The sequence below is a fragment of the Haemaphysalis longicornis genome, unplaced genomic scaffold (genome assembly GCF_048455015.1).
Source record: "Haemaphysalis longicornis isolate Haplotype H1 unplaced genomic scaffold, Haemaphysalis longicornis Haplotype H1 scaffold_18, whole genome shotgun sequence".
In the NCBI taxonomy this organism is placed as follows: Eukaryota; Metazoa; Arthropoda; class Arachnida; order Ixodida; family Ixodidae; genus Haemaphysalis; species Haemaphysalis longicornis.
In genome coordinates, this window is record NW_027526282.1 from 4,304,731 (window position 1) to 4,375,612 (window position 70,882).

At 45.6% G+C, this 70,882-nt stretch overlaps 3 protein-coding genes and 1 long non-coding RNA gene across 4 annotated transcripts; 3 read left to right on the top strand and 1 right to left on the bottom strand.

Moving 5' to 3' along the window:
• Positions 1–934: 934 nt before the first annotated feature.
• LOC144166629 (uncharacterized) lies at positions 935–14,501 on the bottom strand. The gene is made up of 4 exons (XM_077696169.1): positions 14,166–14,501; positions 13,077–13,375; positions 4,290–4,380; positions 935–2,914 (listed from the first exon to the last, which is right to left on the bottom strand). Exons 1-4 carry the CDS (start codon positions 14,499–14,501, stop codon positions 935–937), a joined length of 2,706 nt encoding a protein of 901 aa, XP_077552295.1.
• Positions 14,502–18,359: 3,858 nt separating this feature from the next.
• On the top strand, positions 18,360–40,572 carry LOC144166630 (uncharacterized). The gene is made up of 3 exons (XM_077696170.1): positions 18,360–18,488; positions 25,772–25,877; positions 35,425–40,572. Exons 1-3 carry the CDS (start codon positions 18,360–18,362, stop codon positions 35,931–35,933), a joined length of 744 nt encoding a protein of 247 aa, XP_077552296.1. The 3' UTR covers positions 35,934–40,572.
• A 6,656-nt stretch (positions 40,573–47,228) lies between these two features.
• Positions 47,229–63,581, top strand: LOC144166579 (zinc finger and BTB domain-containing protein 41-like). The gene is made up of 2 exons (XM_077696078.1): positions 47,229–47,361; positions 54,838–63,581. Exon 2 carries the CDS (start codon positions 54,930–54,932, stop codon positions 55,176–55,178), a length of 249 nt encoding a protein of 82 aa, XP_077552204.1. The 5' UTR covers positions 47,229–47,361; positions 54,838–54,929; the 3' UTR covers positions 55,179–63,581.
• Positions 63,582–65,160: 1,579 nt separating this feature from the next.
• On the top strand, positions 65,161–67,723 carry LOC144166580 (uncharacterized). The gene is made up of 2 exons (XR_013321709.1): positions 65,161–65,868; positions 66,235–67,723. It is a non-coding gene; the product is annotated as an uncharacterized LOC144166580 (long non-coding RNA).
• Positions 67,724–70,882: the final 3,159 nt, after the last annotated feature.

A 70,882-nucleotide genomic window follows, 5' to 3' on the forward strand; every position in this document is an offset into this window, starting at 1 on the left:
TTTCTTGTTCTGTTGTCAGCAAAAGAACAAAATGTAGAGCAGTACTGTGTACGCTACACTTCTATGCCACAAAAAATCACAACTACATTTTTCTCGTCACTGTTTATGTGTGATTTAAGTTTCGGCATTACTAAAAAAAATGTTAGCGCTATTCCTGCAGGGAGTGCATCGACTTGGTTTTTTCAAGGAGCATACTGAAAAGCAAATTCACGCAATCTTGAAGGAGCCCTGCCACCACATATATTAAAGTCAGAGCATTTCACAGTACGCATACGTCGAATGGTCAATATGCGTCCCCTGAAACGGAATATTTCGCGCAACAGAGCAAAGACCAATGTACGCGGATGCGCTTGCCCCCCGGGTCACCAAAACAACGATGGAGAACACTATTTCATCTCCCAGGACATTGAAAATGCGCTTTCTTAGTGTTCTAGCTGCTCTACGGAATCTATTAGCTTTCACATGCACCTCTTTCTTTTGTGCACGTTAGCAGGTAGAATATAAACCTAATCACAAGAAGTTCCGTCTCACAGTCTGTACTAGAAATGTGCCCCATTCGTCACATACGCGTACTCGTACATAACATAACACATGCGTATTTATATTTCACTCCTACAAATCTTGGGCGTGAAGCCTGTCGACGTTTCCTAGTAAGGTGTGGTGTTGAAAGCTGGCATTAAATATTTAATGTCATTGAATATTGTCGCCCTATCATCACGACAGATTCAGCTAAATCATGTTTCATTACCTCAGGTCGACATATCGAGACAGGTATCGTGGCATCGAAAGAGACACTTCACCGGATCAGTTTGCCCACACCTGGAGCATTTCGAATTATTCAGTACACGCCAAAAAGAAAGCGACGAGAGACGGCGCGGGGAGGGAGGGAGAAGAGGGGGTCATTATGCGTCTCGGCACTTACGCACAACGAGGCCTAGACCCTCATCGTACACTTGAACTTCGGGTTCATCTTCGAATTGGCGGAGCAGTTGAAAACGCGCGCGAACTGCGGGCTGTGCATGGCTGGCGTGTTGCACAGGAGGCGGGCCCGCTCAGCGCCCCCGCAGAGCAGCCAGCAGGGGAAGGCGAACACCAGGGCGTCCTCGCTGGGATACGGCGGGACGACCGGACGGGAGGAGCTCCTGGACTGCTCGTAGAGGCTCCACGCCACGCCCAGGGCCGCGGTGGCCAGCTGAACGTCGGTACCGAATTCCTCGTGGACGCCATATGGGTCGAGGCACTGCGCATTGTCGGCGTACGTGGCCGAGGAATTCGCGGAACGGTCCACGTAGTCCGCGAACAGCGCTCCGGCGAGCCTCACGCCAAGCCCGCCGATCAGCACTCCCGCTGGAGCACCGGGAAAGTACCAGGGAGCCGTCAGGTGCTGGGGATTCAGCCGGAAGCCATCGAAGGCGGTCGAGTCGTAAGCGCTGTACAGAATGTATTCGGGTCTGGCTGTGTTCATGGCGGTAACGTTGAACTGGCTCAAGTACGAGGTGAGTGTCATTTTGTTCGCCAGAGGTTCGTCGGTAATTATCGAAAAACCGCCGTGCAGGTCGCCGGGCTGCGGGTCCGATGATGATGCCTTGAGAATGTCGAATGTCCGGTTCAGCTTGACGCTAGCAGGCTCGGGCTTCGGGTTACCTCGAAGAATACTACCGCCTGCCAAGGCATCCTTGAAAGCCGTTCGAACTTTTTCAGCGAGCTCTTCTACGTACCGTTCCGCTGCTTGGGCATCGGCAAGGATGGCGCGGTCTACGACGTGTCCGTACGCCATATACGCCATCGTGAAACACAGCTTGCGTTGCTCCTTGCGTCCGGTGGAGGAGTCGAGGTGGTAACTATTGATCAACTTAATATTTGTATACTGTATGAGAACTTGAACGCTGAGCCACCCCACTAGGTCAAGCATTTTCTCTTCGCCGAAGTGCTCGTGAGCTTTGAACACGGACCCAAACTTGTTAGAGTTATCAATTAGTACGCCGTTGAGATGGCGTATTGTCGTGTTCAAATAGCGTTTTATCAGCGGCTCCCAGCGAGACATGGGTACCGATGGCGTGTATCGCAGGTAATAAGTCGGGTTGTTCGACTTCTCGCTCTTTGTGACCCATCCGGCATTACGGTCGAGGAAGCTCTTCATCCGGACGAAGTCTTCGAGAAGCTGCTCGCACCGGCTGGCGTTCGCCCCGTGGAATGCGAACGCCTGGCAACAAGCGCGGTAGTGTTCCTGGATGCGGCCCATTATCACGTGCGTGTTCAAATTGCTGTACGTCACCTCGTAAGCGTCGTCTTTCGCGAACAACAGTAAGCGCCGTACTGTGCCGACTGCCATGGTGCGAGTGTCGAAGAACACCGGCGCGTACACGATTCGGGACATATAGAAAACGGCCGCTAAGAAATCGGCTCGTCTTGGCTCGGCTTGCGACGGCCATGGCATCCTCCCAGCCTGCAACACTTGCTTCACCTCGTCCACGTTGTCTCTGGTGAGAGGAGCAAGGCACGCCTTTATGTAGCGGGCGACATCGTGGAGGCTTTTGTCAGCGTCAATCCCGGAATCGTATTTGACGAGGCTAGTCATGGAACGGTCCAGGAAATCCTCCCAGTTCTGTATGGCGACCTGCTGGCTCTCCGTTCGAAGCCAGCCTCCGCAGACAAACTGGTACAAGTCGTCGCACGGATTGGCCTCCACGTCGACTGCCTGGGCCAACAGGGAGGCGTAATAGCGGCACGCGTCCGTCTGGCACGACTCTAGTTCCACACGCTTTGGCCCTTTCCACTGCAGTGTCATCGCCAGCACCCACATAACGGCCATGGCGATAATGACCACACTGATGATGCATGCGAACACACAGCGGCGGACGGTCACCGACGGCTCTCGATCGCCCCCTTCATAGGACGTCTGGCCGGTTGGCTTCTGTAAGGAACACGGAGCAGCGGCGCTAATTAAAACTGAGCTGGAAGCGTCACACGTTATTAGAGCTCTCAATACGCTTTCTTTCAGGATTTGTTTGCTGTTACTAATAACGGAAGCAGAGGTGGGGGAGACCACAGGAGTACGGAATTCTGCGTGGGCGTCTACTCTTAGTTTGTACTGCGTGACTTCACTGAAACATTTGAAATCGCGGTTCCTTTCTTGGCGTATTTACGGTCTATGAAGCCTGGAAGAGAGGTTGATAAAATAACTAGACCCTTACAGTTAACCCATGAGAGTAATCGTCCTACGCGGCGTTAAATATAGCGGAAGCGGTGGTCGATAGGTGTCTTGCTAGTGGCATTTAAAAAAATTGGCTCCTATCCACGCTGTGAAGGTGGCTGGAAATCAAAGCTTTAAACGACACCCACAATAATTACCCATGCGACGTCACTTCAATTCACACACGTGGGTCTACAAACAGTGAAACCAGAGATTTTGCCAGCCGTTACCTGGAATTCGCGGGGGCGCCGTCTGGAATGCCGCAGCAGGGTCGGCCACGGCCGGGCTAGGGCGGCGGACGCCGCCGCTGTAGCCCGGCCGTGAGTCAGTAGAAAGAAAACGGAGAGGAGCGTCTTTCGAAGGGTTAGAAAGCGGAACCTAGCCATCCTGATGTGCTAGCTTGGGGCTATACCACCGCGCGACACAAGCGCAGACACCGAAACAATTCGGCTTGTGATGTTAGTGATTCCCATTTATACCGATTTCAACTAGTTAGTTTAGTAAGTTTGAGTACTGCGAGAAAGCTGAGGGAACTTTTATAATCGCTATTTATCAAAACCAGTTGCTAATTTCGCATTTTGTAACACCTTTTAAAACACACTAATTTAGAAAACGGAGACCCATTCGTGGCAAGCAGTGAGCAAAAGGTAGCGTTTCTATAGCGGCCAGATATCTGTATGTGGTTTGTGCACTTTGTTTTCTCGCCCTTCAAAGCAATCCTTAACGTATGTCTGCCGTACGATTAGTTAATTCCGTTGGGTGTGGGTTACCCTGGAGGTGCTGTCGAACAAGTTAATCAAGCCGTGCGAAGGAAGCGCGCAGTGGACGCGAAGCTGCACCAAAACAGGCCCAGAACAACGGTCGCAGACGACAAAGCCGTACCGCCGACGCCGACGCCGGCGAGCAGGCAGTTCCACGCGGGGAACGCTGCGTAAATTCGCCGCGCCATCTCTAGTGTGCTCCGCGAGTTAAACCCTCCGCCCCCCTCGCTCCCCCCGCCTCCGCCGCGTTGGGAGTTTGTTGTCCCGCACGCCACGAATGAGCCGTTGGCTGGTAGAGCTAGAAAGCTTTGCTTTACAAAGCGGAGCAGACGTACCGTGCTAAGCTTCGCTTCCGGCGGTGACGTGCTGGGCGAGTTGGCCCGCGAGACGCCGGAACTGCTGCCCAATGCAATCGCCAGAGATCCCCTGGGTGGAACGCGAAACGGAGATCAAAAACGTCGCCTCAGCTGGCGCATTGGGTACAGCTTGGATTTACGCTGCACCAAGTTTCCGATTCTCAGTAGGCGGCATACGAGAAACGAGGGCTCGTCATCAGCATCATCATCGTCGTCATCATCATCATCATAATCAGCCTCTCTAAGTTGCACTGCAGGATGAAGGCATCTGTCATTCCTTCCAACTCCCCCGTACCGCGGTGTCCCAATCCTTTCTGTCCCACCCCGATAGGCGACCGGTAAAAAGCGCAAAGGCTCATGGGTGCATTGTTTTCTCTCGCGGAGGGCCGCCACTTCCGGCTCGGGAGCTCTCCTGGCCTCCCGTATACGCCGTTGGCTTTCACGCGCGTATGTGCTTGTTGTTTATCTGTTTCCGCCTGGGGAAAAACGCATGCACCAGGATTTTTATAAGTAACAACGATTGACCCTGCTGGGCGTTTTCCGACAGGTAAGCACACTGTGAAAAATAAACACGCACACACGCGCCCGAAAGCCACCGGCGTACGGGAGGGCAGAAGAGATTTCACAACGGAAGTGGCGGGAGCCGACGACGTACCCGTGAGCCTCTGCGCTTGTTACCGGTCACTCTACGGAGTTACCGCTCTCCCCCTGCTCCTTTCCCCTGGTGGTGCCCGAGTTGTCAGTTTGCGACACCACATGTCAAGCCAAACTGCAATTCTTTCTCTTGATTTCTGCCGGGATATCGCCCACCCGAGTTTGCTTTATAATTTCAGACTCTCGCTTCTTATCTCCAAGCGTTACTCCTGCAATTCTTCCTACCGGGGCTCGTTGGGCCGATGAAAGTTTATCGTCTTCCACGTTTTTGAGGCGTAATTTAGACACACCGGGAGTGCGCATGGTTCGAATAGTTATGTTTTTACCAGATAAGTAGCCTACAGTTCGTTTTTTCAGGGTGTTTGCCGAATGCTCTCCAGCCCAGAGTAATTCTCCGCCTGATTTCCTTCTCATGGTTTGGATCGGCATTGACAAGTTATCCAAAACAATTACATCCATCCACCTCTTTTAGTAACCGATTGCTGCCTAGACTGCTCAGACGCTTCTGCACGTCAATTTAACATTAGGTTCATCTTAAACATCTTTATCTTTAACCATTTCGGCCCTGGTGGTGTAAATTGACGCCATCACATATAAGTTCATCTAGCGCATTGAGAGCGAAACCAAAATTGCTAATTTTGGGGGGAATTGTTCTTCATTGATGCTTATTGCGATAGATATAACTGTTGTTTTGTTTTACTGGAGCTACACGCTACAAAGAAGTTCCGGGGAAGACGGAGTTGTGGCATTGAAGCTGAAAACAATGGCGGTCCGAGTTTTATTCCCAAGCTTCTAAATCTTTAAATACCATAAATACGTGCATTACGAAGCTTATTTTTGTTTTTGTTTGTAGGTTCATGTAGTCCTAAAATTTATGAAAACATGCAATAGTCATGTCTCTGCTCGATATACAATTTTTAATTGTCAGATGTCCTAATTATTTGCCTCATTCATAAATATGTATTTACTTGCACGCCCAGCTCTATTTTTTGGTTGGGGCCTTATGGGACCCTAAAGTTTAAGAAAACACGCAGGAAATATTATTTTGCTTAAAATAAAAAAATCAGGGCTGAAGGGGTTAACCCTCGAGAAGGATTTCTGTGCACATCTCTGAAGCATAATTTGGACGTTATCTCCAGTACCATTGGACAAGACGACGTCATCCTTCAATCTCAACTGACTCAAACATCCTCCATGTCTCAGTAGAGCTTCCTGTACCCTTTCTACGCAAGCTGTAAATAATTTCGGTGAGATGGTGCCCTCTTGTATAGCGCCCTTCCTATAGAGGCTCTTTTCATTATTAACAGCGAAGCTTATTAGCCATTCGTTCATTCCGCCGTTTCACAAAATCCAGTATAACAGTCATTATCATCACCAGCCTATCTACGCCCACTGCAGGGCTAAGGCATTTCCCATGGATCTCCAGTTATCCTGGTCCGGTGCTAACTGCGACTAATTTATTCCCGCAAACTTCTTGAGCTCATCTGCCCACTTAACTTTCTGCCGCCCCCTGCAACGCTTGCCTTCTCTAGGGATCCGCTCTGTTACCCGTAATGACCAACGGTCATCTTGCCTTCGAATTACATGCCCTTCCCCCACCCATTTCTTCTTTTTAATTTCTACTAGTGTGTCCTCAACACGCGTTTGTTCCCTGACCCACACCGCTCTCACCGCTCTCTTCTTGTCCATTAATATTACACCTGTGACCTTCCGTTCCATTGCTCGCTGAGTTGAACCCTTTGAGTTGAACGCTTGAGTTGAACGGTTGAGTTGAACGCTCAGTTGAATCTAATTTGAACCCTCTTAGTGAGCCTCCAAGCTTCTGCCCCGTAGGTGAGTACCGGTAAGATGCAGCTGTCATACACTTTCTTCAGGGACAATGGTATGCTGCCATTCATTATCTGAGAATGCCTGCCGAAAGCACTCCGCCGCATTCTTATCCTTCCAATTATCTCTGTCTCGTGGTTGGGATCCGGTGTCACAACTTGGCCTAGGGAGATATATTCGCTTACCACTTCCAGACTGCCTCGCCACGTGTACCTCAAACCGCTGTGGTCTCCCGAGGTTATTAAGCATTGCTTTAGTTTTCTGCATGTAATTTTCAGGCCCACGATACTACTCTGCTTTTCCAGTGCGGGAATCATGCTTTGCAATTCGTCCTCTGAGTTCCTTAGCAAGGCAACGTCATCAGCAAATTTGAGGTTACTAAGGTATTCTCCCTTAACCCTTACGCCCAGGGTGTCGAACCGGAACCGGAACCGAACCGAAAACCGGAACCGAACCCGAATTTTTGCCCGGAACCGGAACTGAACCGGAACCGTATTTTTTCCGCCATTTTGGAACTGAACCCGAACCGGAACGAATTGAAGGAACCGTTCCGAACCGGTTCCGGGGCCTCAAAACTGTGATTTCTAGTTTTCCATCCCGGTACCCTACCTTGCATCCGAAGATATTTTTACCATTCGCCAGACGCCACCACGCAATATTTTGCATAGTCTGCAGTTCCCAAGGCACATAAGGTTCTCATCTTATTATTACCCTAAATTTAATGTAAAGTCCGTATACACTACTAGTTTGTTTTAGGTATTGCTCATCTCCCCAAATTATAATTTTGCATTCACAATAACATAAGTTAGAACGCATATTCCGTGGCAACATATCATGGGGTATTCTTTATGGTTTCTATCTGCAGTGTGTTTAAAATCGTGTGAAGTTTTCATGTTGTTAATTCGAATGCATCCGTGTCCGCTTGCAAAGGCCTTCAGAGACACCATGAACAATAAATCCGTATCTTCCACTTATTTTAGTTTGAGTGGGCACTTATATAAAAACAGCACTCACAGTTCTCTACGTCACCATCACTTTTTCTTGTACAGTGCCGTTGTGTCCTTTGGTTACTGCCCTAGGAGAACATGAGAATTGAAAAAAAAAATTGGGGCCTTCTAAATTTCACTTTTAAAGTAAATGCGATAGCATTTCGATGCATGGATTTAAGTCGATTAATACGGATTAGCGGGTAGACTGGGGTGGTATAGTGAGATGAGTGAATGAGCTAATGTGAATCAGTGGGACTGCGGTGTTGATTAATATGGATTAGAGGAATTAGCGGGTCATTAAGGCGGATTGGAGGGTTGGACCAAACATGATAGATTTGGGGTCCTTGGCATTTGTAAATTTTGCAGCGTTCTCTTTCTTGACCAATCAGGAAATTTAGTTACGCACAAAATAGCCGGAAAGTTATGTGTCGACCACCTGAACGCTATAAAAGGCCTTTTTTATGCACGTATTACGCTCTTATGTTATTTCTCGCATAAGATTTACATCTCGCACTGAAGTTAAAAACTAATTACCTAATGCATGTCTTATATTCACCAAAAGGTTCTCAAAATGTGTATATATATGAGGTAAGACTAGGAAGCAACTAAACTGAAAGAAAAAAAAAGGAACGATCAACTGGTTTGATGCGAAAGACACCCCATAGCATTCTCCGATACCTTCTCTTTCTTCGTGCTACCGTTCTGCAGCCTTCCACAGGTGTAGCATCTCAACCCCCGAACACAGCCCCTTCCAAGCTGAGGAAGAGGCGATAGCACGTGCGCTTAGCCAAAGGGCCGCCAAAAGTCTCATAACAGACTCTTATCAGGCGTGGCGCAACTTTGCCAACAGTCTATTGCATGTTACAACACTTCGAATGAACAAGCAGAGACCACCAACGAGACCAGCCAGGATTGTATGGGCACCAGCTCATACTCGCATCGCCGGCAGACAAGATCACCAACCTCGTGGCTGGACATTTGACCCGCTTAGCCAGCGCTGATGAAGCCGAGCCCGAGCGCATGCATCCTGTATACATACCAGGAAATTAATTAGCACTATAGGCTCTCCCGTAGAACGTATTCCTTCCCGCACAAATCACTAAAAGATTATTCCGTGCACTGCGGATTAACACCTTCCCACCCATCACCAGTCTTCACCTCTTTGACGGGACACAATTCCCTCCATTTCGTCGCTTCTGTGGGGAGCCTGGGAACCTCATACACACCGTAGGCGGCTCGCCCTCTACTAAGTCCACCCTCGATCCACCCAACCTACACGTTTCCATAGAGATTTGGGAGAAAGCCTTGGCCATCTCCGGCCTGGAAAATCAGTTTCTCTTGATGTAAACGACTGTCGACTCTACCCCTTGAATGAGGACGCCTCTCTGAAACTTTTCCTCGATTTATTTAAAGTTCATTTTCCCTCTCTCTACGAGGGATAATTACTGCTGCTTGTGACTTCACTCAGCTATTATCTTTCGTAGAGCCCAACCGCTCTCACCTGTCGCTGAAGTGCCATTTAGCAAGTTCCTATCTCCGGTGGTTCCCTATCCAATGCCGTCCGGTACACGGCGTCCAATGAGTAATTAAAGCCGTTCTTTCTTTCTAACTGGTACGTTAGCATATGAAAGATGAGCAGAAGGAAATCGCTTTAAACGCCACCAGCCAAGCTTGACAGTCGGAGGTTGACGCCGACGCGAGACTGTTTTCGACTTCTAGCAGTGCTAATGATTTCGTGTAAAAGCTAAAGCGCCGTTGAAACAAGGGTACATGAAAAGCGTAGCAGACCAATCAATTTATTTAAATGCAAAATTATTTGCCTCATTGTGCGAAAACAGGGGTGCATGCGCGCGTGCGTGCCTAGACATTTGGTGGAACCAAAAAAGATGTTGGGCGCTCAGGCTCTCCTGCCCGCCAAAAAGACCGCCCGCTTGCCAGTAAACTACCTGCCTGCCTGGCTGCCTGCCAGGCAGGCGATTCCTGTGAGGATGCGTGATTTCGGGACGAGGGGCGGCCCGCCACGAGACGCCCGGGCGGAGGGGGGAGGCGGCGGAGACGCAAAATGCTGTCCATGGTGACACTCCAGGATACTAAAAAAATTCTGCAGAAATTCAAACAATTATTTACTAATGCGTAGCATTCCTATGCCGCTTGTCCTCAGTGTGAGTTTCTACAGCCAATTTTTTTGGTTTTTATAAATCCTGTCAGTCCAATTATCTCAATTGACGCTGCTATAATTACAAATGGAATATTCGCGAGATCTCCATTATTGTGGAAATGCAGGCAGTTATACGGTTTCCCATCTTCCTTAATTGCTTAATATTTTTCTTATTTTATAGTTTTTCAAAATTTCGTTCGACCAATTATTTTCATTTGCGCTATTATAACGATTACATTTGTAACTCGCGAAATCTGCCTTATTGTGGAAATGCCGGGTGTTACACCGTTCGCCAGTTTCCGCAATTATTTGACATTTTTTTTATTTTTTACATTTATAAATTTTGTTCGACTAATTATATCCATTTACCCTACATAACTATTACAGGTAGAAATTTCCCGAAATCCTCATTATTGTGGAAATGCAGGGGCCACACGGTTTGCCAGTTTCGGTGATTACTTTTTTTATTTTTTAGTTTTTCAGAAATTGTGTGCGACCAGTTATCTCCATTTACGCTATTATAGCGATTGCAGGTGGAACTCCCCCGAGATCGGTATTTTTGGGGAAATGAAGGTGGTTGCACGGTCCTTGCTGTGGGCAAAGAATGGTACGCATTAAAACGATTGTGGGCGGACGGGTCGTCTGCTTAGTAGGACGGGGCAATAGGCAGTCTGTTGGGAGGTTGCCCATTACCAGAAGATTCTGGCGAAGATGCACCGAGGGGGAGGCGTCGGAGGCACCCGTGTGCTGCCCACTGGTCAGGAGGCTACCTGTTTTCCTTTCAGAAGACTGTGGCGAGAACGCATTATTTGGAGACGATGTGCGGCCCGTCACTTGTCGGCGAAGGGAGTGGATCACATGGCTGCACAGCGGCTACGTAGAGCCATGCGTTAGAACGCAGACCTACCCGCTCCTGTGGTTTCGCGTAGTCCCTCAGCGTTGGACTCGTTGTAACCGAGTGAACGAAGACGCCACCGAAGATAGAGCTATACTCGGTTACAACTCAAGAACGGCACCACCTCATGTAGTGTATCACTCCGCCAAAGCGCCGGACCCGTGACGTCAGTGCGCGCGCGTTTTGAAAGGGGTTTGCTATGAATGCATGATATCGTCTGCCTTGTATCACGCAGTTTGTTTGTCGTCACTGGAGTCGTTTATAAGCATATTAAGTCCAAAAAATCACGGGAATGGCTCACGCCGTGTTCAAAATATTTCCAGTAACGCCCTACTTGCGCCGCACGGAGAAACATCCGGCTACGGTGATAAGGCACAGCGGCAACTTCCGGTGCCGTTCTTAAGTTGTCACGGAGTATAGCAGGAAAACGGAGGTTGCAAGTATGGCGAAAGTGTGAGGGGGAGGGCTTAATTCCGTGACCGTGCGAGACGTGCTTCACAGTGGCAACCCCTTACGAGATAACGACAGAGTATGCCGCGCGCCGTCGTGCATTAACTGATGACGCGATCACTTCCTGAGGCACAGCATCTATGCGCCGTCGCCGAGAAGACTACAGTTCGCGCTGCACTCAAATTTCGCATTAGCGAGTGTCGTAATCGTCCGTCATTTTCTTCCTCAAGAAAACAACTGCGGGGTATAAAACTGCAGTGTTATGATCCAAGAATAAATTAAATTAAATTATAAAAATGAAAGAAACTAAATCAATAAAAATAAACTTGCGGCCATAAAAAGCAGGGCTTTCAAATTCATACAAATACGGAGTCTTATGTGTCCGAGCGAATTTTTCATTTCGCTTCAGTTAATGTTGTAATCGTGGACCTACTATAGAAAACATTTTGCAGTACATTTTACAGTTAGAAGAACTCTTCAACACTTTAGATCAACGCTCTCACTCTTATCTTCGCATCTGGAAGCACTGCAAAAATTATAGCTATTGCCAGCACAGAGGATCAGTGCGGGATTTGCTCATCCCAGCAGATACGCCTTCCGTTTCTGCTTCGCTTTTGTGGTTTCATTTTAATGTCGCAACTTCAGGAAAGCCGGAAAATAGCCGCTACATCGCTGTAATGACGTCATTCCAACGGTAGAAAAACGCTAAGACTGGGGAAGATAGAAAAATATTTCAAGCAAGTTTGTAAGTTATCTGATGGGGACAGAGCAGTACTTTTTGTCTGAGGGACTTTCCGACTCCCTGATCTAAGTACTGGATGTATTGGTTGACTACTTTTTGCAAGCATTCAAGATTTCGAACAAAGTTGAAAAGTTGAAAAACAAAACATTTGCACAAAAAAAAACTACATTATGGCTTCGTTTTTGACCAAGAAACCTGATAAGGAAACGAAAACCGAACACAAAAAAATTAACAGAAAAAAACACGCCTGCCTTTTTTTCGCCGAACCCGTTCGAACCCGTTTGAACCGGTTCGAACCGGCTCGAACCGGAACGGAATGGTGCGCCGGAACTGAACCCGAACCGAACCCGAAAGCCTTGAACCCGAACCCGAACCGAACCCAAAAAAATTTCGGTTCGACACCCTGCTTACGCCCACCTGTTTCCAATACAATGTTCAGAATACCTCTTGTAAACAAGCTGTGAATAACACTGGAGAGATTGCGTCTCCTTGTCTGACGCCCTTCTCTACAGGTATTCTACCGCTCTCCTTATGAAGGACGATGGCAGCTGTGGACCCATTGTAGACATTTGCTATTCTTACGTTCTTCCCGTCTGCACCCTGATTCCGCAATGCCTGAATGACTGCTGAGGTTTCGATAGAGTCAAATGTTGATGTTTCGACAGAGATAGACTATAACAGTCAGTTTGAGAAAGGAAAGCACCGGCACCGGTAGTATTCGAGCCTGTGTCTGGTAGACCAATGGAGTTAGAGCCATTCATCCTACCCACTCGACTACGAGCGCCTGTCAGTACTTGATAATGAAACATCTAATTCACCCAGATGTGAGTTTGGGGAGAGGAATTACGCCACCTTCTTGACACAGAACACGTGATAGGGTGCACGTTGTACTTGCGGGCGCCTAATTTAAGTGTGCGCGTTCCGTTCCTTCGTTCTGCTTCTTCGAAAGTCGTTGTGGCATTACTTCCTACTCATTTCTTGAGTTTCATACCCTCTTCCCTTCAACGCAGCCCGCGTGACATTTTGAGACATGCACGAGTCTAGGGCATACCTCCGCGGAGCAGCCATTACACTTCCACAGTCCGGCAGACCGTCGGGAGGCGAAGTCTTCGCTGGCGCTTTCGCCTGGCCTTTGTGATGATGCCAGGGCCGAATGGTTCTGGCGCCCTTCCGCAGAAGACTGGGTGGAATCCAGGTCTTCGCTTGACGCACTGAGTCGAGGTCGAGGTTGCCACCTGATCCTCTGGTGGAGACAGAGCCCCTGGCAGAGCCCTGCTCCTTGGACAGGTGGGAGCGATCAAGTGACTGTGGTGGCGACACCTGGGTGAATCCCGATGGCAGTGCTTCGGCCTCCCCGGGAACAGGTTCGGGAGAAGGTCCGCTGGGAGACCAGGCGGCTTGCGTAGTGTCCGGGCTTGGCGACTTATCCGTTGAGGGTACGCGGCGAAGTCGAATGATTCGAGGAGCGCGGACCACGCGATTCGGTTCACCCGTCGCAGAAGACGAGCTTTTGGTCGTGGCGGTTGCCTTGGAACGTGACGGCGGGTCGCCCGGGGCGGCTTTGACGGGGGACGGCCCTGCAGTTAAACGTTTGATTTTGCCGGCTGGATCTTTTGGCGTCTGCGGATCGTTGGTGTTTCTGCGGCCACCTGGAAAAGGCGGACCATCCGGGTCACGATAGCTCGTTGCTTGAAGGGTTGGAACTTGGGCGGAAGGAGAGCCTTCTGGGAGCGCAGACCTCGCAATGGAAGAAATCCTGTCACTGTGCAAGCGGCTGTGCGCCTGGGTGGAGTCACTGGTAGGGATGCTCCTCACCGAGGACCTCAACTTACGCGTTTTCAGGGTACCTTCGGTGGCGGGACCTGAAAGCAACGGCCGTGCCGAAGAACCCCCTCGCGTTCCATTTTCATCTGGTTTTTTGGAGCGAAGGCCGCTCGAAAAAGAAGGCAAGGGCCGGACGGTCGTGCTTTTGGGATCGTTCGGGTGCGGCAAACGTCTCGCTGAAGGTCGGTTGGTCGAAAAGTCCACTCGTGAAGCCAGTGCCGGTCCCTTTGGGTTTTTTGGGCAACCCTGGAGAGAATCCTGCACTAAGCCTTCTAAACTGAGAGCACCGGCGTGCCTGGAGTCATTTCGCAAGGACTGTCCGAGTGAGGGATGGCCTCTGGCAGATGTGGCACTCCCAGAGGACGGATGAGATCCGGATCTTTTCTTTGAGAGCCCAGGATCCGTCTGAGGCATGGAGCTGCGCTTCGTCGGAATGGCACTGCTGCATTCCTCCGAGCTCTTTCTCGACTCCGAGGCCATTGTCTGGGAGTTTCAGAGAACGGAACGTTTCCGAGCGGCAGCTGCTGCTGTGGTTGGGGCTTGGCAGACGCTGTCGGCACTGCGGTGGGCACTGGGCGTTCGGAATCCTCGTGCAGGTGTACTCGAGCTCTTCGTTGTTGTTGTTGTTCTTGTTCGTCCTCTGGTGGCTCATACCCACGTGGAGGATTGGCCAAGAAACGGGGTGGCTTTTTGGGGCTAAAACGCCCACCTCATAGCCCTATACAATCAGCCTGTAGGAATTGGGAAAACGGTTACCCAATTATATAATAGATCTAGAGAAGAATCAGTGATTGATGCCATTTTCGTCCCGCGATCTCGCGCAGAGGCAGCTAGAGATGGCTGCTAATCATCATCACGAGACACGCGTAAACTGCTCCACAGGGAAACGACACGTCTTTTTGCTGATTATATCTGTCATAAAAGGGGGTAATCTTGATTCCCCGATTACTCGTATTTTTTTACCGCTCACGAGCATAGTCGCCCGTAAGTGCGCGTAACTACCACCATTGCCTATGCGATGACACGCGTATTCGCGGGTAATTGGGCAATGTTTCCTTTCGGACAAAAATCTATGCGCGTCTGTATAGATCTACAATATATAGATCTGCATATAGATCTACAAAACTGTGGTTGATTCGTCTGTCATAGGAATCGGTAAAACACGAAAGTAAAATGTGCAGCGAAATCTGCAGCTGAGCATGATTTGCGGGTCGGCGGCTTTCTTGTGGGTGTGCTTGGCGAGCGGCGTCCTGCTGGCGGGTCGCTTCGGGAAAGGTGTACTGCCGTCATTTCCGTGACGGATATGACGTGAGTTAAATCTTGGTGTATCCCGTCATAAAACACTTTCGTGTTAAAATATAAAACACTAAAAGGAACAACCCTAAGTATAACGTACTTTTAAGTACTAAAGCTTGCTTCCCCGCAAAAAGACCCTGTATGAAGGATGCACCCTTTACAGGCCGCTTGCTTCGTTGTACTGGCGTCACTTACGTGCGGATATGAGGTCGGCGAAATCTTTGTGTATCCGGGAATAAAACACTTTCGTGTTAAAAATACACACACACACACGCACGCACGCATGCACACACACACACACACACGCACATTAATTGCTGCTCACGTATACGCCCTAGCCTCCCGCTGTGACACACGGATCGCCACCGTCGTGGAGGCGTGGATGCGCGTCCATCTACGCTGGAGCGGGCCACAGTGGCCGCTGCGCTGTCTCGCTTCCCTTTTGACGTACAAAGGCGTGCCAGCATACTGCACAGTCTCGGCACTAGAGGCCTTAGAATCCATCTGCAATGGCTACCTGCTCACGTAGGCATCAAGGGAAATGAGGAGGCTGATCGCCTGGCAAAAGAAGCGCATCATCCATCCACTTCGATGAGTGAGGCAATCAGGTCCCTGGACGTCGCGCGGTACCTTATCCGAAGGGCCCTCCAAGCCATGCATCCCGACTCCCGAGTTGCCTCCGGCAAGCCACCGCACGCTCTTCTTTCGAGGGGACTGACCCGAGCTGACCGTGCTCTCCTTCTTCGTCTGCGAATCGGCTGTCATTCCTGCGCGGAAAGAAGTCACAGGCTTGGCATCGCCAGTTCACCGCCTGCCCACACTGTCCTGCAATAGAGACACTCGCGCATGCACTGTGCGAGTGTCCAAATCATTCGCAGGCTTGATCAGCGCTGAGAGCGTCGTATGCGAAATTGGGACTGCCTCCATGCACCTCATCAAACCTGTTGTTCCCGGATTGTCACAAATCAAATCGCGAAAAAGCGTTCCGAGCCCTGCTGTTCTTTTTAAAGGACACGGGACTCTCGGACCGGCTGTGATGCCGCCAGTATTGTCCATGCTGCGCGGCTTGTAAACCGTGGTCTTATTCTCCCTTTCTGTCTTTTTTTATGTCCACCCTCTTTCCTGTCTATCCCCCTCCTAGACTCAGTCTTGATTGAGGTGCCCTCAACCCCAGAGGCAGTTATCGGCTGAGTCGACTTTCGTTTCTCTACTAATAAAGCAATTCTCTCTCTCTCTCTCTCTCTCTCTCTCTCTCTCTCTCTCTCTCTCTCTCTCTCTCTCTCTCTCTCTCTCTCTAACAGAAGCTAAGCAAAGCGAGAGCGCAGCGGCAGTAGTATACTCGGTGACAACTTAAGAACGGCACCGGAAGTTGCCGCTGTGCCTTATCACCGTAGCCGGATGTTTCTCCGCGCGGCGCAAGTCGTTACTTGGAATATTTTGAACATGGCGCGAGCCGTTCCCGTGATGTTTTGGACTTAATATGCTTATAAACGACTCCAATGGCGACAAACAAACTGCGTCAGACAAGGCAGACGATATCATGCATTCATATCAATCCCCTTTCGAAACGCGCGCGCACTGACGTCACGGGTCCTGCGCTTTGGCGAAGTGATACACTACATGAGGTGGTGCCGTTCTTGAGTTGTAACTGAGTATAGTAGTAGTATGAAATTTTAATGAGCCTTATAAAGTAGGAGTGGTTCCCTAGTCCGGGAATCCAAGTGATGACCGGGCGACCGACGCCCTAGATGCCAGTAGTTACTGGAAGTCCAGGTGGTCGCTGGTGATCAGGTTCTCCCACAGCTCATGGAGGGGGAGGGGGGAAGGAGCGGCAACTGCGACGGGTACACCGTTTACATGGAAAGCCTCCAAAACACAATTTCACAGCCGCTCATCTCGAATCAAGCCAACACGGCGTAAAATCCTTTAAGGCGTCTTCGCCCCAAAACATGTATTCGCCCTTGTAGGGGCCGTTGGCCACTTTGACGTGACCGCGCGGCGTGGATCGCGGGCTCCGGGGCCTGCTGGAATAAAGGTAGCTCCATTCCTGCCGCTGGACGAGTCGGTCGTCTCGCTCGTGGGCTTCGAACATGGTGACACATGGTGACAGACAGAGGAGACACTGGTTATTACATGGGCTAAAACGCTTTTCGACCAGTAACTGTGTGGTCTCTTCTTCACGGTGGAATTTGACCATCAACGATTTTTAGCTCTCCTCTGACATAAAGACCTCGATCAGCTACCACCATGAATTCGGCGCATGCGCATAAAGTTGATGCGTTACCAATTCGAAGTAAAGTATGTGCCGGGGAAATTGCTGGCAATGGCAGACGCACTGTCCAGAGCACCCTTGGATACCGCTCCTCCGAAATTGGTCGGTGCTGTTGAACTCTTCATTGGGAATGTCTACAAAGGCGTCTTAGCCCCAGTAACAAGCCACATTGAAGAGATTCAAACCCATCTCCACGGGAGAGAGAGAAAAAAAAAGTTTTATTGAGCCGGTAAAATGGGATCGAGTGGGTCTCCCTATTCCAGGAAGCCATGTTATGAGCGGGAAGCCTTCGCGTTCAGGAGGCCAATAGCTCCATGACAAGGAATGCCTCACAGTCGTTGGTTTCATAGAAAATAGCTGGGCATACAAAGGCAAGGTTCCGGTGCACCTTGGAAGCAAAATGGCGAGATTGAGCACCTTCAATGGAATTATACTTTTGGACCGCCGCCTAGTAATCCCCGGGGCATTGCGAGACACTTTGTTGACCCTTCGTGATGGACTTCAAGGGCTTCGTCGCTGCAAGGAACGAGCAATAAAAACTGTCTAGTGGCCTGGGTGCAACATTCACATTGAACATACAATTGCAAGCTGCGAACAGTGAGCACGCAGCAGAGTGGGGAACCCTGAACCGCTCATGCCTACAGCGACACCTGACTGTCCGTGGCAACATCTTGCGATCGACGTATTTCACTGCAAAAGAGGCGAACATCTTGTAGTATATTACCACTCACGGTTTCCCGTAGTAGTGTCCCCCACTTCCACGACAAGCATGGCAGTAATAAACGCGGTCAAGAGTTGCTTCGCGTGACACGGATGTTGTTCGGACGGACAATGAACCCCAAGTTCTCATCAAACGAGTTTGCCGTGTTCGCTCAAACGTACGGTTTTCGCCATAAAACTAGCAAACTGCGGTACCCGCAAAGCAATGTAGAGGCGGAACGCATGGTATGGACGGCAAAGAACCTTCTGGAGAAAAGTGATGACCTGTACCTGGCACTCCTGTCCTGCCGTCATACACCGGGGCCATCCGGATTGTCCCCAGTCCAGCTTCTGATGGGACGCGAACTTCAGGTGCGACTTCCGAGTCTTTCAGAACGCCTGAGTCCACATATTCCAAGTAACCGGGAGTTCAAGGATAGGGATGCTGCCTATAAAGCCCAACAAGCCAAGGCGTTCAACTCTTGGCACCGCGCTATATGGGTCAAGGGCCTAACTGCCCGGTGACACTCTTCAGCCCTGCTCAAAGGCCTCGCTCATTCGTGGTCGAAACACCAAGGGGTGTGGTTCAAAGAAACCGCCACTACTTGGTACGGTTCCAGCTCGACGCAACGAAGGACTCGGCGTCACACGAGGGAGAAAACAGGACGGGACACGATGGAGACGGGAGGACGGGAAGATCACCAACTTCTGCGACATTCTCGGTTTCTGATTCGGCGCGGTCTCCAGGCAACTATTGCACGAGATCCGGCCGAGTGGATCCGGTGGCCGGTCAGATCCCCGCAGAGACTGAACTTATAGCGCTTGAACTCAGATCTTTGTTATAGTCTAAGAGGGGAGATGTAGGGGCCGTTGGCCATTCTGGTATGAGTGCGTGAGCGCGCGAGAGCGCGTGGCGCGGAGCGCGTGCTCCGAGACTGTATGGAAGAGAGGAGTTCCGTTTCTGCTGCTAAACGAGTTGGTCGTCTCTCTTGTGGTCCCCGAACAGCCCTTTCCAACCGAACTCTTCGTTTGAGAACTTTAAAATCAGATTGACATAACAGCGGCTTTTACAATGTCACGATAACTGAATGACGAGAGTGTTGTTCGGTATCTGAGGTAAGTAGTGCTGCACTAGATTGTGTAAGTGTACCATGTCAATTAACATCACAGGACATGGCAACTTGAGCCAACTGAGCTTTCTAAGCCACTCCCCGAAAGTCGGACGGTCAAAGAATTAAAATCAGCGCCCCTTTAATAAAAGGTGTAGCTTTTCCGATGCAACATCAGTCAAAGTCAAAGTCCAAAATCCAAAGTGCTTCGACAGTGTCGGAATGGCGCAGGCGACTGGACGTCTGCTTCATAACGTTGGGGACCCACGTTAGGTTCTGACCACGGGAGAGAGAGAGAGAGAGAGAGAGAGAGAGAGAGAGAGAGAGAGAGAGAGAGAGAGAGAGAGAGAGAGAGAGAGAGAGAGAGAGAGAGAGAGAGAGAGAGAGAGAGAGAGCTTTATTTTTTTTTGTCCAGTTGTTTGTAAGGAGTCCACCTTCCTAAACGGCGGCCAGCAGCCCTTGAGCCCTGGCGGCGTTTTCAGCCAACTGGACGGCCCAGAGTTGGTCTTTTGAGTCAGAGCTGAGCAGCACGGTCTTCCACTGGAAGCGCTTTTTTAGGGCACTTCGCGTTTCATCATCATCGTCGTCGACGACATCATCAAGCGCCCTTTGTGAAAACCCACTGTGTAAAGCTGGCTTTCTTGCAACGCGTTTCGGTATTACGATCTACGGCGCAAGTGGGGCAACAACAGACTCAGCCCGTACACCAGCTTGGCTACATAAAATCAACATTGTTTCATCCCCTTTGCGCCCCTCGTGCAGTGTGACTGGTGACATTGATCACTTCATTATGAACTGCTCAAAAAAACCAACCCTGAGCGGACGAACTTTTTTCGTGATCTCCAAAAGTTCGGAGTACCCCATGCTACATCGGAGGACATTATTTTTTCTAGGGACCACTGGATTGTGCGAAGAGAGGTGTCTCATCTCCTACTCGGATTCTTGCAGTCCACAGGACTAAGTGAGGTGTGGGGACATTGTGTGTGTGTTATTTTAGGACTAAGTGAGGTGTGATGACTTTGAGAGTCTCTGATATTGTATTGGGGACGATTAGGCGGAGCGATTGCCCGCAGCTATGCAAGGCTAAGTCCGCCTCATTCAGCAATACTTACTACTACTACTACCTCGCGGTAACAATCTCCACATCACACGCCGGCTTCACGACGGTGCTCTGTTACCCACACTATAGTAAGGTTCGGGATAAACGCCGCCAATTGCGCTACTTGCGTGCGCATTGCCACAGCCAACCACGCTGCATTTGCGCCAATTGCGCTGACGTGTGCTTGTGGAGTTTCTCACCGTATATTTGTTTTTCAGCTGCTTCCAACTTCTATGCCGCAGATGACATCTCAGAACTTGACACTTAAGCATGATCTTTGGCTAAACTGCAGAACATGCAGAACCTTGGGAACGTACATAATGCACTTCTAATTTCGTAAAATTGCGCATGCATGTGTACCCAAATATGTACCCGAAAATTCGTCACAGCGAGCACAGAAGCTTGCACGCCGCAATAAGCAGTTGCGTAATCGTCGTCATTCCGGCAACAATCTCACTTCTTCTCTGTTTAACGCGTTAAAAACCTAAATTGGGTAACAAAAAAGGAATGAAGCCAGAAGCCTTTATTTCAGCAGTTTTTGAGCTACATTTAGGAAGCAAACTAACAGAAATTTTTGGAATCCTTCCGCACCACGTTCTCAATACCTTTGCCAAGGACCGGTCACGCTCTAATTCCGAAACTATACAGAGGCCATTAGTAAATATTTTAAATCAGTTTTATTTGGTAACAATAGCATCAATCTGCTTTGTAATGTGCGCAGAATTAATTCTCCTCTTCCTCATTTCGATTTGACTTGTTCTGGAGTGCGAACTCTTACTTTCAGTCTTGTGACCACCAGGACCAGGATTCATGGTCCCGACGGTGTTCCAAATACGTTTCTCAAGCGTTATTGCAAATGGTGCGCGAGTTATCTTGCCTTGATACCTATAAAATCACTGAACTCGGAAATTGCTCCAAAACCCCGAAATATTTCAAATATCCTTACCGTCCGCAAGCTCTAAATTACTGAAGCATCTCGAACACACGTATATCGACAGTATCTAAATGTTACCAAGATTCGATTAAAAAAAGCCCCCAAAGCTTTGGAGCTGGTTATAGAATTTAACCAGCTATTCTATAAAATTTTTTTTAAATATGGCATAGAGTGTTCTGGGATTACTAAAGTGAAAAGGCAACATCGTACAGGAATTCTATCAGTTATGTGATTTTGCAGATTATTTCAATGCATCAATTTGGTCTCTCACCGTAAGCACTTAATCAAAATCTGCAATTTTTTTTGGCCATAGCAAGCCAGTTGGTTGAATCACGTACTATTTACAACCATGGTCCGAGTTTGTTGCATTTATAATCGCAGGCAGTCATCAGTAGTCAATATTATAGTTGTAGTCCCACAAGGCTCAGTTCTCGGACCGTTATTCTTCATTATTTACATCAGTGATGCGGCAAAACTTGCCAAGACACGCACATCGGTCAGGCTTGGATTCTACACCGTCGACTGCGTTAACAACATAGCAAGCGTTCACGATCATCGTGAACGCGTGAAAAGTGAGGCCACACGTAACTGGACGTGGCACGTCCAGTTACGTGTGGCCTCACTTTTTTGCAACTGAAGCAAAAATATAGCACATGTACGTCAATTTCAAAACGACAGTATGGCGTTAAAAGCAGCCACTGCCGTTTACCTATATACCAATAACGGCAACTCCATAACAGAATTTAATGCGTTTAAAATGCTACAGCACTAGAACGTAACATTTAGTACCAATGAAAAATGACATAGAGATGTCGAAATAATTAGTAATAAGCTCAGTCATAAACGGGTATCTTAAATGGACTTAAAACAATTCTGACCCGTAATTTAGTACGCGTCGATACTTTTGTCACCCCACCATTCACAAAACGCATATCCAAGTCGAAGTGAGCTCTTTTTTTTTAAGAAAAAAGCTATCAAGTTGGTTTTTAATGTTTACAATCGGCAGTTTCACTCCGACCTCAGATGCTGCAGTCTCAGCAGCACTACGCATTAGTCACATTGTTAAAAATACAGCCCTCGCTAAATACGAGCTTACGAAGGCACGTTTTAAAGGTGGAAAATAAGTTGTTTTGAAATAGAAATATCTGCCGGAAATTAAGAGCGATTTGAAACTCCTGCAGAACCGGGCGAGTGATTTGTCTGGTGGTCGAGGATGTCTATAAGCCGTTCATTTCGCCCTGGCAAATCGGGGCGGAAGACTTTGCACTAATTGGGAAATAATTGACTTGAGCTAATTATGCACGTAACAGATCCGACCCACTAAGAATCATGTGCTCGAGCTGTGGACGACAGATAGTTATCCGTGTAGAGCTTTAAGAAGAAACAAGGGTCCTTGAAATCATTTGATAAGCGGCGCATAATGCCAAAAGACCGAAAGGTCGAAGAGCGCGACTAACGTGACTTCGATGAAAAGGTAAGCTTTTTGTCAAGGCCAACGCCAATGTAGGTCGTTAACGTATTCGGTCTCAAGTCACCTTCATACTCCATATTGACGGACCGAGCCACATTTTTACTCGACCATGACTTGTTCTTTGGCTTTCCGCCCTCCGCAAACCCTTTGCACCACGAGTCGTAAGTCAAGAACCATGCAAGTGTAAATAATTAATTAAACTATCCAACCAAACAGCAAAACAATATTTATTCGCAGTTTTGAAGTGCTGCCATAAAAACATCGAAGTTTTTATAGCGAAATTGTATATGACTATGGTGCCATTTCGTGTCCGTGGGCAAAAACGCTCAGCGCTACGCTCGTAACAGCAGGCCATTGCTTTTGGTTGCGCATCAGGCTTTGACAGCTGTCAACGTTCAGCGTGCGGCAAAATGATGGCTGGGCGTCATCGATATATATCTGCAAAAGCAGGCAATTGTTTTCAAGATGGTAGTCTTTCTTGTGCTACTCAAACCAGAAAATTTGATCTGTCTGTCTGTCTGTCCGTCTCCCGATTTAGCTTTCTGGCCAAAAGTTAAATGCTTAAACAAGAGGTTTATACATAGGCGAGACCTTTCTGAACCATTTATTCTGAAAACACACCTTATAGTTGCCAGCATTGTTCAGCAAAAAGACAACATTATAGGCATATGTTAGGTAAAAAATAAATAAATAACTGGTATTTTCAATGTTCTTTTAATTATCATATCTGTAAGGTTTTGGCCTGGAGAGCATATAAATAAATAAATAAAAATGGTTGCCTGAAATTGGCGCAGCTAGCACTGGTGGTGCAAGGCTGGAGGGTCAGCAGAGCTGGCATCTCCTCTACGTTAGTCGGAGTCCCGGCTGCACCTCACATCGATTTCCGGACTTGCCGCTGAAAGTTCTCCGTGACTGGCAGGCCCGGAACGTTTTGTCCGCCCCGAAGTGGATCGCATTAGCACGCGCTAGAACCGGCGGAAACCGGCTTCGCGAACTCGGCGTCTGTGCTGCCCGCTTCAGGCGCGAACGAACCTGAACTGGCGAGGAGAACAGAACGCTAGACACTACTCCACGAACGCTGGGCAGAGTGTTCTCGAAGGTCGAGCCAGAGTCCTTTCAAAGACTCTGGTCGAGCTAAACATATATGCTTTATCCCAACAATACAAACAGCACCCGCGCGCGTGTCTCGACCGCGTGGCAGCATTCCAAGAAGTCAAACAGTAGAGAGTTTGAGCATAGCGGCTACCGGCGGCTCACGCTACGGCGGCGGTTTAGAGGGTCCCGACTGCGCAGGCGCGCGCGTCGAGGGCGAGGAGGTTGCCCCTCAGCCATGGAGGCCCTCAGCAGAGCGAATGCGTGGACATGAGGCCGGCCCGCGGAACTAATCCACCCTACCGGAACGAATTTGCACCTGCCCAACCGGGCCCCGCTACCCGCTGCCGTAGCGTCAGCGGACGGTACCCGGTATGCTAAAGCTACGCCGCTACGCTATTTTAGTGAAGCTAGCTAAGACTCTCTATTAACGAAAGGTTTCAGTATGCGCGTGAACAGTGGAACGCGGGAAATTTGAAATGACTTGAGCAAATATCCACCGTGCTTATCATGGGAGGAGCAATACGGCGCGGAAGAACAACATTTACAGCGAAGTGAGCACATACGCGTGCAGTTTTTTTGATGTCGCGTCTGAACTAACCAACAACGCAGCGGCATTCAGGCATAGATCTGACATTGTCAGAGCGTGTTGTGGGTGACTGCACCACTCAGCTTCGCTGGCCACACCACTTTAGCAGGGCGGAAGGGCCCTGATTTTTTTTTTCCAAAGTTCTCGCCCGTTTAAGTTCTCGTGTAAGGCAGGGTGCATCCTATATTTTCATTATTTGTTTCTCACAAAAGTTTTCTTTTTACCAAAGTTATTATTTGGGTCCTGTTGCAGTGGAATTATTGCGGTTGTGTAGTCACACATTTCATTTTTTTGTAATACAAATGTCACTTGTTTCGAAACTAGTTGTTGTTTATGTCTATTTAGTGGTTTTGTTTTCCGTTTGCTGGAATAAACGTTTATTCTCTCACAAGACGCCTGCTGGAGAAAAGCGTACAGTCGCTTTCGGTTTCGGTTTCAAATGTTCTTTGAATAAATTTATTAAAAATAAATATTGTACTGTTATAAAAAAAACAATACTTCTACATTTACTGATTACTAATTTATTTGAAAACGTTTTGACCAGCCTTATATGTTTCTTTTTTAACGCCCTCATTCGATGCCTCACCTGACGTCGCTGGCTGGCAACCCGCGCTCGACAAGCGTCAAAATGGCGTCTCGCACGCCTGTGAAGCAATTTTTTCAACTTTATTTAGAAGTGCTCTGCGTTTGTTCCCGGATTTCAGCGCTGACCACCGCCAGAAAGCGACAACCGTATGCTTTTCTAAACTTCCAAGCCGCCCGCGTTGAATAGCGCTGCACTAGTGTGGCGCACTTTGCAGGATTTTAAAACATCTGACCGTGTTTACACAAACCGCTCATATCTTATCAGCTACGCACGTAGACCTCCGAAGTATGAAAAAGCGCTGGAGGAAAAAAAAAAAAAAAAAGATTTGTAATGACCTCCGCGCTCCGGTTATATCGTAAGTGGTATTGGCAGGACGACGTGACCTGATAGTCGGGGCTACTCAATGACGCGTGTATCGATCAACTAAAGTTATTCACTCTCCGCCTATGCAAATAGAGCCGAGGTAGCCCTCCGCACGCTGCGTTGGTCGGCGATGAAATTTGAGCCGGGCCCTTTGGAACTGCGCAAAAGCCTGTCTGGCTCAGTTCTCCCTCCGCGTTTCATAAGTAAATGCTTGAGTGAATGACATCACTGCGACCGCACAGCATTTGGTAGCCGCTCGGACATCAGTTTCGGCACCAACTTTAGAATGAAAGGTTTCGCGTGAACGTGCAGCTGTGAGCGCGCGTCGCGTTTTTGTTGTTTGTGCTTCGCCGTAAACTCGCGTGACTAAACTACGTTCCCGGGCGGCCTGGTTTGGCGCTGCTCTTGACAGTTAAGTGCTCGGGTCCGTTGCGTCTACCGTGCCAGCGCAGAAGGACCCGGCAGCCGCTTTGCGGTGGGGCGCCAAGCTCAAAAACGTCCGTCGCTGGATCCACCTCGTATGTGTTGTTCAGCGCGGCCTCGCCTCGACAGCGGCTCTCGCCACCGGAAACCGGTGTCGGCGGCTGCTAAGATAACGTTTTCTTCAACTTGTTTTCGCACTCTCGAGACGGCGTGTAAATTCTTTTACTGCAGCCGAAATGTTTGTTACCACAAGTTGACTTCCGGCGTTCCCGAAGACTACGACGGCCTCTCGAACACACCGCCGGAAGGCCGTGAGTTGTCGGTGACGGCGCGAGCGCCAACACTCGTCGATTAAAAGATATATATATATATATATTTAAAAAGAAACGGGCAAATCGTGAAACGGCTAGCCGTTTCATTCGACCACCCGGTGGGCGTGTTTTTCGATATTACAGGGAGCGTCTAGAGGCAGTATGATATGGCAGTCATTGCAACATACCGACCCGCAAGAGCCGTTGGGAAACAGTGCAACTCCGCGCAGTCAGCTCGGAGCATTATCTGATTCGTGGAAGCGCGCGGAAATCGGCACAATAACATTGACGGGCAGGAGGGCCTTTTTGCAACATCAGTAATGGTCCTGAGTGTTCCCATTCACAATTTCGCCTCTGGGTTGCCTCAGCCCCTGGGTGAGACCACTTGTGACTGTGAGTTTGGAATGCTCTGCGAAAGCTATCAGTCTCGTTTCCTGGAAGTCTTGCTCACGGGGCCACACCTTTGGGGTGTCTCCTATTGTTACATGCCAGTTATTGCAGTTACGCGTTTTTTCCCAGTGGTGGGAGACCGCTCACTTGCTCATGGTCAGTCCTCCTGGGTGAGCTGTCTGCATGTCTTCATGGATGATGCCTGCATGAGTGAAAGAACTGGGAGACAATTTGTATTCTAGACTGTTGGCAGCACTATTTTTAAAAGTCTATTGAAAGCTGCTGCTGGGAAGATCAGGCTTTAACTGTGTTTCAAACATGCACTGCCTTTTAAGCCTCTTGCGTGATCTGTGCTAGCTTGTCATGTACGGACAACTTCTGCGCCAAAGCTGTAAGTTCCACTGGCCAGTTGGGCTTTTGATGATCACACTGCTGGTACTAATTCAAGCACGTATGGGATATGATTTCAACGGTGCTCTTTGCAGACTTAATTATTCCTGGCATCTATGCTGTAAGAGCGCTACAAGCTGGTACTAATGGGGCATTACATGACGTTGCAGAGCTAGCTAGTTCTCAGCGAATTGTGTCAGTGACATTGCTGTTCTATGTGAAGGTAGTGCACATAGCTGGTGGGGAACTTTGTTGGGCAGGCAATCTGTGATATGTGCAAGTTCACTTATCTGCATGTTGTTGGCTTGAATGGCTTAGTTTAACGTTGAGGTTATAGCTGCAAATTAGGTGTTCATATTCATATTTCGAGTGCAAGCAGTCGTGAGAAATCACTTTGAGTAGCAATTATTCTGCCAGCTTGCATTCTTGTATGTGTGTGTAGAAGCTTGTGCAGACCATTGTTGCTTTCTAGGGTTGCCTGTACAGTGCCCGTCAGGCTTGTCTAAGGCAAGCGAGTGTGTGGTTTCCGAGCACGCTGGCGACATCTGCTGATAGTGGCTGGGTTGGAGATAGCTTGCCATTGCGCGTGCGTGGATCTCGGACGGGCTCCGGTCGGTCGTCTTATAGCATGAGCCCCTTAAAACTAGACACCATGTCCCACGAGGGGTGCTTTTATTCTACAGTGCCAATTGTAGGCGGTGACACGGGGTAAGCGCTTAATTTGATGCGATGCATTATTAGTGCAGCCGTTATTTAATCGCTCAAAAGTTTCGACGGAAAGCGCTGCAGTGCGTTCTTGTTGCGTGCTTTTCGTTTGCTTAACGTGAGATTCAGAAGATTAGCGGAGGTCGTTTTGTAGTATTGCGTAACCGCCTGCTGGGTTATTGCACTACGTCAAACGACGCGTCTATCTGGCCTGTCAACGCTCCCAGCTGCCACTGTGAAAAACAAGCGCCCTACGAGGGTGGTGGCGTCTGCAAATTCGAGCGGCACATGCGAAACGACGACCGGCCTGACCCTGTCCGAGATCGGCGCACGCGCAATGGCAAGCTATCTCTAACCCAGCAGCTATCAGCAGATGTTGCCAGCACGCTCCGAAGCCGCGCGCTCGCGTGCCCTAGACAAGCCTGACGCGCACTGTATGGCTGAGTGTACGTGTATACATGTCTGTTACTATTTGCGATTTGGTACAGTCCATCATGAAAGATTCTAAGCCTGATTTTTGGTTCATTTTAATGCCCCTCATTCCTATTTTTTTCTTTAAGGGGCCGTGCAGACAAAATACAAGTTTGATTTATTCGAGAGGTTTCGTGTTTTGTCCGAGCCTTCAGCGCTTGTCCGAAAGCAAACGATGCCATATTCACTGAGAAATTAATAAATGTAGGTTAAAATTTTGACTCTCCCGCCAAATCGTGTGTTTTCGTGGCGTCTGCCATGAAGTCATGAGGGCGGGTATTCTAATGAACTTCCAGTGCTTCATTAGGCTCTGCAGCCTTGCTTACCGTCAGTCCTCCCAGATGGTGCTACCATACTGAGCCACGGACCATTGTCCGCCGTTGCTTTGTTTTTGACTGTATTTGCACCTGGCTTGTTTTTTTTTTTTTTTACGGCAGGAAGTAATCATTTCGTGAAACATTGGGTATGCTTGACAAACAGGGTCACGTAAAACGTCACTTAAGACAATCGGCGAGTGTCGTGCAAGACAACTCCAAAGAACGGCGGACTGCTGTGCAGCTAAAACAAGCATCAGTGCGCCCAATACAGGGGTGAGACAGCTGCGCATATTGCGCCTTTTTGATAAAATTCCATTTTCCTGCGCCAAGCTGCATGAAAATTGCGTAAGTTGCGCCAAACTGCTCCAGAAGAAGGCACGGATTTTGATGCTCATGTCAGTTCCGGCGGGGACGAAAGGCTCGTGCATCCTGGTCACCACTTTTATTGTCGGCCAATTGCAAACACAGAAATGGCAAAAATAGAAAGACTGAAATGAAGCAAACGGTAGCTTCTAAAACACGATTGGCTTGCCGTCCGGGTTCGCTGAAACGGCCTTCCTGATTGGGCATCGCTGTGGCTACAAACATGGCCACCGCCTGATCCGGCTGCTACTGCCTACTTCACGCGCTCAGTGCGCATCGCCAATATTTTCCCTGGTTTATTTTACGCAGTCAGCTGGGTTCCAGTCTATTAATTCTATCAGTTGTGGCTCTGAACAGTGACGTTAACCCGGGGTTATGGTGCGAGATTACAAGAAGTTGCGCGGCTCAAAAAAAAGTTCATTGAAATGTGGGGCCTAAGACTTCCGCGTGGCTTGTCCTGGAGTGCGAAACACGGTGCGTGCATCTATAATCGGGTTCGTGAAGTGAACTTTTGGCTCACTGTGGTGTTATAAAATGCTGAGGTTGCTGTGCTTCGAAGCGTGATCGCGAGCCTCGGGGGTGGAACGGTCGACACAAAAGTTGCGGGCTGTGCTGCGGCACCGCGACCTGTTCAGGCAGTGCCCAATGGCTGCAGGACTGCATGGTTGCCATAGCACGCGACTAATAACACTTGATGTATGCGAAGTGAAATTTAATGCCAAAATCTAGGTGGCTGAACAGTAATGCTACTCAAAAGACCATAGGGTGAACGTGCGCCCCACGGACTGCAGCGGGTAGGCTGGTTGGGCTATGCGACCGTTAGCTTGAAGTTGCTCAACTGCTGCCGTGACTACACTCGTTCGTACAACGCAGCCTGGGATTACAAAAATAATAATTTTAGCATTGAAACGGTAAAAAAGCACGCCACAATTGCAGAGCCTTTAAATTTGATAATGTTAACGGCAGTTTTGTTGTCAGTGTTGCGTTCAGCCGCAACACAATATCACTAATTAGGAAGAAGGTAGTGCAGTTAGAACTTTGTGATACTCTTAAAAAATTCTTTCACGTAAGGCTGTTTCAGTTCAGTGTTCTGTGTATTCAAAACTGATTGGAATGTGTACTTGACCCTTCAAATTGCTAAAATTATGATTTTTTAAGCTCACAAGACGATGTAATAAATGTCCCTAAATGCTCCAAATCAAGATTCTTCTGCTCCAAAATCGAAATTTTGCTGCTCCGAAAACTGCTCCCAAATCTCTTTGGGCTGTCTCACCCCTGCCAATACCAACAGCAGTGCGCATCAGTACTTCTATGTTTACGTGTATTTTCATAACTTGTATTGTTTACCCCACCATTCTTAACTGGTGTAAAATGGATGTGCATTACATTCAAGCGCAAATAGCTTGTTCGGCAAGCTTATAAGCCCTGCCTAATTTGCATTTGCTTTTGCTGGCCTCAGCCAATCGCACAGCTGGGCATATGACATCGTAGGTTCTGTCGCAGGAAATGAGCTAGTGGGTCACATGGCCAGGCCCTTTTTTCTACTTATATAGCTTATTTGAGCGAAGTGTGCGTTAAAAGTAGTGTCAGTAGGATTCTAACGAGGCCATCTTTCGAATGAACCAAACTTGTGTTTTGTCTGCATGGTCTCTTTAAAGGAGCCATGAAAGCAAAATACAAGTTGGGTTTATTAGAAAGACTGCTTAGTCCCGATAACAATGATACCAATATCATCGCAATCTTCAAACAAATAACGGAGATATTAAAGAAAACGTGTGAAGCAGTCGCGAACCCCTAGCCAATTTCCCGCAACTTTGCTATGACGTTACGGAACCTTGTTTGTGCGATTGGTGGCCGCCTAACTGACCTGTCGCGACGACACATGACTGGACGTTTGTAATGGGGCCTCTAGTTCCATTTGACCGCATCACTTGAATGCTAACGTGCAGTTAACGCACTGAAAATTATGTTTTATTGTCGGCCCGTGTGACATCATTCTTGCTCATAACACGCCACTGTGGCGCAAAATTTGAAAGGTTTTAAATACTTCTTTCTTTTTTTTTTTTTTCATTAAAAAACATCTTTTGTGGCTGTAATGGAGCTGAGTGAGATACTGAATCCTAGTTCTTTCAAATTAAACGAAGTTGTATTTTCTCTTCATGGCTCCTTTTGCAGTTCTTTGTAAGTCAGGCCACTAGAACTGATGCATCTGTGCGCATTTTCTTCCAGATTAGCCCGTTGCACCTCAAGCAGTGTCTGCCGGCCGAGTGAACAACTGAGGAACATGGTGCAGCAGCGTTATAAACTACGCCGCGATAAAAGTTTCAGCCTGCGTCCTGCTGTTACGTTTTGCCGCAGTGCTCTGATGGGGTCATATTTTGTGCCACAAGCATCTGTTATATTGAAAGTTGTGCAGGCAGCGCAATTTTGGTTGCAGCAGATCTTTAAGTGCAAATTACGAGTTTCTTTTATTACAAAGGAATCGTTTGACGTTTTGTACTACATTCAACATTTGCTGAGCAAAAAAGAGTGCCTTTCTTGGCTAGAAGGAAGTTAATGCAGAAGAAGTGCCTATTTCCAGTTTCCTTTTTTCTGTTCTGCGACTTAGAGTTACGGACCGGATCAGCGGCACATTCTAGCAGAAATAGGAATAGGAAAAAACTGCCAGAGACATTATTCACACATCTGCACAGATTCATTACTGTTCCGTAATGCTGGCTCTTATACCAGTCTCGCCAATATACTTTGTGTATCGTCAAGGGGGAAACGGTTTAAGCTTGTGCACTTGTCGTTCTTTGTTTTAAAGAAAGTGGTTAATGCTAAGCAGCTATACTTATGAACTAAGCGGGCCATTCTGTAAAGTGAGTGTGTTGCATTAAGGCTTCTCGCTGTGAAGAAAAGTCTGCTCATTAATGTGTGCATAATGCGTGGGTGTCGGTTTTAATGCTGGGTGCTGTCGTGCTTTTATAGCTCCGGTACAATGGGCAGCATTGTGTTGATAGTTCGGGATGCATAATTAAGCAACCGGTGTGTGAATAGGCTACGAGACGAGCTTGCTTCTGGTGGTGCCTAGCCATAGAAGGGATGTGTTCTCGCAACATGCTGTAATTTGCGACTGCTGGCTGACACATTGCTGTGTGCTGGACCTGATTAGTTATTAAATTAAAAGGGACCATTGTTAGTTCACTTATTGTTCATGGAGCTGCCTGGCATGAGTGCTAAATGTGTAGATGTATGCATCCTTATTTATGACCTTACATACGCCTGTCTGGGAGTGTTTGTCTATCTCATGAATGCTCCTTTAGCTATCGTGGAAGCGCTCTAAGGCTTAAATTTTTAGACATATTGAAAGTGTTTAATGAGTTGGAACAAAGCCTAGTATAGGTTATGCAATGTGCTAAAGTTAATTACAAGGCGTAAGCTGTACTTTATGCAGAAAGCTGATACTTTTTTGTTGCTTAGTCTTTATAGCTGTCTTTTGGTTGGGGGGTGTGAGTTTTTCATTAACGTTTGAATCTAGCCTGCCACTAAGCTGGTCTTACTAAAGGCATTTGCTGTGGAATTGTATGTGGCAAAGAAATGTGAGCACTCAGAAGTATTGTATGCTCGACACTTATTTTCTGACAGTTTTTTAGCTTACTTCCCATTCTATGTCCTCAAGATCTTGAAGGGCAATTCTTTAGTTCAGAATGCAGTTTGGAATACCACTGGAAACTTTTTATATAAAAGTGTGCATTTATAAGATAACTGTTTTCCTTGCAAGTGGAACAAATGCGTGATGCATTTACAGGAGCCATGAAGAGAAAACACAACTTCATTTAATTTGAAAGAACTATGATTCAGTATCTCACTCAGCTCCATTGCAGCCACAAAAGATGTTTTTTTTACGAAAAAAAGCAAGAAGTATTTAAAAATTTTAAATTTTGCGCCACAGTGACGTGTTATGAGCAAGACTGACGTCATACGGGCCAACAATAAAACCTAATTTTCAGTGCGTTAACTGCACGTTAGCATTCAAGTGATGCGGTCAAATGGAACTAGAGGCCCCATTACAGACGTCCAGTCATGTGTCGTCGCGACAGGTCAGTTAGGCGGCCGCAAATCGCGCAAACAAGGTTCCGTGACGTCATAGAAAAGTTGCGGGAAATTGGCTAAGGGGTCGCGACTGCTTCACACGTTTTCTTTAATATCTCCATTATTTGTTTGAAGATTGTGATGATATCGGTATCATTGTTATCGGCACTAAGCAGTCTTTCTAATAAACCCAACTTGTATTTTGTCTTCATGGCTCCTTTAATATTCTAGCGTTCCAGGGATTTGCTACTTTTTGTGTCACTGATTTTATTTTGATTATTATTTTGCACCAATTGGCTGGCTGCATTTGTTCGGAATCTAGTGGCATTGCTGGTTACTGTATTACAGGACCTGAAGGTTGGCCCGTTTTATGGCTTGACTTTGACTCGCGTGTTAAAACAAACTGCAACTCTCACAATGCCACTCTGCTGAGTCAGTGTTGTAGAATGCAAGCTAGGCATTTATAATCTTTTGTTGTGTGTGTGTGTGCTTGCAGAATCAAATTTAAACTGTTTACCGTCTTGAGTGTCTTGACAATCGTTTGTTATTATTTTTTTGGAAGGTTCTACGCTGAAGTCTTACTATCAAACACCTTTCATGTTTCACCCACTGCTGATTATTATTGCTTAGGTGCATCAGAGTTGAAACGTACGCTAACTTTTTTTTCCTATTCTTTGAAACTCAGCTGAATCCACGCTGTGAACATTGTGTTGTAGTGCAAATTGTTGTAGCTGCCTTCCCTCCCCCCTCTATTTCTAACTGTTCCTGAAACTTTTTAGAATTGGGGCACTATTGCCAGTAGTACACAAGTGTTCATTGTTTCTAAAAACAGATTTCTTAGAGGGACAAACAACCTGCTTTTGTCGACTATATGTTCCCTATCCCGAATGAAAGGACGGTTTCACCGATAGCGCCCTGGAACTTTTGAAATCGGAATTTTAAATCTACCAGCCGTACATGGCTTTCCAAAAGGAAATGCTGGCAACCATGACAGTTAGCCGTGCAGTGACATACTTTTAACTGTGCGTGAGATAAAAAGAGGTATTTAAAACCTTATCTCTGGCTAAAACAATAATTACAGTCCCTTTAATTTCTCAAAACTGTTGCTTTGGTTGACGTTTAATGTTTTAAAATGACCCCCTGTTGGGTTTCAAAGTAAGTACGAACATAAAGGGCTAAGAGAAAACTAGAGAGTAGCTTTATCACTATAAATGAACATGGCCTATGTGAATGGGCTCTTTACAGTAGGGCTACATTCCCACGCCCACGCTGTAACTTCTCTTTTAGAGCTGACGCAGTAAAGAAAGCCTTGTTGAGCTCACTCAAAGCAACTGAACTATTCCAAATGTGAGAAAAGCGCCTGGCAAAAGACGAATCAGCTGTTGCACTCTTAAAACCAAGTTTGCTGAGGCACAATTCGAAATGCAGCGGGCGACTTCTAATTTTCCACAATGATTTTGTGCGGTAGAGACTTCAACCATAAACTATCAGCTTGGTCAGCTGAAAACCATGGAATGAGTGTTGTCATTACAGCACTGCTGTCGTGTGCATTAGCTCTTATGTGATTTTGGGCACATTGTTTTACATTTTGCATCAGAAGAGGACAAATTTACGACTCGTGTAACTGTCAAAACGCCTGGATTGGCACTGAGTGAATCCATTTATAGCAAGACTACGTTGCTTTACTCAGAGGCAGTCTTGATTTCATTTGTGTAACACATTTATAACACATTTAACTGGTGCACATAAGAATAATGTGCCGTGCTGCACAAAGTAAAAGCCTGTTATATATGTAACCTCCTATCATGACGAGCTCAAAGGGACCATGAAAATTTGTTCGCATTATCATAAATTCATTTTAAGTGGACGCATTTCGCATTGTGCATATTAAAAGGGAGCAAAAGTGTTGTTTGTCTTTACCATGAAATTCGTTGTTACCGAGTTTGTCCTAACAAGAGTCTGCTGTACATATATTTATAAGCTGAAAGCCTGAAGACATTTAAAGGAGCCATGAAGACATAATGCAAGCTTGGTTCATTGAAAAGGCCGTTTCTTTTTTCAAGATAACAATAATACCAATTTTATTTCATGCTTCAAATGGATAATCGAAATGTTAAAGAAAACATATGGGGCAGTGGCAACTTCCCAGCTACTTTCCAGTGATTTTTGCATGATGCTACAGAATCTTGTTTGTGCGATTGGCAGATGCCGAACAAAGCCACTGCGAAGAAACATGACTGGGCTTTTGTTGTGGGATCTTTATTTCCATTTGAATACTTAGGTGTAGTTAACGCACTGATTGCTACGTTTTCAGTGCTGACCCATATATATTTTTGTGGTTGAAAAGATATCTTTTGCAGCTGGAATAAAGTTTAGTGAGTTACCAAAAGCTAGTTCTTTTAAATTGAACAAATTGTATTTTGTCTTCATGGCCCCTTCAAGTGAAGTGCATGTTGCCAGTTTGCCGAACAATGTCACTTCATACGTTTCTTAGTGCACCTGCAAAAAAAGAAGCCACGCTTTGTCTTTCAACTTTTAAAGCTATTTTCGTTCGGCGGCCATGCAATGGCCGAACTGTCCTGACACCCTCCCCCAATGCCGCCATCTCTCCCTTCGTCCAGGGGGCTACTCGGTGCGCATCCGGGAGAGCCACACGCCCGGCCGCAAGGTGGGCCTCTGGGGCTGCGACTTCTGCGACTTCACCCACGTCAACGTGGCCAAGGTGCAGGCGCACGTGCACGAGCTGCACCTGGCCGCCCTCAGGCGCTCCTGGGACGAGGTGGCCGCCCTCTGGCAGCAGCACCAGCGCGAAGCGTCCTACGACGAGGGCAGCAACAGCGGCAGCGGCACCACCCTGGGGCACGCCAACTCCCCCGCAGCACTACAACACCCCCATCTTCAGCAGCAGCTGCAGCAGGCGACGGTGGCGGGCAGACAGTTCCGTTTTGCAGTGCCTGTGATGGGACAGGGTGGTGGTGACAGTGGCGGAGGCCTTGTGGCGGTGCAATACGTGGATGCTGGGGATGATGGGGGCTCGTTGCCGCTCGAGCCGATCGTCATCTGCAAGATTGACGAGGATGAAGAGGACGGAAGCTGTGCGCCTTCGAGGAGTGGGCCCCCCTCGTTCTAGGCTGACACTGGAGGACGAAACCGCTTTTGTTTTGTTTTGAGACGGCAGTGTTGCGTGCTCGGATTCAAGTGGTGGCGGTGTTGATGTGGCCATTTCTTTTCGATCTTTGTGTCAGTATTGTGCACATATGCATTTCAAGCGGCAGTTTAAGTTGATGCAGGCTTTTTTCTGGGTGGTGAGATAGTCGCGCACTGCTGTGTTCTTCGGTACGATGTAATTTCTGTCATCACTGTTGGAGGTGCGGTCGTTGAACTAGTTTGAAAATGGTGGGGTCTTACTAAGCTGCATTGTGCCAAAATGCGACGGCTTGTGGCTTACGATTAATTGGTTTGGCTGCGTTATTTTTTCTTCTCCTTAATGCTGGCAGCCATTTCACTTTCGATTTAGCACCTAATTCCAGTTTGGCAGCTTTTCCGTGCATAATCTGAGTCATTAGTTGAAACAGCGCTTGTTGAGATCGGCAGGTTGGGATTGGGACGGCATACTACAATATACCGGGGCAATATGTGAAGAAGAAAAGGAGACATCAACCTGTTTGTTGACTGGTGTGCCATTACAGTGCCATAGGTTTCTTGAATGTGGAAGTTTATTCCCGAGCGAAAATTTATGAAGGTAGGGTTTTTATGCAGTAGCTGGTGCTGGCATAGTGAAGTCTGCTGCCAAGTGAGAAAGGGAGGCAGCATTTTTTTCCGCATCGACAATCGTCCAACTTTTTAGTTGAGTCTCTCATCCGTTCAGCACCCTGCTCTAATTACAGAGCATTACAAGGGGATGTTTCATTCATACGCACAGAGGCGTCATTTCCTGTTTGAGCAATACTTGTTTGCGGGAAAGAAACGCCACATTTGAGCAATCCATTAATTTTTTTTTCATCTGATGATGGTAAAAAGATAATGTGGGCAGTTATAAACATCTCCAATTTATATGTGCAATTTTTTTACATTAGCTTATTCTTTAGTTCAACTTTTACATGCCTAATGCTCATTCGAGCCCACTTTGACAATTCCTCATTTTAGTAAGGAAGCAGCTGTTTTGGAAGTGAACTTGTTTCTGCAAAGTGGACTTGACCAACTGACCACTTGCGTTCGTTTCTGTGTGCGGTTTTGCACAACTGTTAGGCGTGGTGTTTTGTATGAAACCATCATTTTTGCTCATAAAGATAGCTCAGATGTGGCTTTATTTAAAGCAGGTGAGAACACTGGCAGTAATGACCAGAATTTGGGGGTTTTGAAAGCTGTTCAAATTTTTTTTATTTCTTTTTTTTTTTTGGCTTGTCAGGCTTCCCGTGATAAATCAAGATTTGAGGAAGAATGTTATTCTTTTTTTTTTTTTTTCTGAGCTCGAGTTGAAACTTGCACTTGCATTTGGTGTTTCAAAACAACAGTGCCAGTGTTCACTCATTACAGAGTTATGAAAGAAACCTTTGCCAGTGGTCATTTATAGCAGTGGTCATTCATGTGTCCACTCCGTTGATAATCGTATCTGGCGAGCGGCAATACTTAGCGAGTTCGTTTAGTCATGTTTTTGAGGGCTATCTTGCTATTGTGCCTTTTCAAGTTTCTGACTCTAACCCATTCAGCCCCGTTGACACGCTAATGCGTTTCAGCCCTAATTGCAGAGTTTCCCTTCAGAGTTTACCCTTCAAGTCATTCAGTATGACGAGCTTATTGTGTGGCCCCTCTTTGCTTTGCACGGAAATAGTCAGACAGAAATATTGAGGCAGAAGATTCCGTTTTCCGGACCAGAACAGCGCTTGGGAATGCCCTTGCAATGAGCGTAGGCAGCATTACTTCCCACTTAAGGAAAAAGCGATCCCTTTTTTTTTTTTTTGTAAAAATGCACCAGGGTTGGCTACCAAACTTTTTTTTTCTCATCATAGGTTGGCTCAACTTCCGCTGAAATTCTGCTGCGTCTTATACAAACGTTCAAAACTTTATCCCAACACAACTCCATTGATGCCACACTGTGATCATTGTGTTAGGCCATTTTGCGTTTCTACATCTCCGAAGATTTAGTAAAAAGGGGGCACAGAAATTGCAGCGCTCACTCAGAGGGATGAAAACGCCATTATTTCCCCATCAGTGGGGAGGACGCACAGAGTATACAGACTGTGAAACAAATGTGCAATTAGAACGTTGGTTCAACGTGTGTGAGCACTTGAGTGTGTTTTTTTTTTATAATTGTAAATATCCTCCGAGAAGAGTGGCAGCTCTGTAATGTTCAAAGCTGGAGACATTCAAAGCCATTGGTGCTCTCGTGCCGAGATCTGCACTTGTTTATTATTGTCTGTGGAGAGAGCTTGTATACAGAAACAGGGTTTGGAGAGCACGCATGGTGGTTGCTCATCGATTGTTACATATAACAGATATTCTTACCGCTACTACGTCCACGTTGGTGTTCTTTCATTATTGCTGTTATCCCAGAGGACTTGCGGAGCACTTGAGACTTTATTTGAAAGTGTCGCGTCGCGTGGAAGTGTATCTGCTGAGTGCAATCTTTGTAAGCCGTTTGTCCATGTTATTCTTTCCTTTGAAGCATTCCCTTTACACCACGTCTTTCTTGCTGTTTACATGCACAAGGTTGTTAGTGACAGTGCTGTGTGACGTTTTTTTTTTCTTCTATTTCGATGCATATTTTGTGTCGTTTGTAAGTGTACAGCTTGGTTTGCTGTTGTAGTCAGGGTTGTTTATTCAGAGTATTACTATTACGGCAAAAATTATTACGTATGCATTATTACGTGCCGACTTACGTCTTGCCCAAAGTGTGTATCTGTTTTTTTTTTTTTTCTTGTTAGTGAGAGACCAGTGATTTCAAAATACGAAATATAAAGTGCCAATATGTGCTTTGAACAGTTTTTTCGTCTTTGTAGTTTAATTACTTCTTTACGACTTCATTGTTGCTCGGTGGTCTAAGTAATCGACTTCTGCAGTCATTTCCTGTTTCTTGCAGTTACCAGAAAACTTTCTTTCTTTTCTTTCTGATTTAATTACACAGTTCATTCTGTTGTTTGCGTTGTTGAATTAATTTGTGCGGATACTTTTAAACTGTGCCTTTTCATTTTGCATTTCATATAGATTTGAAGTCAGTGATCGGGCTTGGACAAACCTGAAGTTTGTGGTGCATAAATTTATCACAGTATGCAGGTACATGGCGAAAAATTCATGTAGGGTGTCAGTCGTGCAGCAGTAATTCAGTCTTGAGCATTATGTGCTTTTCAGCAATTATTAACCGAGTTGCTAAAAGTTAAGGTGCACCAACGTCACGTTTTTGTCCTATTGCTCCAAGCACAGCAGCACATGAAAAGTGTTCGTAAGATGAATGCAGCAATGCAGTGAGGACAAGCTGAAGGGGAAAAAATAACTTGCGCTGTTCACGCTATTGTTTGTCTTCACCATTTCAAAGCGTTCATCACCACGAACATTATTTCGAATTTGCCTAAAGGTTTTTTTGCGAGCTCAAGTCAGGTAGCAGTCATCTAACATGTTGCATTGGGAAATGTCAGTAACGTGTGTCGAGGCTGAGTTTTACAAGGCTAGGAGAAGGCTTACACTGGCCAACTTGATGCTACTCGGAGAACGCTGGAAACTTGATAAAAATGTGAATGGCCCTTGCGAAAGAGATGCCGTGCGTTCTTGGAGTGTTCTTCTCGAATATCGTACTTCACTGGCATGGCTGCTGCATGTGCTAGAGACGTTGGGTCCCTTCAACGACAGTTGCGACTGTGCACTGATTAGTTATCAGTTGCCTTTCACAACTACAGAAATCCGGGTTCTGGAACGTGGGAGATTGACCGTATATTAGTGACTATATTGGTGTTACCTCACGAAGAGATAGCCTCCCTCAGAAGTGCGTATAGGACACGATGTAACCATTGTTTTTAAAGTGGGTGGCATGGCCTGTTCTATGCCTTTTGTGTCATGCTTTACCTATTGTAACAGTTGGTATGTGATAATCCGGGATGTTTGTCAGTGTCACGTGGTTCTGGCCATGCCGATTGGGACCAATGAGATAAGTCTGAACTTGCACTGCAATCTTCAGGTTAATCCAAGCCAAGGGACGAGATTTCGCAAAATTTTTCTCCTTCTCTTCCTTCCACTTGTAGCGGTCTCAGGGCTGCGCCAACAAATCACGTTTAGTAGTTAATCAAATGTTACTGCAAAAGTATGTTGAGTGCACTAATTTCGCAATTTAGTCTCGTTTTTGAATGCAGGCAAGGGCTACCTATTGGTATAACAGTGTGCGGTGATTGAATGCGGCAATTAGTGTTTCCTGTAAAAATAAGAACTTCGAAATTTCTGCCGTAAGCTTTCCATTTTATGTTGCATTTATTGCAGCACTCATTCGGTGCATTATATTTGAAATTTCTGCTGCTCTCAAAAAGAAACATGACCGGTACTACAACCCTAACAAGTGCTAGGCCTAATTTTTGCGTGGAAAGAAGGGAGAACAAAATCCTTGCAGAATCTCGTGCCCAGCCTTTGCATCGATCCAGTTTATGAATCGGTTGGCACTTCTTGTCATTCTTTCACCGTTGTTTTATTTGTGTGGTGGAAGGTGAACCGGTGATGTTAATAAAGAATTCCCTCTCTCTCTCTTCCCCACCAAACCCCCTCGCCCTCCTCCCCTCCCCCTTTCCCAGCACCCCCTGCAGCAGGCCTTCTCTCCATGGTGCTGTTTCCATCGGCCATCCCCGCACGGCCTCCGGTCGGCCTTATGGCGATGGCCGGCAACCGTCGGGGCGGCGGCCACCGGCAACCGCTCCCAGCCGTCTCGTGGCCGATGGTCGGCGGCCGCGGAGGGAGCTCGTCGTTGGTGAAGAAGAAGTACACGTGCAACCTGTGCAGCTACTCGACCGACTACCCGACCAACATCCAGCGCCACATGCTGACCCACACGGGCGAGCGCCCGTTCCGCTGCGACACATGCAACAAGGGCTTCACCACCAAGCAGAACCTGGAGAGCCACAAGCTGCAGCACACCAAGAACGCCCCTCCGCCCCCTTCCACCTCGTGGGGTCTCATGCAGTAGTACTGTGGTTCCCCGTTTTTTTATGACGACATGTGCCGGTTTGTTGCCATACGGTGGTTGATAAGTGCTGCGACGTGTGCGACATTGCCTTTTCTGAGCACTGAGTTCTTTCGATCATGGCTTCGGCCCTCTTTTTACAACGTGTGCCAGTGTACGCGAGTCGATTAGCACTACTACATGCGACTTTGCCTTTTGCAAGAACTCAGTTCGCTTGCTCGCTATCTCAGCGTGGCTGCGGCTACTATTTTATAAGCTTCTTCTGCGGTCTTATCGAAGGCGTATAAGTTTGGGCGAACAAGCAGCACTGGAGCTGCATCCTTCCCTGCTACCCTTCCTTCCCCTTTTATGCTTGGTCATCGCCGGTGAACGTACAAAAAGTATAGACGAGTAGGGCTAACAAAGCTGGTGTTATTTCTATGTGCTTAGAGTGTCCAAACATGTGGATGCGTTGTCATACCCGCTTTGGGTCGCATCATCGACCTGCATTGGAGTGTTTTACACAAGTGGAAAGTTAAGGCTGTTTTCTTTTTAAACCTGCATGTTGCCACTTTGCCCATGGTTTCGTTGAGCTTGCCAGCCTCACAGCCTTGCGGGTTTTTTAGCGTGGCTACGGAGTAATGAAGGGGCTGAAGTAATGTTATGGCCACATTTGAGTGGCCTTTTTGAGTGCCAGCAATGCTGCGAGCTTTTTGATGGTGTTTAGAACTTTTGCTTTTGCTGTTTAATCTGCTCTCTCCCAGCTTGTAAGCTGCCGTTTCTTGATAGGTTTCAAAATGGACTGCCGTGTGGTACACTCAGTTGGAGAATCGAAACCGTCATTTTTGTGAGTTTTCGCCTGGTTTTGCATATATCAGTTCACCTGTGAGTTCTTACTCGGTGGCGCTGTATAGTAGGCACATTGTCGTGCTAGCAAGGTGATTTTTTACACGTGGCTGTCATGTGTAATGCTTTTATGCGTGAAGGGTTCTCGCACTACCTTGATAGCAGCATGCCAATGCTTGACAGCGCTTCCAACTTTGTGGTCAACTTGTTATGCTTGGTTGTTTGTTTCAGTCCAGACAAGACGGGGTTTTATTGGCCGGTTGATCTCTTGTGGCACCTTAATCTTGTGTGTGGGTTCCGGTATCACTCCTACTACCTGCCCTCGTCGCTGTGTCTCAAATCAAGTCGCTTTTATTTTTTTCTCTTTCCTGCAATCTTTGCTCGCCTTGAAAAACTTCTTTTTCTGACATGATAGTTGCACACTGCAAAAAGCCAAGCTTTCAGCCAGTTGCCGCTTATTTCTGTAATTTTTGCTTAATTCGAGTCACACTGCAGATGTGAGGTTTGACATTCGAATTGTGTCGCTTCATTATTTAACAACGGCAGACACGTTTCACGTGCAGGTTTTACAAACGGCAGATTCCGTGACAACACACCTCCCGCTCAGTGAGCTCTTGTGGCAAATTTCATTATAGTTGATTTGGTGCGGTAGCCATACTTTCCTAAGATCGACAGAACTTGGGATAGAATGAGTGGATCAGAATAGACTGGTGAAGCACAATTAGTTCCAACTACATTGAAGGCTTCTCACTGGAGAAGACTACTCCACAGCGCAGCAAGTTGATTTGAAGCCAGTGCAACATGACCACCCAGCCGTGAATCCAACAAGCTCGCTCAAAATCAACCAGTGGAGTTCGTCATTTAAGGGGCCATGAAGACAAAATACAATCAAACAATTAATTGAGATACGGAAAACATACGAACCAGTGGCGCCTCCCTGGCCGCTTTCCGGCCACTTCTCTATGACGTCAGGGAATCTTGTTGGTGTGATCGACAGCCACGGACCTAAGCCACCACCAAGGAACATGACCGGGCAGTTGTAGTGGGGCCTATGGTTACATTTGATTGTAAAACTTGAATGCTAATGTGGTGTTAACACATCTGGTAATCATATTTTTAGTACTGCCTCTGTTGTGTCACAGGTGACACTTGTGGTGCAAAACTTGAAAGTTCTTCAGTATTTCTTGCTTTTTTTTAATTTAAATGAAGATTCTTTCATGGCTGGAACAAAGCTGTGTGAGTTACCACAGTCTAGTTTTTTTGAACTGAACAAAGTTAAATTTTGTCTTCGTGGTGCCTTTGACCTTTGTTATGCTATTAAGCATAACAAAGCTTAACATAATAAAGGGCCAAAATATGAGGGAAAAAAATCTTTATTTTTAATTTTGTTAGTGGATTTGTTGTGAGTTGGTTGAAGGAAGGAACATTTTGTGGCAACATTTTTTAGTAAGGCAGGGGATGCTGTGTCACGTTTATACCAAATGTGTCACCTTAGCTGGTGAAACGAATCCTTAGGTGCCGTGTGCTAAGTTCTGAGAAGGCTAATTGGCTCTGATGCCAACTTTCTGATTGGCTCTGATGTCTTGCCTGTTCTTGGCTATTGTGCTTTCAGAAGGTGCCACTCACTAGGCTAAAAGGTGCGGTCTGCAAGGTTTACTCGTTTTTATTTTTGCGTGTGGTTATTAGCGAGACTTTGGCTTCCACTTTTCTAGAAACTGTGGTACTTTTATATATGGCTTGCTTTGTCTTGTCTCGGATGTTTTTGGTTACTGCCACGGGTTTTTTTGTTTCCTGGCAACCGGCTTGCTTCACTTTCCTAAAAACTCGTGGTACTTTTATATCGCTTGCTTTGTCTTGTCTCGGATGTTTTTGGATACTACCGTGGTTTTTTTTGTTTCCTGCCAGCCGGCTTGAATCCGGCTGGCTGTTGATTATTTTGTTCCGATGATTATGGCCACAACGTTTTTTGAGCTTATTTCTAGCTAGTCACACAGCAGTAGTGGTGTAGTTCGAAGTGTTGCTTTCGACGCTGAACTGTCGACCAACTGTGGCGTGGGTGTTTTTTGTTGATTGGATTTGTTGGTTTGGTCTTCAGCAGACACTTGGCTTCGTGATTTTAGTGCATGGGTCCGTATTACTGTGCCACTTTCCTTCATCAAGTGTCTTATTATTTTCTTTGTATATTGTCTTGAAATCTTGCACTATTGTATTAGAAGTTCTTGGTAGACATTTATTCTATTTAGTGTGCATGTACTCCTGGTTTTATGTCGCTTGTTTTACTAGTATCGTCATTTTTCTCGGAGTTGGCAGGGTCGTACAACTAAACGGATCTTGAATCTGCATTTGAGCAAGTTATGGAACTTATTCTGCATAGTGCGCAGTAAAGTTCAGTTTAGCTTGTGGCAAGTGAACGCAGTGCTTCTGATATATGGTGCATATCATGGACTGTGGAGAGAAACGATTGTGGGTGCCAGGAGTTGATCAATCTGAGTGGCTGAGGGGGTGAGTGTATCAACGGTGATGCATTCTTTACGCTGACAGTTGCAGAAAAAATTTTGATTCTGTTGGGTATTGCTTGCCATGGGACCGAAACAACATGACAAAGATTGGGCTTAATTTCTTGTTGAACTTTGGATCGTCCATTGCAATCGGCATTGTAATGTTATCAATACCTGGGCAACCTCGTTTTCTGTTACAGCACAATAGGACGAGGAATAGTTCAAAATTTTCTGCTTTTGAGGCCCGATTTTGTGCTCAACGCGTCTGTGGTGGCAGAGAAACTCTAGATAGTCTAGAGTCTGGTGCGAGTCTAGTGAGAGTCAAGTGCTAGAGAGTCTTTACCATTATGTCATTGCTTGGTAGCTTTTGCCAAAGGTTGTTGTCATGGAGAAAGTTCTTGCGAATGGGCAGGGCTGTTGGGACAATACGAATGTGGTTAGACTGTTGAATTGACTCTGAGTAAAACTATGTACTCAGATTTAGTCAGGGGTAATTTCCTTTAACTTGAGCTGCTCATAACATTAATTTTTGCCATAAATTTTTTTGCAGTCTTAAGGGGGCAGACTGGTCTTAGAGCTATTTTTTTTATTTATTAACCAATTTTAATGAAACTGCACTGCATCATGGAGCTTTTTGAGCTGATTTCAAATCTGCCATTAGATTTTTTGTAAGTTGATTATATTTTGAGTTAATTAATGATTAATTGCCATTATTTTGGGTCACAGTTACAAAATAACCACTCCATACAGAATGGCAATTACCACGTGGCTAGGCAGACAAATGACTAAAGAATACAACATAGGAAGCACTTTTTTGATTCAACTATTTTTGGTCGTTTTACAACACAGGGAGCTTCGCTTCTCCCTGGCTCTGCCAGAAATGGCTCACAGGTGGTGCCAATTAAACACAATAATAATTTTCCAGAGCCTCCATTTGAAAAATTTGTTTCCAACATTGTATTCTTCACACATTTCAGTATCACAAACAAAAAGAATTAAAGTTGTACCGGCTCTGGGTGCCAAGATATCTGAGGATGAAATGCTAGCTTTGCATTGCAAGAAAAGTGCCATTTCACCATTGAATTCTGCGCTAACTGAGCTGTAGAGTGCACTTTAAAATGCTATTATAATAAAATAACAACAAAATATGGTGCCTTTTGATGAGGAAATTTACAGACTGATTTAAAAATGGCTGTGGAGGCCAAAAATGCCATTTTTGAGAAAACGCTTTTTTTGACCGTTTTTCGGTCTCAAAGACCCAACTGCCCCCTTAAGTGTTTTAGGAGCTTGCCGGTTGCTATGAGGGAGCCGGCCTTAAATGCGACTAACGCAGTTGATGATTTGGTGGTTTGTTTTGGCGCCACAGAAACGATAGTGCGTGTTTACTCAATCTTGAATAAGTTACAAACAAGCAATTGCTTTTGACCTGGTTTGGTAGTACACACCTTGAAATACACTTTTATTTAAATGGGCGTCTTGTTTCAGCTGTTGGTTGTTGAGGTTTCAGTAGGTGACTACTGTCCACTGGTTAATGTGCGGCCTCAAAACAGTTAGAGGGAATTCCTTCAAATTCCTTCAAGATAGAGAGCAGGCAGGATGTGGTTTATAGCGGCATCTTTACATTTGCAAAAGCTGCTAGTTGTAGTCGAAATTTGTCTCTGCAGAGTCTCGGTGAGCTATGACACATTGAAACTGCCATTTCAGAGCCCTAGCTCTACTGTCAGATTTTTCAGACTTTTGGCGGTTTAACACATCGAAGCTACATTTGGGCTGTGAGGCGCACCGTAGTGGAGAGCTCCGGATTAAGATTAATTCATCTTAATCAGTTAATTCAGATTAATTAATCTTAACGTGCACTGAAATCTCGACACACAGGCGTTTTTGCTTTTCACCCCCGTCAAAAAAGCGCCCACCGTGGCCAGGATTGAACGAGCGCATCCTTGGGCCAAGCGGCACAACGCCGCAGCCATTGAGCCATTGCAGCAGGCTTTATTGTTGTTCTGTATAAAAGAGATGTGCTTGTAAGAAACATAATTAAAGGTCGTACTACAGTAAAACATTGTTACAAGAGACACTGTTACAAGAGACACTTGGCTATAAGAGACATTTTAATGAAAGCGGTTTGGCTGGTTTTCCCATGTTCACCATGTTAGCAACATCGCATATAAGAGACCTTGGTTACACACATTTCCCGGGTCTCTTGAGTGTCTCTTGTAACAAGGTTTTTACTGTGTATATGTTATTTTTAAGTGGCACTGACAGACCTTTCTTGGTGCTCTCAGCCTGACTGGGGTTTTGTGAACTTTCAAATTGCGTGCGTTCTGTGCACTACCCTTGTTCAGCTGCTATAAAAAAAGGGGGGGGGGAGGGGTCTAAGAAACAGGTTCTTTTCTGCAGGAGGGTTGCAAACTGGGCTAGTTGGAAAGACATTCTTGGATAAAACCAGTGCGAACTAAGATGAAGGAAGTGGCTGTCCTTGTGGTACACTTCCTTCATCTTCGTCTGAGTTCGCGCTGGTTTTATCCAAGAAGGTTCTTTTCTCTAGAATGCCCAGTGTGTGCCGCTTGGATTGAACTCGGTTTATAGAGAAATGGTAGCTTTGATACCCTGATTTCTGCGCAGTTCACTGTGGATGTACTCGCAAGGCTAATATGTCTGAAACAGTTGCAGTGTTCTTGCTTGTTCTCTCTCTCTCGCTTTCTGATTGGCTCTTGGCTGCACATTAAAATTGCAGAGGAGAAAAGAAACCCAGTCAATCTAAAAACCAATTCTCGTTCACTTTGAAAAAAAAGAAGTGTGCCATCACCTGGCTATGCGTTGAAAATGACCCTGATTGCTTGTCATCGGGCGTAGTGGTGGTCGTTGCTGAGGGTTGTTCCTTGCACCTGCGTAGGGCGTCGCCGCCGGTTCTACGCGGCCGCGCCGTTCTCGGCAAAGGTGCCACCCCCTTCTTCTTCTGGCGGCGGCGGGGGCTTTCACTGCCGCGTCTGCGGCAAGACGTTTACCCGCAAGCACACTATGGTGAACCACTTTTGCCTGCAGAAGCAGTGAGGCTGCAACAACTTCGCCACGGCACACAGGCAAGGCTGTGATCGCTGGGAGATGTTCTCCCGCCCTCCCTGACTAACACCCGCCGGCCGGCACCCGGTTCGCTTAGTTTTTCTTTTACCACTTTGATGAGCTTCGTTGAACTTGCAGTTTTCGCTCATTTGGACATTCTTGCGAATGCTGCGAGGGTTTCTTGAAGGAGCCATAAAGACAAAACACAAGTTTGCGTTATTCGAAAGATTTCGTGTTTTATAGTGCCCCCAGCACTTGTCCAAATGCAAACGATGCTTTCTTCACTGAGAAATTAATTCATTTAAGTCAAAATTTTAATTGTCCCGCTAAATTGTGCGTTTTCGTGGTCTGCAATGACATCGCAGGGCCGTGTTAACATTAGTGAACCTAGATGGCTTAACCATACTGCGGCAAGCCGTTTTCTGTCTTGGGTTTGTTTGTGAACGTATTTGTACCTAGCTTGTTTTGTTCATGGAGACAATCGTTTCGTGAAACATGGTGCTCACTCGACAAATACGGTCACGTAAGACATCGTCGCTTGCGTCAATCGGCCAGTGTCATCTGAAACAACCCCAAAACCCCGCAGTCTTGTGCAGCTAAACCAAGCATAGTGCGCGCAGTACCAACAGCAGTACGCATCGGTACTTCTATGTTTACGTGTGCTTTCGTAACTTCGACTGTTTGTCCCACCATTCTTAGGGCTTTAAAAAGCATGTGCCCTAAATTTAAGCGCGAATAGCTCGTTCGGCAAGCTTATAAGCTCTGCCTAATTTGCGTTTGCTTTTGCCGCCATCCGCCAATTGCCGAGCTGTCTCGTATGACATCATAGGTTCTGTTGCGAGAAATGAGCTAGTGGGTTGCATGGCCATTCCCTTTTTTCCTAATTATATAGCTTATTTCAGTGAAATTTACATCAAAAGTGGTGTCAGTTTAATTCTAACTAGGCAATATTTTGAATGAACCAAACTTGTGCTTTCTCTTCATGGCTCCTTTAAAGCTGGATACAGTGCAGACGGGGCTTGGTGGAAAACGTGTGCAGCAAACACAGCTTCGGAGGTCCGAGCGGTTGCTCTTCGTAGTCTTTAAATTCCCTTACTTTGAGGTCTCTAAGCACCTGATCCCATGACCCGAACAATGAGGCGTGCCTTGTGGCCAATGCTAAGCAGTAAGGGACCACGTGTTGGTGTTATTGCACGTTAAAAAGTGAAGGAAAAATAAAGGTTTATGGGGTAATACCTTGCCTTAGATGGAAAAAAAATGCCCGTGTTGAGCAAAATTAACTGGTATGATGATCACCAACTAGCCAACAAATCCTGTAGCTTCCACACATTCATTTCTGCCGATAGTACCTTTGTCTCCATGCAGTGAGCATTGAAACAAGCCTAATTGCATGCGGCAACTAAGCAAAGCTTGTACCCTGTACTAACTTTTACCACCCTCAGTAGGGGAAAAAAAACTCTTCTTGCAGTGCAACGTTTGTGGATGCGCTTGGAATGCTAGCAGCCGGATACCATGCGCTTATTGGTGAAGCCCCACCCCTCCCAAGTCAGGAGATGTGGTCTGCATTGTGTCAAAAAGTACTCCCCGTGATGACTGTGAGCATGAGGTCTATCTTCTTTTCTGCCATTTAGTATAAAGGATAGGGAATTCAGGTCTCTGCTTTGTGCTAGCATATTGGGCATCCAATCCTGTATTGAGCTCGAAACCCTGTCATTTTAATTTCAACCGCAGTGAAAATGAAGCATTGCTGTGGGTTAGGAGTTATCAGATTTTGCAAGGCTTGTCGGTCTCCTTGGACTGAAAAATTTGAAATGGTAAAAATGGACCCGTCTATTTTGCTGGGAAAATTGGAAACTCTCCATTGTACAGAGCAGTTTCATTGTGAATGGGGTCAAATTATAATTATTGGTTTTGCACCAGCATGTACAGCAGGGATTGATACATAGAGGGCTGTTGCATCCTTTGCCTCGAATTGCTTTCCTGCCCCCCCCTCCACCCTCTCTCTCTGTTTTGTCCAACCCCTCGAAAAAGCAGCTTAGAAAACTTGTGGCACAAGCTCAGTGCACTGTGCTAATAGCTGCCACAGCATTTCCTTGCTTTCTTGGTACTCTTAAAAAGCAAAACCAAAAAACTATTAAAGGAGTACTGGCACAAAATTTTTGTTTTTAGAGTTTGAAATTCCTTCAAAATATGTTCCACTGAACTAACCTACGGTTGAGTTGAAATTTCGTGGGAGTTATCTTTATATGTAAAGGAAGCTTTTTACATAGTTATCTCAGCTTTGAAACTTTGCGTCAGCACTCCTTTAGGTAAGCCGAAGAGAAAGAAAACGGTACGCCGCTTGTTAGCAGCTTATTCCTGAGCAAAACAGATGGCGTGCACTAAAAAGCGTTGTTTAGGCCTAATGTGCAGGCGTGCATACCTGCACATTCTCGTGAGATGCCTTTGTGTGTATTTAATTCCGACCTCCATGCCTCTTGATGTTCTTTGAGCAGGATGGAACGTGGTTCTCGTACAGTAAAAACTACGCTAAATTGACCGCTGCTTTTTTTTTTCTTTTTTTCCACGGTCGTTTGACTCTTTACATTCTTATTTTCGCTTGTTTATGCTTGGTTTTGATAGCATTGTATCAAAACCCCGAGCCGCAGAATTATGAAGGAAGTTTCATGCACGGAACTTTGAAAGAGGGTGGAAGTTTGGAAATATTGCCACTCACTGTCACACTCAAGTGGGCTTTCTGCGCATGTAGTTGTAGTTCAGGTGAACGGGAATTCTGGGCACCGTTGAGTTGCTTCCATCAACGAATGATGCTGCGTACGTCGTTCTGCACAGACAGCGCTTGTTGCATTGGCATCACTTAGCACGCTACCTGATAACGAACTTTCTTTTTATTTTTTCAGTAAGTGCTGTTAGGGTTTTGAAGTTATGCTATGGCAAACATTTGTGTGGGCTGCAGCAACGAGCGTTGTGCGTTTCTGAACAATAATTGTCTTTCCTCAACACAAGTGTGTTTGTGTAGGGAACTGAAAGGGCTTCCCGTGATATTTGCAACGATTGTCGAGTGGGTCTTGAGATTGTGTGCTCTTGAATTGTGCCATAAATGTGTGCGATGATGTGTGTGTGTGGTTTAGGAATGGGAACTATCGCTGCCATGGATATAAGGGCAGGAACTCCTTGGAGAGAGCGAATTCATTGCAGTTATTTGTTCTAAAGTTGCTATGCGTTCCAAGTGAGTGGATATGTTGTCAAGTGTTCTTAGAACGGTTCCTGGTAGGTTAGCTATTATTGCTTTGTGGTGAAAGTTTAGTAAGCAAGTGAACTGCGTGCTTTGCTTTCAGTGGTTATGTTTTTAAGCTCTTGCTTTTTAGCTCGGCTCAGTTTTCGGGCCATTTTTGGCGGGCTTGCATATTTACGAGGCAGGAGAAATAAACATGCTTCTTAGTATTTTTGCCCTTTCATTATTTTGAAGAGCTCCTGTTTCTCTCTTTTTTTTTCTTTTTTCTAAGGATAGCCTAAGCTTTAGACAATTCCTTTTAAAATTGTTATCGCCTCTTCACATTGTTCAGATTGTAATTGTAGGGGTGTGTTTATTATCTGTTCCGTAAGTCGTACTGTTCTGCTTGGATAGTCGTTTTATCGCTGTCATGTCTGTATTTTGTTAAGTTGCATAATGCTGTTAACAATAGCAGTTGTAATTGCTAAATGGTCTTTCTGTTGCTAAATTTATGAGCTCTCGTGTTTTGAGCATATTCTGGGCTCATTTGCACTATGTGGCATAAAGACAGTTTTTTTTTTTTTTAAGTCACCTTTTGATTAGTTTCGATTGCTCTCTTTAGATTTGGCTGAAATTTCTTCCATTTGAGCCAAGTTGATTACACATTTTCTTGGGTGATATGAAAAATAAGGATTAAAAAGTGGTGTTTTGTCAAGGCTATATGGCATTGCATGTTGCATAGAAATCGTATGCTATATTTGTAGTTGCTTGCTGAGGAGCTAACACCTACTGAGAAATACACATGTAGCAGTGTTAACGGACCTTCAAAATTAGATTGTTGCAATTTAATATCTTCACATCGGGACTGATATTAATACAAAAAAGGAATTATTACAGAAAACGAACTTTTGTTATAAGCCATATTGTGTTATATGCGGGATCATTACAGCTACATTGTACTGTATTGTGTTGACTGTATTTTGTTCTTTTAACTTCTTGGCCAGCAAGGCACTTTGTCTTGTGTTTAGAAGGTGGCAGTGGTGGGCGCTGATCTTTCTTTTGTTCTTTTTTTGATGCCCACCCACGGCCGAAATTTTTCCTTAGCTTCTCTTCACTTTTTGGCGGAAGGCTGTATGTTGCGATATTTTGGGGCCGTCTATAGCGCATTATGAGCCTTCTTTTTCTGTTTTGTTTTTTATTGGAGCAAGCTTCCAGGAAGCTTCAAGCCCATAATAGCAATGTGGCCTTCTGCATGGGTATCGTAGGTCTTGAACATTTTGTTTACATAATTTTAGCCCATCAATCTACAATTTTGGCGTGTTGGGCCACGCTGTGCTCTGATATTTTTTAGAATTAGAGCCCAAAATGTCTAGCATCATTCAAAGTTTAGCATTTTACAAGAGCTTGTGCCAGAAACAGCGGCACGTGCGCTTTTAGCGGCAGGTGTCGGCTATCTACTTAACCACTCCCTGCACTGTTTTTCACTGCTGTTAGTGCTATGCAAATGAGAATGGCCTTTGGTAATAGCAGATGGGCAGAGGTTGGCCTGTGTTAACTGATTGCTTGCTAAACTTTCTTGAGAGCTTTTGGTTTTACTTTGTGTCCTTTTTGTGGTGTCGCATCACAAGTTTACAAGAGTCGGGATCATTTTTCTGTGCTTTTTCACACTGTAAGCTTTAGTTTTAGGATATTAGCGTGGGTTTTGATGGTGTGCAGTCAGTTTTGTCTACAATCTGCTAGGGCCCACATAAAACAAACTTTGTACTTCTGTAAGCCTTTTTTTTTCTTTCTCTCATTGCAGTGTGTGCGTGTGTGTGTATTTTTGATAGAGGGAACAATAAATATGAGCTGCATTTTGCCACATGGAGGCATTTGTGCGTCATTTTTCAGAGTAACTTTTTTGAATGTGCCCACTTCCTTGTTTTGAAGAGCACTGGATTTAAATACCAAAGGGGGGTGGGAGGGGGGGGGGGGAGAAAGTGCAGCACAAGTTGCACTAATATGCTACTACCACTGTCGTATGTGCAATCATATTACGAAGGTATCAACTGTGCTGGAAGCATGCACTGTACGAGTTGTTTTTCAAAGATGCAATCTTCTCCTGTGGGGCAGTCTAGCTTTCTGTATGTCATGTTTCATTAGCACTGTGTTTGCATTTGGCACAGCGAGCTTTTTGCTCCTTTTGTGAAAGTTTTAACTGTGTTCTGCCATTGGAGCAGACGTGAATACTCGAAATACTGGGTGTGCCGAGTATTTGGTTAAGAGTCAAACTTGGCAAGGCTTGCTGAAGGCTGTAGTGTGCGGGTGCCTCAAGTTTGCAGCTATGCAAAAAAGAAAAAAGAAACTTAAGGCAAGGTACAAGCGGAAGCTATTGCGACTCTATTGTGAATTTATTTGTCGCAAGGAAACTGAATTTATTTCAAAGAAAATTATGACAGCTCACGGCTTCAGATGTGTTGTGTGGATTATTTTTTTACCCCACAGTCTATAATGAAGAACACATTTTGTGCATGTTTTTAATGTAGTTGTAAAGTCATTAAGGTGGTTGGTCTCTGTGCAAACAGGCATTCAAGATTGGCAAGCACTATCATGCAAAGCACAGCGTAGATTTTCAGTGAACTCCCGCCCTAGGGTTTTCGATAATGTGAGAGTTTTTTATTCTGACAGGTGTCTAGAAAAGGTAAACTTGGTCATTCAATGAAAACTTGGCTGCTCGCTAAGTTTGCTTCGAGTATAAGTGTCTTGCGTGTCTCCTGTGGCTTTTGCCCTGGGCAGACGTAGGTTCCTCAGATAAGGCTCTCGTTGCTGACTGTCAGTTTATCTAAGCTGCCTGCAAATGGGGTAGGGTTACCTGTCGTGACAAGACGGTTCGCCCGTTCAGTGCTTACCTGAACAGCACATCAATTGCACTGCACCGGGGGCTGTCGACCGCAAGTCGGAGTTTTGCAAACTGCGAGGCTGCTGCAATCGGTGACGAGCCAGTCTTTTGCGTGAAGTTGTAAAACAATGTGCATTTCACTCTGCTGGATTGTGTTTCCTTTTTGTGTGTGTGTTTTTTGAGTAATTGGCTTCGACAACTTGCCGTCCTTTCTGCCGGCCCAACTTTGGGTACGAACTCGTTCACGATTTTGAGGAGGACCTTAGCCTCCGAGTGATTCACAAAGAAATTGTAAGACCAAATAGGAAATGGAAGGAATTGTGTCAAACCTATCAAACGATGGCCAGTTACATGCAATATGCTCTTCTTATTGTGTGGCACTTTCTGTGATAAACTTGAGTTTCATTCTTATCACGTTCTCAAAAAGAAGCATGCGGTTGTTTTTCTGACTCGTAAAGTGGAGTACGTCCTGAATTGGCAGCGCATTGTTTACCACCTGCAGCCTGGTGTTAAATTAGCTTCTATTGTTCTGTTCAGCAACCTCATTTTTAAAAGACAGCCAGCTGCCCAAGAAGCACTAAAAACTTCAAATCGTATTTCAAGTTTTAGTTTTCCATTTGTAATATCAACTTTCTATTGATTGAGATAGCAAACTTTGTGAGAAAAATCTTTGTATGCGTGGTTGAAAGCTGGGATTGTTCATTACTTACCTTAGCTTTTGCCTGCACTGGCTTCATTGTATCTCTGTGCATAAGAGTTGAGTGTCAAGCCCTGCTGAATTGTATTCTTTACTTACGAAGCTTAAACTATACTTGTTGGAACAGCGTGGTGGGATAATGATGAAAATAAAACAAAGTCAATGCCAGCTGCTTCAAGGCTATCAGCTGGCATTTGGAGAACCAAATGCTGCATTTTCCAAACTACTTTGAGCAAGTGCACGGAAAGTCAAAAGACTGCACAGAACTGGTGGTTTAATGTGTAGACTGATGTGGAAGACTAAAGCACTTGTGCAGCAAGTACCCTATCTCCTCTTGCATACCCTGCCAATCGGCGCCTTGCCAATTGATGGCACCCTTCACCGTGCACAACAGTTGAATTTTTCAATTTCAAAGTTATGAGTGGTGCCGTGTGTAATCTGCACATTCCGGGGTGCTGAATGGGTTCGGGCTGGGTTCAGGCTTGCCTCTTAGGTTAATTAGTTGGGCCAACAGGGACTGGTGACATTGAAGTCCAGTTTGAGTGGTGACGAGTTGTCCTTGCTCTAGAAGTGTGGCCTTTGAAGTGATGTAGTGGACTAACGTAGCCTCAAAGCGTTTGTGCCGCGTACTCCACCCGTACCACTCTTGATTCGTATGCCTTCTTCCCTCTCCCGTTCCCCTCTTTGTGGTGGCTGTTCGTGTGCAGGCTCTTCAAGCAAGCCGCAGCCGCAGCCGGAGCCCCTGGCGCCCCGGCTGGTGTGCCAGTTCTGCGCGTACTCGACGGTGTACACGACCACGATGGTGCGGCACGTGCGCACGCACACGGGCGAGCGTCCCTACCGGTGTGCCTCGTGCGAGAAGGGCTTCACCACCAAGCAGCAGCTGGAGAAGCACTGCAGCCAGCCCAACAAGCCGTGCTTCAAGCCCTTTGCGTGCCCCTTCTGCTCCCAGTGCTTCCCCTCGGACGCCTTGCTCGCGCGCCACAAGCGCCTGCACGCCAACACCTCCCTTCAGGGGTTCCCCCCACCCCCTCAGCAGCACTTCTGAGGAGGAGGAGAAAGGACCCCCTCTCCCCCACCCACTCAAGGTCACTCGTTACGGCTCCGTTTAGAAACTCCTTTGCTACGGTGAACGACAACTGACGATGCTGGCAGAAAATTGCAAGGTTAATGTCTATCCCTTTAAAGAAAGAATTGGTGGGGTGCGGAATGTGGATGAAATGTTAGGTCACCCCATTCAGTTATGGGGAGGAGGAGGAGGATGGGAGTGACTCCTAGGGATAGGAAAGGAGCAGCATCACGGGTTGAGGAACAAACTTGGGTGGAAGGAGGAGGCCTATAGGCTAAGTTAAGAAGAAGAGTGGAGTTGAGCTGGTCACATAGTGCACAGAACTTGCAGCCAGTAAACCACTAGGGTAGCAGAGTGGGACTAATAGGGAAATGGGAGTCATTACTAAGCTTGATGGAGGTATCAGACAAGAAATTGAGGGGCAGTTTTTTTGGGGGGGGGTGGTGTGATGTGGGATGGGAGTGGTTGTAATCCGGTGCGAGTGGCCTTCGTCCTGTGGTGTACACCCATGATGATAAGTTTCGAATTCTAGAGACAATAGTCTCGGGCTTCCTAAAGACGAAAGCTTCAGTCTGTCTGCCTACCGTTGTCAGGTGGCAGGGAGGTTGCCTGGGTGTCACTCAATTTAGCTGACCGGCAAAAACTTGAAAGAACACTTTATTGAGGAGTTTTCACAGAAGAGACCTTTATAACTACCAAAACTGGTGGCATGCTTTGTGCATGTCAAGATTGTTCAGCAAAAAGAAGTTTGAGGCAAAACATAAGCACATAACTGACACCAGCAGCATTCTTTTAATTAAAAGTACATGTGGGATTGGTTTGTGACGAGCAAATTAAAACAACACATTAAAAACGGCATCAAAGAAAGGTGAGATAAAACATTAAAAAAAGATATCTCAAGCTTTTCTAGGTGTAATCAAAACAAAAGGTCCCTTATAAATGGTGCACGAGCAGTAAAAAATGCGGGAAAGTTTAATTTAATTCAGCTTAGGCCATTGGAGGAGGGATAAGGTAAGGGAACAGCATGAAGGAGGAAGTGGAAGAGTAGATTGGGTTATGTGGTAGGGGCAGGCAAAGACTGTTGTCTTTCGACAACATTTGCAGCAAAACAAAACAACATAGTTTTTTTTTTCTTTCAGATACCAATTTGAGGCGTTTTTTAGAGGGCTGTTTAGCAATAGAGGAGCCCCTTTTGGTGGGGAGTGCCCAATTTGGAAGGGGAATGTTGCGAGGGAAATTACTTTTGTTATGCAATTTCTCCTTGAAAAAAAAAAATTCTGTCCAAATTGGTCAAATCAACTCAGAACATGGCCTGTCCTTTCTAGATTTTAATTTGGCGAGGTGATTAGACATTGCAACTCACTTCATTATCATCATCAGCAGCAGCCTATTTATGCCTACTGCAGGACGAAGGCTTTTTTGAAAGGCTTCAAACTGTTGCGACGTCTCTTAACACTTTTGTGACCACGGAAAAGTTTTTGGGTAGTCCAAGAAATATGTTATTCCTACCACAGAAAATCACTGGTGCTAAAGTGTGAGGTATGAAATGATAGAGGAAGGATACGGCTCTCCAACAGTATTAATTTCAAACAACAGATTTGTTACCAATATTGTCAAAAAAATTATCAAAACAAAAAAAAGTAACAAAAAGAAAAAAAATGATAAAAACATCAATTCTGCTTTGCACAGGGTGAACAAAAAAATTGAAATATACACTTTGAATACAAGGCCCTTACAGAATAATACTGCAAATATGAGCTCTCAGAGTACAAAAGTTATTTACATACATACAAAAATATAAGCACTAGTGCCTACCATGCCACTTGGCAGAGAAGTTTCTCGACGCGGTGAAACAAAGGTTGGCTCCACTGTGCAGCCGGCACCAGGTGATCCTGTTTAAATGAAGTCGACATCCTGCAGATAAGAGCTGCGACCTTTAGAATAGGCTGGATATGTTTACATCAATGCGCGGCAGCGAACGACGCGAGGAGAACGCAAAACTTGCCGGCGGATACCTGTCGACGTTGTGGCATCGATGCTGCAACTGAAACCATGTGCGCCTAACTGCAAAGGACCTTTAAAAATCCCCCCCATGACGGAGAAAGGACACTCAAAAGCGAAACTGATGAAATACTTTTCCTTTTACCTTTTGGATGGGTTAGCTGTCCAGAAGCACTCGGAGAGTGCCAAAATTTGAATTTGTATTCATTGATAACATACTACCAATGGGAATAGGCACGGTCACAAAAGTGTTAACTTCAACTTGCTCACTGTTTCTTTAAATGACCGTTAGATACTATACTCATCGCTGCTACATATACAGTACAACTAGCAAATATCCTTTCTTGCATTTGCTTATAGCTGTTCAAAGTTCCTGTTTTTGTGATCGTTTAAGTTAATTAGAAAAGCATTTGTGTTCGGCCAAGGTGGTATTCTTATTCCACATTTGGTTTCCTCTGCTCAGTCTTCTTGTTTTAAGTGAGGATTAACAGGATCTTTTTTGTATTTTAGCCATGAGAAACAAATTGCTATGCTCATTCACATTTATGTCAAGCGGAAAGATGGGGAGGGCGAAAAACTGGCGTTCTCGAATACAAAAAACTCATGTATGGCACGATGGGAATCTGGAGTTTCAAAACTGAGCCGTGACTAGTGGCGTTGATCCTTGCAGGACCGTAGTAGACCTCTCTTGACACCCAGGGTTGTGTGGTCTCGCCTTGCAGCCCAGGGTAAGCTTTCCTTGAATAGCACGGAGTATTAACGACAAATTAAATGCAAGGGATGAAAGTTCAGCATGTTGGGATGACTTCAGGCCAAATTGTAACGCTGGCAGTGCTAAAAAAAAAAAAAAAGCTGCGATTGCTTGACTTCGTGGTAGCCTGAACGACGCATTTATCTAAAGCATCCATGTAAGGGTAGCATGTATTGTAGAAGGAACAGATACGACTTTCTGTGTTATCTTGAGCGAAGGGCCCCTTACCTCGCCGAAAGGAGAACTGACACCAAATTTTCATGTTTTGTTGTTAGTACTATTATCTGTGCGTAATGGCCTAGTGATCCTGGAACACTTTAAATGCTTGAGTGCACGATGGTTAATTTTGTAGAACGGCCTGAAAACTATCAGTTCTGGTTTTCATTGCTTTTATCCTGGAGGGCGTGTACAACAGAACCACGCCACTTCCCCATTATTTTGAGCAGACCTGGAAACACTGTGAAGGCCATTGTAGAAATTGTTTTGACTGCCATTTGTCGAAGCTGAGTTGCCTGAAGGCGTTCAGTCCTACTATCACAGTTGATGCTTGATGATCGCTCTCAATAGAGGTGCGAATGGTGACTTCTATTGCAATTCTTTGCCATATTATTAGCTCCTGTCCCACACGTGGAACTTTGTTTTTGCCACGATTGCCATTCTCACAAGTGGTGACACCGAGCTGTTCTGTTGGCATGATGAATGATATCACATTAAAATGGGCTCTTAACGGCAGAGACCAGGGTATTCTGTTGAGTAAGGGGACCAAACTGTATAATAGTGTTAGCCCTGAAAATTGGTGTCAGTACCCCTGCGACTGTGTTGTTCACAAAGAAAGCAAAACATAACAGTCGCGACAATGGACCTTTTTCCAGTTGCGCTCTGCGCATGCGCTTCCCTCGCTCCCAGCGACCAATCCGCCATTCTTGGGCAGCAAAATGTAAATAAAACGACGCCATATTGGATTAGCCAGTTGCGAACGCCGAGCCAGCAAAGTGCTGCTCCGTCCTCTGAGCCCTGAAAGCAGCCGACAGGTATGTGCTACGGCTGCCATCGCAAAATTTCTCCGGCACCAAAACCATGCGTGGCGCCTGGGACGTCTTCCTCAACTGCAAAGGGCAGGCGGAAAAAAGGGGGCTTGTTCTCCTATAATCCCCCAAGTGTGGTTCGGGTGGCTGCCGCAAGAGGGCTATGCTACTGGAAAAAGGTCCATTGTACACCATTGCACGCTGTTTCGGGGAAGGGAATGACGATGAACTTATTTCACGCCTTCTGTATTTGACAGCAAGTGAGGGCTGTGAGAGCTCCAGCAAACTAATATTTGTCACACACATTGTGTGCTTTGCATTTCTTAGCTGAGAATGGTAAGTGAATGAAGTAGCTTCATTTTACTGAGAAGAAGAAGCTTAAGAAGAACCCTGTCCCGGTCAGCTGTGAAGAACAGGGCCGCCGAATTGGAGAAAGGCATTGATACGAAGAATTTTGTTGGTGTCATCGTTTTTCTTTCATGGGAGACTAAAATGTCCCAGGCGACCCGTTATGTCAGGTTATGGCGCTGCAAATGTTATATAAAAAAAAAGGTACAGCGACAAGTTTTTTGAAGCAACATCTTTTTTTTTTCCCCAGTAATTGGCAGAAAAATTTTTGTTTTACACTAACGTAATAGAGTTGCCTATGTGGCAGCCGTTTTAACAAAGTGAGTCTCTGAAATGGTCAACGCGGAATATTTCTAGGCTGCCGAGCAAAGAACACCTCAAGAACAAATTTTTCTCAAAATGTGATGTGCTCGCTGAAGGGAACCCTCGTTGAAAAGTTTTGTACCAAATATTGCATTCTTGGCAGGCGTGGTCTCTCCTCGCTACGAGTTGTTTGCATCTGGAGTTTTCTTTCAGAGAGCTGAACACTGAAACTTTTATCACTCGAACAGGTTACTTTGAAGTACCGCAAGGCGCTAACAATGAAGTGCCACAAATAAGCAATCACTGAGACACACTTTTTGTCGTTTCTTAAAGTTGGTGCAGTTAGGTACGCCCAACCTGGCAGACTCAGTTTGGTATCAACGTTAGCTTTGGTGTAAAAATTGTGCCTGCTATTCATTGTTTCATAAAAGCAATGTACTTTTATTTTAAAGAGGTACTAACACCAAATTTCATGGTTAATACTATTATAATTGGACAGTTCACTTTTCTTTTACTCACAAGAATACCCTGGCTGAAGTGTAATGGCTTGCGTGGCAGGGAAGATATTTTAAGGGGGCAAACTAGTCTTAGAGCTTTTTTTTATTTATTTACTAACCAATTTTAATGAAACTGCAGAGTATTATGGAGCTTTTTATGGTGATTTCAAATATTCAATGAGATTTTTTGCAAGTTGATTATTTTTTGAGATAATTACTGATTAGTTGCCATTATTTTGGGTCACAATTACAAAATACAGAATGCAGCCATACAGAAATGGAGATTACACCGTGGCTAGGCAGACAGCTGACTAATGAATGCAACGTTGGAAGAACGTTTTGGATTTAGCTATTTTTGGTCATTTTACAACACACTGAACTTCACTCCTCTCGCGCTACCAGAAATGGCTCAGTGGTGGTGTCAGTTGAACACAATAATAATTTTCCTAAGCCCCCATTTGAAAAATTGGTTTCCAACATTGTATTCTCCACACATTTGGGTATGAGAATAAAAAAAATTGCCGTTGTACCTGCTGTGGGTGTGCCGAGATATCCGAGGGCGAAATGCTAGCTTCGCATTGCAAGAAAAGTGCCGTTTCATCATCGAATTCTGCACGAACTGAGGTGTAGAGTGCACTTTAAAATGCTATTTGCAATAAAGTATGGTGCCTTTTGATGAGGAAACTTGCAGACTGATAGAGAAATGGCCCTGGATGCCGAAAATGCCATTTTTCAGAAAACGATTTTTTTTTAGCGTTTTTTGGCACCAAAGACCCATCTTCCTCCTTAATTTGATATCATTTATCACTCCGATAGAACAGCTCAGCAAGTTGCAGTAATGGATGGACATCAGTGTAAAAAGGTAGTGAGAGTGGTCACCAAATATATCCACCACGACAGTAGACCTGCTTTCAGGCAGCTCAGCTAATGACAGACTTTGGCGGCTTTGAATGCTTTGAAACTGCTGCCATAGCCGCGCTCCTCTCAGTTGGCGCAGTAAGTCGCACCTGCTCGCAAAGCAATACTATGGTGGACTGAAATCGAAACCGTCGCCTGGATGCATACTGAGGTGACCTTCGACGGTAGTATGGTCAAAATGTGTCAAGTCTTTTGGCGTCCACTGAAAGCGTTAATGGAGTGGCGTGTGTTGGTCGCCCTTTGGGCTCGAAATGGTGGGAGCCGAAACTACTGATTTTCACTGTATTCTAGCGAGTTCTTTGTTGTGCACTCAAGCATTTAGGGTGCTGGCTCATGATTGCGAGGCCAGTAAGCATCAGTTAAAGCAATAAAAGAAGAACGCAAAATTTGGTGCCAGTACGCCGTTAAGAGCTCAGGGTTAGCACAGGGTACGTTGTTTTAATCAAGTGTTGAATTTGCTGGCCCATGCGTGTGCTCTGTGCCCTCAGCTGTATTAGTTTGTGCGAGAGCTTTTGATTGTCGGGGAACGGAAGCTTAAATGTCGTGCGATTGAGACGATTAAAAGTTACCGAAGCATGTCTGGTGCACTTTACATTGTATCGATCATGTATAAAGCCATACGCGACCTACAGAAGCTAAAGGATGTTTCTACCAAAAACTGGACACCTCTATTCACAATATTGCATTTGTGAGTCATTTAGTTATTGTGGTGAGTCATTGTGGTGATTTAGTCATCATAAGTGCATATTATATGTTCCTTCTTGTGTGAGTGTAAAGTTTACTGAACACTTAAAACCTGTTCCTTTTTTTTTCTTTTTTGGCTGAACAGGACTGCTGATGGCTTTTTCTTACCCCCCCTGTGTTTTTGTATGTGGTGTGCTGCCTTTTTTTTTTTCTTTCCAAGTCAGCAGACAATTCATCACAGCTGTTCTTCGCAGCACGTTACACAAGTTTGCTTTCTTCTTTTTTTGTTTCTCTCCATCAGGCATGTAGCTTGAGAAAGTGATAAAGACATCTATACGACAGAAACTTGTATAGATATTTTGTTGGCGTAGCCTCTTATGTGAGATTTGTAGAATGTGCTCATTATGCTGGAGATGTTTCCAAGTGGTCGTAGCACGCTTGCGTTTTCATTTGTCATGTACGTATTTACATGTCGACTGCCTGGGTGATTTCATGTGTGGACATCCTTTGTATATTTAAAAGGCTTAAAAATGAATTTTGTCACAAGGTGACTCACCACAAAGTGGCATTTATGGTTGCATATCCGTTCTAGTACGTTCTTTAGCATTATTGCACTTGCTATAATAAATGTAGCAGCTTTTGTTTGTTTGTTTATAAAGGGAGGCTTTTAATCATGTTTTTTTGTAATTTTCTTCCATGTGACTTTTAGCCTTGGCAGGGCTTTGGTGATGATTATGTATTGAATGTAATACCATGATGAAATCACGAAGAGTTTCATCTGCACAAAGGTATGGGATGCAGTCTTTTATCTACAAGGTCTTCTTCGCCCTGCCTTGTCTGAACTCAGTTGGCAGTGTGGATACGTTTAGTTGGTGTGACCTACCAGTAAACCAAATGTTCGCGCTTTTAACGTTCTTGTTTTGCAAGTGAATGTGACAAAGTTCCTTGGTAGAAATCTTGTCTCTTGGGTCCTCGTGTAATTTATTTTCTAATGAAATTGCCCTTGTGTGAGAACAAATGCATACTGTGCGCTTGAGTGAGGAACATTTTTTCGGAGGCCCTGGAGATCTTTGTGAGAGGGACATTGACAGTATGGTAGGGTAGAATGGTGAGAGAGAAAGTCGGTGGTAACGTAGTGATCACAGTCTGTTGGTGACAACACAATGATCACAATTTAACAATTTTACACTGTGGTATCGCTTATAAAGGGAGGCTGTAATAAATAGGCAGATATGAGCAAAGTGATCTTTCATTACCATTTCGTTACCAGCGAACTTACCATCACCAGTTTCGACGGTAGTGTGAAATGCCAGGACTGGATAGGGATATAAGGTGTGAATTTTTACAGTTATGCTGTATTTGCGTGAATCGCGCAGATTGAAAGTATGAAAAAGTACGAAAGCTGAACTATGCATGTACTCTGCATTCTTGCACACATTCTTTTCTACCCGTTTTTCTTTTTTTTTCTCCTTCCTTATTGCACAAAGGCTTGGCTTGGCTATAAAAAGGCTTGGCTATTGACTGGGAAGTACACATATTAAGCTACTACCCGCACAGTTCTACGTAGTCGTCGTTAGAAGCGGCTCTAGGTGCGAAGCCGTGTCAAGTCATTGTCGACTTTACGGTCATTGTGCTGTGCGGACTTTTTCGCACAGCTTCATCGAAGAATAAGTTTGGCGTTGCGCTATGCTTGTCTGACAAACTTTAGTGTCGAATGCTCGCGTCTGTGTTTTTCCTACTCCGCTCAGAAGACGTGGCTTGGCCCGTTTTCTCTCGCATTTGTGAACATGTCATGTGATATGCTGGATATAGTTTTTTTTTCCATGCAAGCCAATAAAGTATAGTGTTTGGCTGACACCTCACGTTGCCTCTGTTCTTTTAACGGGAGAATAGAATGCTATTCAGAAAGGCTCCCTTGCTGTGAAACCGTTTTAGTGTGGAAGTGCTGCTGTATGTGAAGCCTCTTAGGAGCTAGTGGAAGAAAAAAATAAGAACGCTGCCGATATCGAACTTGGGTTCTCGGTTATGAAGCCGATGCTTGTTTACCATGTTTACCAATTTTGTTGCACTGGCTGGCTGTTGTCTATGAGCTAAGTGTTGGATGTGATGCCTGCACAACGTTGGCTGCTGCAGACGCTGCATAAGTGTTTATTCTCTCTTGATTGATTGATTGTAGGGTTTAACGCGCCGACGCAACGCAGGCGATGAGGCGCACGTACATAGTGGAGGGCTACGGATTAATTTTGACCACCTGGGGATCTTTAACGTGCGCCGAAATCTCATACACATGGGCGTTTTTGCTTTTCGCCTCTATCAGAAAAGTGGCCGCCGCGGCCGGGAATTGAACCCGTGACCACGTGGTTTATTCACTCTTAACCATTCATTAAATTGTTGGCCTTCTAACCATCCCTTATCGGTTTTAAATGAAGGGGTGTTCGCAGGCTATAACTGAGATTGACTATAATTCTCATGGGAAGATAAGTGAGAAGACTAGACAAATAGAGTGACCATGGAGGGTGGCAGAGGAACTCAAGAAATGGAGTGATGAGCCAGGTAAGGTAACAAGGAAAGAAACGGCATAGAGTCCTACGGTAAGTGATCCTATACGCACACAGAAAACCCTCGTAACAGCGACGTCGCTTTATCCAAATTCTTGCTTTAATGGAAGTGTTTCATGCATGCACGGAGAGCAAACCTCCGCTCTGCTCTGCGCTGAGAGCAAACCTTGCATAAGAGATCCAAAGTATCTCTTATTACGAAACCTGTTTCTTGTTTCGATGGCTTCATTACAACGAGAGCTTACTATACCTTTACAAATACACGTACTTTCAGTTGGAAGCAATATGTACGTGTAGTGCTAGTAAATTTGTACAATGTTCCATGAAATAGACTGTTGCAGCGTGAGAGTAAAAGCGTGACGGTAATATGTGCTTTCGATACCTTTCCTCTAATGTAATGATAGTGCGTACTATTGGTCTCTTCGATTTGGCCTGCACTTTTTCCATGGGTTCAGAATGAGTTCAGCCAGTTCAGCGCAGGCGCCGCCACTGCAGAACCGCTCCGGCACCTTTGTCGTCTGCTTCTGCACCTCCCCCCTGGGAAGTGCAGGCAAGGCCGTGAACTCATCCTGCACTCTCTGCACCGTCGGTAAATCAAAGAGAAAAGCGCTGCTCCAGAAAATCGAAGAGGGGAGTGTTGCACTACCTGAATGAGTGCAGCGAGTGCAGCCAAATCGAAGACCTTATCTCACTGCTTCATTATAAAAATCGCGCGCAGCGCGGCACTGACAGAACTGTTTTGGTTTCGGTTTCTGTTTCGCAAAGTCTTAGCTGTTCACTTTTGCTCTTTAGTGCCCCATTTTGTAATAAAAGCAGTTGTTTAAAAAGCAAAATGGTATAAATAAAGGGTTGATAATTATAATTAATAGAAAAAGGACTGCATATGTGGGCGTACGGTCGCGGGTTAAGAAATCGTTGTCAGGGCAGGCAACTACGCCGAGTAAAGATGGCGGTGCGCAGTGGTGTTATTTGTTGTGTTTGTTGTGCGTGCCTGAAGTCGTCGTCCCCTGCGTACACCTCGGTGGCTTCGAAACAACGTTTTTAAACAACCCAGTGAACGTCGAGTGGCCGATCTACAACCCTGCCAGCGTGTAATGTGCTCGCAAAACGCGACGAAAGTGGTCTCCAAATCGAGTGGGAGTGGTTGACCCTCTAAGGGGCCCCCCTGGGCGAGCCAGGAACCCCCAGCTATGTGGCATCGAATTGGGGACGCTCGGAGCGACGTGACCCCTCGACTCCGTGTCGGGCGTGTTCCCCACGTCGTGCTGCGCGCTCTTGCGATCCTTCTGACGACATCGCAGGCCGTGCAAACTTTCGCCGTTGAGTGGCTTTCGCGGAACGGATGCTTCGTGCGGTGGGGGCAATACAATCCGTCCGGAGAACCTGATATCCTGCTGCCCTCCTGCCGCGATGTCGCCGTTTGGTTATGTTCCCCCCGCATTTTTCGGGCACTTTGATTTGGCGCGTACACGAGCAACAACCAGTTGAATGTCCGCACTTGCGTAACTCGCTCTTTTTTAACCTTTTTTACGTACGATTGGGCAATCGAAACTTGTTTCGGGGGTACGAACTGGCGCTGCACTCGTAAGCTATTTTTGTCAGCCCTTTGCGGGATAACGTTACCCAGAAAAAGTGTAACGTCACGCGGTTATTGTATATCAATGTCAAGCTAACCGCGAAAAAAAAACAAAATTAACCCGAAACAGGCGGTCACCTCGCTGTAAATCCCTGTTGAGTAATCGAAAATGCGTAGCGATCTTTTCGCAACAGTTATCGGGGTCTGTCATTTTTTTATCATTCAGCGGATCGTTTTGCCATGTTATCTGCTTCGTATCGCGAGCTGCACTCGAAAACAGGACGCTAATCTTTCCTTTGCTATTTTTTTTTTATTTCTGATGTAGTAGTTTGAATGTAATGCTTTGTCCCCTGCCTGTCTCTCTCTCTTTCTAGGTAATGTGGACCAAAAGTATATCAGCACCCCACGGGATGTGGACAGAATCTTGTTTGCTCAGACAGCCAAGTGCAAGAACGAGCACCTTGGAAATTTTTTGGTTGCACGATACGATTAGCTCAGCTTTGCGGGTGGGGGACAGTTGAATTTTCTCTCCATGCAACCGTACGCCAACTTGGAAAATGCTAGAACTGTCCATTTTCCCAACTGGGAAAAGTGATCGTATTTGACCATTGCCTGTTTTGTGTGGGTGTGTCCCTTTGGTGTTTGAAGTGCTGTTCTAAAGCATACCTAGCTTAACGCTACGTTCACAGATAGAGACGAATATATTTTTTAGTGATATATTGCGCCTGACATTGATTGCTGACAATTATTATTCACCACGCTCTTCCAACTAAGCATTGTGCTGTCTGTACTGTGCTGGTAGTAGATACAAAGACTATTTACCATATGATTTTACAATCAATAATAACACAATGTCTAGAGTGCTATCTGACAGCACTTATGGTACGAGGATGCTTGCTTATGGTACGAGGATGCAAGTTCAATTCTGCCTTCACCGCTAGTTGGTTTTCTTGAATTTTTGGACTTTTATTGATTTTTTTTATATGTTACGTTAAATTAGTGCACAAAGTGGCGTAAAACATGCCTGACACAAAAGAACACAGCCAGACAGTGCTCTAAAATGTTCCGTCAAACTATTCTGTAGACACAGTGTCTTTTTTTTGTTTCATTTTTCATTGTTGGATGCAGATGAGCAACAAAAGCTGAGGGGCTCAGGAACGTTACTATGATTGGCCCAAAATATGTAGCCGAGTTAAAAATGTTGCTATTGAATATCAAATAAACCACAATGCCACTTCTGCTAGCCCAATTTATAAACAATTGCAGCTGCATAGGTAATTACCGCTGTTCAGTTTGAAACTCCGGTGTAGCGTGGGTGACCTACCCGTCACATATGTCAAAGACAATGCATTGGTGGGCATTGGTGGGGCTGCATGAGATTACGACTATGCCTGTTAAGCAGATATAGGCACTCTGACATGGCTTACTTTGACAGCACTCCAGATAGCTTTGATAGAGTGGGGGCTGGTAAATGGAAGAGAGCAAGTCGTTTGTCGGCTGTGCTGTCCGAGCATTGTATTATTCAGAGTGGAAAAGAAAAAAAAGCCACATATGTCAGCCAGCTCTGAATTTTCAGGTCTGTATTTGTTTCTTCTTGTAAGTGGCAGTTGTTTTGCGTGGTTCATCTTGAGCTCGCTTCGTGCTATTTATGAACGCATGAAACTGCCCTGTCCATTTTGCCCTTGCTGATTGTGAAGTGAACCATGTCGCGACCGAGTGCAGTGCTATGCACGGAGGGTTGTCCAGCCTATACTAAAACCTGCACTCATTTCCATCACATTCCACAAACAGCAATTTTGAGTTGGGATTTGAGTTTGAGTACGTTGATAAATTACCTCACTATATTAAAGTCTAAAGGCTGTAGTCCGTGCTCTGAGTTCTTTGGCCAATTTAGACGTTTTCTAATGAGAAAAGTGCATTCAAAAGTGCCATTTCTCTCGTGCCATACTCATTAATTTGTTGACGTTGGTTGCTATGACAACGCACTGTCAAGTTCTCGGGACTAGATTTAGCAGATTGGGAACATGTTTAACCTGTGCACGAACAAAAAGAAAAGGCAGTGTTAACCGTAAATGCGGAACTCAAATCTTCTGAATGCCACAGCAGCACGAAAATGCACTGTTACCTTTCTAAGGTAGCTGGTGCTATGGGTACGCTAGGGTTCAACTGCATAATGCAGTTGCAAATAAGACTTCAACCAATTCACCTTGGTGTCAGTTTAAAACCTTCTGTAACCTTGTGGTGGCGTGCATAGTCCCCACTGCCTTGCCCAGCTCTGGTTTATTATACCGTTGGTACTTTGCGATGTCAGCTTGCTCCCAGGCCCTAGGCATTCACTTAAACCCGTGTGCGAGGAAAATAGAAGCACAAATACAGTGGCCCACCGTTTTTTTGGACTCCGAAAATTCTGACTTTCTGGGTATTTCGGACTTTCCCGGGGAACCCCCAGTTGTCCCATATGACTTTCGGATTTTTCGGACTGCTCTTTTATTCGGACTATTTTTCATTCCCCTCCAGGTCCGAAAAATCGGTCGGCTACTGTATTGCAATTCATGTTTCTGCAATTCACTTTTGGGACAGGAACTTGGGTTCTCGTGGAGCACCTTGACAGAAACAAAAATTCACGTCTGCCCTGAAAGCTATGAAAAATTGGCTCGTGCCACACTTAGTGAATTTCAAGGAGGTGTCGTAGACGAAAGAACAAACTTGCGCAAAGGGCATTTCGAGTTGAGTTGGGAGGTGGGAAGGAGGAAAGGACCAGCAAAAGGCGACACCAGCAGGATTGAGTGGATATCTGCGGATGGGATGGGTAGTCGTGAAACTGCTTGAAAGCATGAGGCTTGAAATTTTGCGCCAAAAGTAAAAAAGGATGAATTTTGGGCGACACAAGTGAGGAGCGATTTGAAGTAGTCTTTCATGCTGCAGTGACATTAATGATGATGGTGATGATGATAATTACTTTGATCATTGTGATACTTAATGGAACACACTGGTCCTAAATCAAAGTTTTTTTTTACAGTTATGATGATGAAAATTGTGGAACATATGTAGTTCATTTTGATTGTAGTTAAAAAACTTGTTTTTGTGTAAAATTACAATATTCAATTTTTTTTGGATTTCTATATGTAATTTTGTGACAGCCTTTGCAAAAAAAACTGCTGGAGGGATGCAGCTGAACAAGGTACCTGTGAAATGTGCATAAATCAAGCAGTGCAATAAGACTAACGTTATCATTCTATCTGGTCTGTACCAGAAGTTATGGCCGTTTGAAGTTTGGGCCTGGAGGGTGGAAATCAGAAAAACTGGTTTTGCCTTCCAGACCCAACCTTCAAACAGTCGTAACTTCTGCTACAGAACAGATAGAATGATAATGCTAGTCTTATTGCACTCCTTGGTTTGTGCACAGTTCACAGGCACCTTGTTCAGCTGCGTCCCTCCAGCAGTTTTTTTAAAAAGGCTGTCACAAAATTACATATAAAAATCCAAAAAAATTTGAATGCAGTCATTTTACACAAAAACAAATTTTACATCTACAATCAGAATGAATAACTACATATGCCCCCTTAATGGCAAGTGGTGGTGACACACTACAAAATACTTGCCCAGTGCAAACAGATGGGGGTGCAGATGTTTGAGGTGCACATTTCAGTAGCTGTCGAGGTGCTTGTCTTGCGTGGTCTGGTCGATGGCATGGAATTGTGTTCACCTTGAAAGATGAGGCGTCAACTGTGTGTAGACAAAGAAAAAGTTGACTCAAGTGCTTTGTGGTACATGTGTTCGCATACGCAAGGAAGCCTCTCTGCTTTTGGTGATGACTTTGTTGAACTTTGGCATGAATTGTCCAGTCGCATTAAAAATTAGTGGCATTCCTTACCTTCACGGCAGAAGGAACTAATGGCCGTATTCTGAGTCTGCCCTCCACTCCATGTGTTTCCTCGACTCGCCTTAGTAGAGGACTCGGCATTTCTTTTACACGCGAAAATCGCCGTCAAGGAGCTCCATGACTGGAGGCTTGAGTGAAGGAGGGATTCAGAATACGGCAGAGAGTACCTCGTAAAACTGTGTTACATTGAAGTTGAAAAGGGCAGCAGGGATTGATTTGTTATAACCATTCATTCATTGTAAGCATTGTCTTTATGCATTGGCAATACTGCAAGCAGAAGTTACGATTGCTTTGTCATACATTGGTACGCTATAGCGTATTTCAATGTAACAAGTTTTAGCTGCAGTCAGAAAGCGATTTGCGCTTTTTCCTGGTTACAGTGTTACATCTGAACCTGTTTATTTCAAACTCCTACATTTTTAATTGTAACTTGGACCAAGCAGTGGGTCTGTCGCCTTAATTTTTAAATTTCTGTATGCAGGGTACTCTTTAGCAGCAAATTATTGATTGCGTAGAACTATTTTCCTTTCATTTTCAATTTTATGGGTTTTGTTTGGCTGCAGTATTTTTTTTTTGTTGTTGTTCAGGTTAGCCAACCACTATTTATATATAGTCAATACTATTGCTTTAAAAAATTTGCTCATTTTCAGTGTTAAAACTATGGGTAACCCCTTCCCCCCATTTTTTTTTATTACTCTGAGAATTTTGTCGCCAACATCTTGTTGCAGCAAAGAAGGTGGTCTTGAGATTTAGTGCAATGATTGCACCCCCAGCTTTGCAATTGCAAAGTTTCGGTATTTGAGTATTGTGCATTTGGACGCAATGTATAGCTGCATGTAGCCTAGAAGAGGCAAAACTGTAAACAAACAACTGAACCCTGCTGCCAGAGTGTTAAGCGCTTTTCTGGTCACTTGCTTGCAGTGACCACGCTGCGAACTCCCTAAAAACGACCAATCTTGTGCAATGGCTTTTTGTGTGGGCCCTCACATTTCATTGTTGAATGCTTGTAGATGTTGTCTTTATTATAAACCACCGTGGAAGTGTAACTTGTAATGTTCCTTACTTTCTATCTGCCTTGTGGTTGCCTGTCGAGACGGAGTGCATGTTTTGAGTCTTGCTTGTAATATTCACTGGGCCTA

Excerpts from the sequence above, each read along its gene's own strand:
- LOC144166629 (XM_077696169.1), bottom strand. The coding sequence starts at position 14,501 with ATGAGCCACCAGAGGACGAACAAGAACAACAACAACAACGAAGAGCTC. Across the intron at positions 13,376-14,165 it reads GGCCATCCCTCACTCGGACA|GCCGAAGCACTGCCATCGGG; the intron begins GTCCTTGCGAAA and ends GTTCCCGGGGAG. Across the intron at positions 4,381-13,076 it reads GTAATGGCTGCTCCGCGGAG|GGGATCTCTGGCGATTGCAT; the intron begins GTATGCCCTAGA and ends CGTTCCACCCAG.
- LOC144166630 (XM_077696170.1), top strand. The coding sequence starts at position 18,360 with ATGGTATGGACGGCAAAGAACCTTCTGGAGAAAAGTGATGACCTGTAC. Across the intron at positions 18,489-25,771 it reads TGATGGGACGCGAACTTCAG|TTAAGTGCTCGGGTCCGTTG; the intron begins GTGCGACTTCCG and ends TGCTCTTGACAG. Across the intron at positions 25,878-35,424 it reads TCCGTCGCTGGATCCACCTC|GGGGCTACTCGGTGCGCATC; the intron begins GTATGTGTTGTT and ends CCCTTCGTCCAG.
- LOC144166579 (XM_077696078.1), top strand. The coding sequence starts at position 54,930 with ATGGTGCGGCACGTGCGCACGCACACGGGCGAGCGTCCCTACCGGTGT.